Source organism: Marmota flaviventris, chromosome 15, assembly GCF_047511675.1.
Source record: "Marmota flaviventris isolate mMarFla1 chromosome 15, mMarFla1.hap1, whole genome shotgun sequence".
Taxonomy (NCBI): Eukaryota; Metazoa; Chordata; class Mammalia; order Rodentia; family Sciuridae; genus Marmota; species Marmota flaviventris.
Window position 1 is genome coordinate 49,306,017 of NC_092512.1, and position 72,089 is coordinate 49,378,105.

The 72,089-nt window shown below is 35.0% G+C and overlaps 1 protein-coding gene across 4 annotated transcripts; it reads right to left on the reverse strand.

Moving 5' to 3' along the window:
- Positions 1-339: 339 nt before the first annotated feature.
- Lrrcc1 (leucine rich repeat and coiled-coil centrosomal protein 1) lies at positions 340-35,008 on the reverse strand. Of its 4 annotated transcripts, XM_027947287.2 has the most exons (19): positions 34,749-35,008; positions 32,360-32,565; positions 31,995-32,060; positions 27,498-27,665; positions 25,561-25,736; positions 25,253-25,465; positions 22,555-22,748; positions 21,062-21,209; positions 20,135-20,283; positions 16,233-16,437; positions 15,562-15,701; positions 8,597-8,798; positions 6,222-6,407; positions 5,124-5,298; positions 3,961-4,124; positions 3,372-3,580; positions 3,147-3,284; positions 2,699-2,834; positions 340-545 (listed from the first exon to the last, which is right to left on the reverse strand). In XM_027947287.2, exons 1-19 carry the CDS (start codon positions 34,835-34,837, stop codon positions 423-425), a joined length of 3,087 nt encoding a protein of 1,028 aa, XP_027803088.2. In that variant the 5' UTR covers positions 34,838-35,008; the 3' UTR covers positions 340-422. The 4 variants fall into 4 exon arrangements, with proteins under 4 accessions (XP_027803088.2, XP_027803097.2, XP_071458365.1 ...); XM_027947296.2 differs by lacking the exon at positions 32,360-32,565; XM_071602264.1 differs by lacking the exons at positions 31,995-32,060; positions 32,360-32,565; positions 34,749-35,008 and having other exon boundaries at positions 25,561-25,701; positions 27,498-27,615.
- Positions 35,009-72,089: the final 37,081 nt, after the last annotated feature.

Consider the following 72,089-nt stretch of genomic DNA (forward strand, 5'->3'; position numbering starts at 1 on the left):
GCATTTTAAAAGAATGGAGCTACATCAACTAAAGGATAACCAATAAATATAATTCTTCATTAACACAGAATGTTAACAACAATGATTAAAATATTTTCCCTCATATAGTCAAAATACTAATCTTCATTTACAAATCTGTAGGCAAACATGTAATTACCAAACAATGTATAGCACAGAAACAACAAAGTGTTGTAAGTCTAGTTATCATAATAGGTTTTCTAATACACATAATTATCAACAATTTATTATAAAAACCTACATATACAATTAATATTTGATCAAAAGTCTTTTAAAAATATATTCAAAATGAAATGTGTAGAAAGAGACATTTCAAAGTCATAGCAGTTACTACTGTTACAATATTTAATCATTTTTACAATAGGTCTACGGGTCCATTTCAATTAAATTCGTTCTCAGAACCATCACATATCTTGTTGAATTTCATTTAGAGCACAAGCAAGTTGCTTAATTTTTTCTTCCATTGCTTTTTTGTTCTTGCATGTTTCTTCCAGAAGTTCACGCATTTCTTCTTCAACTTGATGCACCTAAATCAACATGTAAACTTTACTTTTTTTAATTTCCTAAAGAAAACGTACGTTAAATGCATTCTGAAAGAAAAAAGTCAACAACTTATTATGTATTTTGTAATTTGTGACTCATTTAATAAGATTGGTAAAATATAACTTATTCAAATGTTATTAGGGAAAATACAATGTTTGTATAGTATAAAAAGTACTTTCATATATATTGATTTAGTTCTCATAAAGTCCTTGTGGAAAAGACATGGTAATATATTTAAACTCTATTTTGGAGCATAGAGAATTTCTTTAAGGTTGTACAGTCTCTGTGTATCACAGTGGGGGCAGAGTTTTCCGATTTATTCCTTCTACTATCATGTGTGGCCTATATATGTTCAGTCTTATGTTCAACTTAAAAAACATTTCCTCATAGATCTTCAAAACCTTCAAAATTTTCAAAACCTTGAAATAACCTTCCTCCCCAAAGAAACCTTTTTAATGTAGTCCCTACTGCATTTCTGAAAGTGCTATTGATGGTTCCATATTATCATTTTTAAGAGATCATTTTATAATTTATTCCTAACTTACATTTCCCTAGGTCCTCTGTATCTGACACTGTTAACTTCTGCTTGAAACATTCTTCTATAACATTCTTGATACACCAATATGACCATCCTTTTCTACTTTTCCTAACCCCAATATACATTTCCTAATCTCTTTTCCATGGTTTTTAACTGTCAGCTCTATGTGATTCTGAATACTACTTGCCTGCCCCCGCCCCGCCCCCCCGCCGGCTCCATACCTGATTATTACATTTAAGCTGTGGTTCTGTTTCTCCAACTCCTTTTTTTAAATGAATTCCTTCCTTCCTTTAATGCTACTGACCTTACTGGCTGAAGGTCCAACACTGAACTCAGTATTTTCCTTTAAGTTAAGGCCCTAATCTTATATATTTTATTCAGAATTACCCGACATACTCTAGCTTAATACTTGGTAGATGTTAAATAAAAGACCTGAAATATCTGTCGATTTGAAATAACTGAATTTTGTAGTTATTTTTATTCATTGAGATTACTTCCAAAGATCTCTTTCTGTTTGCATGGAGTTATGAGGTTATTTCGCTTGAAGCCACAACTTTAAATTATATCCTAGATAGAGCATTACTTTGCCTTCTGTTACTTCTTTTCCAGTTGCTCATTTTTAAATTTCTAGTCTTGGACACCTAGTTTCTTTCTTTGTTTTGTTTTGAGGACTGAACTCAGGGGCACTTAACCACTAAGCCACATCCCCAGTCCTTTTAAAATTTTATTTAGAGACAGGGTCTCACTAAGTCGCTTAGGGCCTCAATAAGTTGAAGCTAGCCTAGAACTTGTGATTCTCCTTCCTCAGCAGGTTGAGCCATCCAAACAATTTAGTTTCTTATTACCACTCAAAATTAAGGACAAATGGAGATTCAAAGTTGACTCTATTGGATCTTGCACAGGGGTCATACCAGAATCAGCTGTGGGATTTTAAAAATACCTGAGCCTCCAGTCAAGGTATAAAAATCTTGAGGGAAGGCTCATGAATGAGTAGTATTAAAACCTTCAAAGGTGCTTCTAATGTTTGCTTTTGATTTAGCATCACCTGAAACTTATTCTTTTATCAACCTTCAAGATGATAAGGCTGATAAGTTTTGAACTATAATGAATATAATGAATAAAGTACTTTTTGAGAATTTTTTTCAAAGTTCTCTCCTCACCTAGTATAGACAAAGGAATTGATTGGTTAGAGAGATGAAAATTTTCATCCAGGGATCATGGATCAGGTACACACAAGGATCAAATTTACAATTTTGGAGGCTGGGGCTGTAGCTCAGTGGTAAAGCATTTGCCTAGCATGTGTGAGACACTAGGTTCAATTCTCAACACTGCATATAAATAAATAAAATAAAGGTCCATCAACAACTGAAACCATATATATAAATTTTTTAAAAAAGTTATAATTTTGATTTCATTAGAATTATGTCCCACAACTAATCAAAGTATTACCAAACCTGGCATCATGACAGTTTTTGGTAACACCCTATCTATTAGTTCACAAAAACATGCTACCTTTTCCCTTTGTAATTTCCAAAGATCTAATTTATTCAGTGATAACTATTTAACACTGATTATCATAGTGAATTTTACTTACAGTACCTTTAAATTTGCAGAATCAATACATTTCTGCTTTTCAGTTTCCAGTTGTATTATTTCAGCTTGATGAGCTTCAACAATTGCATCGACTTGTTTCTTAAAGGCATCATCCAGACAATGAAGCTTTTTCATTGCATCTCTTAAAAAAAGTGAGAAAAACCCTATGTATATATGTGTGTATGTAGAGGGTATGTATACAAGTGTTTTTTTTGGGGGGGAGAGGGGTTTCCATATGCTGTGTTATTGATACCACTTTATATTTTGATACAAGAACTGATCATTAAACTATATAATAACATTGTTTAAAGAAACTTCAAGTTTACAAATTTTAGAACTCCATTTATATACAAGGTAAAATTTTATTTCCTCTTTGAGTCGTACACATTTTATCCATCTCAATTCAGTACTTATGTTTAAAGAGACCCCACATCCTGTAGGACTTAATGCTTACTTTTGTAGTTCAATACTTTTGTCTCTTTCAGCTTTAAGTTTCTTTTCCTTGTTTTCAAATTTTACTTTTGCTTCTTTTACTTGCGTTTCAAGGTGACATAAAAGTTCTCCTTTATCATGCCATTTCTGATTAAGTGAACTAATATGAGAAGTAAATTAAAAAGTAAGTTAGGTATATGAAATTATGAAGTCACTTTTTTTTTCTGTGAGAAACACTGTATAATACCTGTAAGCTTTTCTAATTTCTTCAAGTTCTAATTCCTTTGTTTTCAACTGTTGTTTTAGTTTTTCCTTTCTTTCATTGTGTCTTTCCAATTTCTCAATTATAGTATCCAGCTGTGCACATTTTTCATCAAGTTGTTCTTGAGCAGATTTTTCTACTTCCGTGATTTTTTCTTTTAATGCTCTGATTTGCTCATCTTTTTCTTGTACACTCTTTAAGAAAAAAAAATCTGTACTTCATTTTACCAATCTTCAATTCAATGTTTCATATTCTGATAAGATATGGCTTATATTATCATTTAAAAGGCTATTTTAAACATGCTAATTTTTTATGACTCCTAACATTTTACAACACTATTTCCAGTTTCTTTAAAGGCCATACAGAATTTTCTTTAAAATTCAAGTTAACAAACATCAGGTAGCACTTTTAAGAACAAAGGGGCAAATATTATAAAGGAAATACATGACATTTGTTTTATATTCTACAACAGTTGGGAATCATTGAGACAAATTATTTTGTGGATGGATGCTATGATCCACAGATTTTCAAACCCGCCATTTGCTATTTTTCAAAACTAAAATGTCAAACTTACATCTTTTAATTTTGTAATGGTTTCAGTTTGGTCTTCAATTATTTTGCACTTTATTCTTAATGCATCAATATCCCTTTCATTTCCCTTTCTTAGAGATTCATTCTCTCTAGTTAAACTTTCAATTTGAGCCTCTAATTTTCCACGATTCTGGGCTAGAGTGGATCCTTAAAAACAAACATCATCAGTTAGAAATGGTAACATGCCTTGGAAGCTTTTTATTTTATGAAAATCTTATTTAACAATGTAGAATATATAGTAAATATAAAGAAAAATTAAACAAAAACACAAAGCATACAATAATATAACATGAAGGGGAAAGGGGAAGTGAACAAAAAGCTTTCTAAACACTTACGCTATTTACAAACCTAAAATCATGAATAAAATCGAGGACAAGTAACTCAGACGTGTACTACTTCATTCATGTCCTTGCATTGAAACAAGCCTAGTAATACTAAAAATTCCTAAAGGGAGTAGATAAATGGCCAATGGCTCCATTAAGACCAATATCTAACTGTTCATAATTTTAAAGGTATCTATAAATACCATAAAACAGCATGTTATCTCTTGTCTTATAGTAACAGGAAAAGGAATGAGATTGAGGATTTACCTAAACCTAAAGTGGTCTTCAATCATACACTATTTTATATTTCCGCATGCCAATAGTATGATTGTTACAAACATCTGAATAAAAAAATTGCATACTATACAAATAATTTAAAATCATCATACAATAATGAAAATTATTTATTTTTTTTAGTTATAGGTAGACACAACACCTTTATTTTTTTGTGGTGCTGAGGATTGAACCCAGGGCCTCATGCATGCTAGACGAGCGCTCTACCTCTGAGCCACAACCCCAGCCTACAGTAATTATTTTTAAAAGCACACGTGGTTCAGAAAAATGACCAAATCATATTGGAAGAAAACAATAAAAAATATCAGAGCTAAAAGCATTTTGAAGTTTTCACCATGATAAATGATAAATACTTCAGGACAGATATTTTATTCTGATTTAAAAATTACAAAATTTACACAAGCATAAAAACATTATATGTTCACGATAAAATGCCACCCTTTTTCCTGGTATCTCAAGGTCGTTACAGCCTTTTCTCTCCAATACCCAGATATTGACTATTTTCCCTCTGAAAATTTGAGAATTTTACCCTGTTGTGCCAGCTCATGTCCCCATACTTTTCTTTCTGTCCTTAAACCATAAATAAGTGATTCCTTGGCTGCTAGCTCAGATATAAGCTGGACTTTTTCGTGCTTGAGAAGTTCTATTTGAATACTCTTCTGCTTGTCATCTTCAATCAAAATTTCAAGAGTGTTGATTTGATTCTGTTTAACCCCAAATTTAAAAAAAAAGTGATTATTTTAAGTGCTTTTTTTTTTTTTTTTTGCATTTTACAAAGAGAAAAAACATTATTTAAGCAAATACAACCAAATGTTGCCAAATTATATATAAGAAGTTTGTTTTATTAGCGAAAGATAAATATCAACCATGAAATAAAAAGTCAAACTTTAAGAGACTGCTTCTTTTAATACTGTGAATTTAATTCTAAAATTATGGAGAAACTATACTTGTAATATTCAAAATATTCAAAAATTTCTTATGATGCATTTTAATCAATATTCTAAAAGTTATTTCCCCCAAACTGAGTTATCTTGGAACAGTTATGGTTAAGTATATTTAAAAAGTACCACCACCACTACCATTACCATATTAGTATCAGAAATGCAAGTGGTATTTCCCAAACTTCAACTATTTGAACATTACCATTCTAATTTTTGTTGTATCACCTGTACAAATGAGGACCTATTAAGCATGTTTCTTAAAATTAATTCACTTATTTTACATATATATTTTAAGCTAAGCAATACAGTATATGAAATCATAAGTCTAATCTCCTTAGTCATACTTTTTTTTCATACACATCACAATATATAATTGCTATCATTTAAAAGTTCATTTTAAGGCTAGGTGCAATGGCGCATGCCTAAAATCCCAGTGATTTGGAAGGCTGAGAAAGGAGGATTGCAAGTTCAAAGTCAGCCTCAGCAACTCAGCAAGACCTCGTCTCAAAATAAAAAATATAAAGGGCTAAGGATGTGGGCTCAGTGGTTAAGGATACCTAGTACCAAAAAAAAAAAAAAAAAAGAAAGAAAGAAAGGTTCATTCTGTGTACTTTCTAAAATCATAACACGGTTGAAAAAAATGATATAAAAAAATTGAAGGGAACTATAATGTTATGAAGTCTTACCTGTAAATTTGCTGCTGTTTCCTGTTTTAATTTGGAAACTTCTGCGAGTTTTGTTTTTTGTTCCTTCACCATACAGGTCAGATCTTTAATTAAAGAGGAAGACTCATTTTCTTTCCGTTGAGCCCAAATAAGAGCATGTTTGCTCTTGGCTAACTCAGTTGCAACATTTTCAAAACCATCTTTAACCTATATTTCAAAATTGCATTTTATATAAATGGCAGTTCTCCAAATAATTAAAAAAATATTTGCTTCTGTAAACAGCTTCCATGTTTCATTTTTAGAATCAGAGTTTTAGAAAAAGAATAAAATTCAAAGATAATTTGTTTCAATTTACTAATTGCCACATGATAAAACTAAGACCCAAGGAATTAGTGGATTTACAACCAGAATTCATTAATTTGAGAACTATTTACTGAGGGCCAGCCTGTTGTGTGCCAGTCATTGTTCTAGGCACTGGAACATATCAATGAATACAATGGACTAACATCCCTGCCTCTGTAAAGGTTACATTCTAATGGGTAGGGACTAACAGTATAATAATAAGCTTGTTCAATGATATGTGCTTGGGTGAAAGCTAAAGGGATGTGAAATGTTGGAGAGGCAGGTTCAATTTTAAATGGCATAATCATTGAGAGGGTAATACTGCATCAATGACTTGGAAGGAGGTAAACAAGAGAACTATGCAAATATGTGTAGAAGGTGTTCTAGGCAGAAATGTGCCTGCAATGCTGGAGGAACAGCATGAAGGCTGATGTCACTGGAGTGGCATGGATGAAGGGAAAGATGGTTAGGATATGAAATCAGAGAGTTAAATTATAAAGAAGTATGAACTACTCTGAATGAACTGGAGGTACAATAGAGGTCTTTGAGAAGAGGAATCATGATCTAACTTACATTTTAATAGAACATTGCAGCTGCTGTGATCAGCGTAAACAGAAAGGAGGGATATGGATAGAAGCAGAAAGATCAATTAAAAGGCCTTTAAAATGATACAGGTGAAAGATATGTGACTCACACTAGGTTGGCATTAACAGGTGGTAAGAAAAGACTATATGTATTTTCAACATAATGGTGACAGAATTTCTTAGTGGTGATGGGATATGGAGTGTCAAAGAGGAGTCAATCAATGATTCTAATTTCTGACCTAAGCCCTTAGAAGGATGGAGATGTTATTAAGATAGAATAAGTGTTGAAGAAGGTTTGAGAAAAAGTCAGTAGAGATTTTAAATAGGTGGTTACACCTATGAGTTTGAAATGCAGGCCAAAGATCTAGTTTGGAGATACAAGAAATGATGCTGGAGGAGTTTACCAAGAGTCTGAGTGTGTCTAGAAAAGCAGGGTTAAGGATTGAAACTTGGGCATTTCTAATGAAATTTTGGAAACAATAGATAAATTAACAAAAGAGATTGAAAAGAGGAGAAATAACAGAAAGCCAAGAAACCCAAGAGATGTGGTGTGCTGGTAACCAAATGAAGAAAGAATCTGGAGAAGGGGGGAGAGATCAACTCTGCCAATATTGCTCTTAGGTCAAATCAAATGAGGACTAAATAGATGAATTTCAGTGTGGATGTTGCTAATGGCTTTGACTACAGCAATGCCAGTACAGCAGTAGGACTAAAACCCTTACAAAAGTAGGTGAGAAGGGAGAGAAGCAGAAAAATTGGCGTGAGCAAAAACACATATTTAAGAAGTTCTGTTATAAATCTAAGTACAGAAACACAGTGATAGCCAAATGGGATCAAGAGAGTTTTCTTAAAGAAAAATCATGTGTATGTGCTGAAGGGAATAGTCTAACAGAGAAGGAAAAACTGCTGATGTGTGTGTGAGAGAGAGAGAGAAGGAAGATGTGCTGAAGCCATACTCTTCAGCAGGCAAGAGGAAATAGGATTTAGCATATAATTGGTGGGATTACCTTAGGAATGAGATTGTTCCTCTATAGCAGGGGTTGCCAAATTTTTCTGTAAAGGGCCAGATAGTGGCCACAGATAATATTAAACCAAATGAGCATGGCTCCTTTCCAATAAAACTTTATTAAGAAGAAGAAGAAGAAAAAAAGAGGCAGTGGACCATATTCTGCTCGAGGGCTTTAGTTTTGTCAACCCCTGCTCTACAGTGGTAGAGGAAAATTCAGATTTTCCCATTCCTATTCCCAATCCCCTGCTATCTTTACTTCACTATTTATTATCTTAATAAGTTTTTCTAGTCTCATTAAGTGTAGCTATTATTTATGTGAGAAGGTTCTAAGAATTTATGTAATTTATTTAAGAGCCTAAAGCCAGCATGCACATAGAGCCAGGATTCTAAAATGTAGTCTTCTTATCAAACAATATTTTGTTGATTGTGTTTTCAATAAAGAGCTAGATACCAATTGTTACCTCTTTAAATCTTCTGGCTTCAACAGTTAAAGCAATACGGAATTCATTTTCTAAATCCAAATATTGCTGGTTTAATATACCAACTTTATCATGGTATTCTTTAATTTCTTGTTCATGTTTTCTCTCTTCTTTGGCTATTTCTTTAGCTAAGGCATCCTGGAACTCAGCATCACTGAAAAACTCCCTTGTTTCAAGTTCTTTCCTGGAATGAAAAACAAATACAAATCAAAGGATGCTGTTCCCTTAAAAAGAAATATTGTAAAGGTCCTTAAATAGGTCTTAATGTTCTATATTATGTAATGTTAAGATCAGATCCTCACTTTCAAAAACAGAAATTGGGTACAGATAGGTACAGAAAAAATACATAAAGCTTATAAGTATATTCAGTGAAGGGGATAACAGGAGTATGTCATATCTTTTTAAAATATTTTTTTAGCTGTAGATGGACACAATATCTTTATTTATTTATTTTTATGCAGTGCTGAGGATCGAACTCAGTGCCTCATGCATGCAAAGCAAGCTCTCTACCACTGAGCTACAACCCCAACCCGAGTATGTCAAATCTTAACTTCATTGAAATAGTTCCTTCATTCTATGGCTTCTGAAATTCTTTAGGTGTATTCGCATCTGTACTGTATCTTCTACTTTGGTTTTTCCTTTTTTAACTTGTTATTTTCAGTTATATATGACAGTAAAATGTATTTTGGCAAATTACACATACACAGAGTATAATTTATACTATTTAGGATCCTATTCTTGTGGCTGTACATGATGTGGAGTTACCCTGGTTGTCTATTCAAATACAAGGCTAGGAAAGTTATGTCCGATTAATTCTTTCCTTCCATATTCCCCTCCCCACTCCCTTCCCTTCATCTAATCCAATGGATTTCTATTTTTCCCTTCCCCACCCTACTCTTTTTTGGGTTAGCATCCACATACCAGAGAGAAAATTCAGCATTTGGATTTTAAATGCAGTTTGATTTGTACTAGATTAAAATAAAATGTCAGTTAAAGTTTCAAAATATTTACAAATCTTTTGATTTGCGTTATTATTTTTTGGTACCGGGTATTGAACGCAAGGGAACTTGGCCCCTGAGCCACAACCCCAGCCCTATTTTGTATTTTATTTAGAGACAGGGTCTCATTGAGCTGGTTAGGGCCTTGCTAAGTTGCTTAGGCTGGCTTTGAACTTGTGATCCTCCTGTCTCAGCCTCCCGAGCTGCTGGGATTACCTGTATGCACACCGTGCAGGGTGAGCAAGGGTCTCATTATATTGCACAGGCTGGTCTTGAATTCTTGGGCTCAAGTGATCGTCCCAAGTGCTGAGACTATAGGCATGCACCACTGTGCCTGGCTCTAGCGCTATATTTTAAAATATAAGTTCATTCTGTAGAATTCTCAACTATTTTCTGCATAAATCAAACCTTAACACAAAATCCACTGTTTTCAATTTTGGCTTTTAAAGACAAGAATGGAAAATTTAAAAACATCTGTAAAGAAAACTATAGAATTCTAGCTTTTTGTGATGTCTCCCCCATTTTTTTTAACTGTCTCTCCCATACTCATGATGACAATTTTCCCTAGAGTATCAAAGTTTACTTAAAGCATTAAAAGTTTATAAGTACAAAAGTAAAACGGGTTCTTGATTTGATTCCATTCAAATAAATCAACAAATCGGATGGAATCAAACTAAAAAGATTCTTCACAGCAAAAGAAAGAAGAGAGAGTCTATAGAATGGGAGAAAATCTTTACCATATGCGCCTCAAATAGAGCATTAATCTTCAGGATACATAAAGAACTCAAAAAAACAAATAACTGGGCTAAGGATCTGAACAGTCACTTCACAGAAGAAATACAACTGATCAACAAATAAATGCAAATCAAAACTACTCTAAGATTTCATCTCACTCTAGTCAGAAAGGTAATTATCAAGAATACAAGTAATAATAAATGTTGGTGAGGTTGTGGGGGAAAAGGTACATCATACATTGCTGGTGGGACTGCAAATTGATGCAACCGTTACGGAAAGTAGTATGGAGATTCCTCAGAAAACTTGGAATGAAACCACTGTTTGACCCACCTGTCCCACTCCTCAGTTTATACCCAAAAGGACTTAAAAACAGCATACTACTGTGATGCAGCAGTATGTTTATAGCAACTCAACTCACAATACCTAAACTATGGAACCAACTTAGGTGCCCTTCAACAGATGAATGGATAAAGAAATTGTGGTATATATGTACAAGGGAATATTACTCAGCCTTAAAGAAGAATGAAATTATGGCATTTGCCAGTAAATGGATGGAACTGGAGAATATCATGCTAAGTGAAATAAGCTAGTCCCAAAGAACCAAAAGCCAAATGTTTTCTCTGATATGCGGATGCTAATTCACAATAAGCGGGGAGAGGTAGGGAAGAATAGAGGTACTCTGGATTAGAGGGGAGTGAAGGGAATGGGAAGGATGATGGAATGAACCAGACGTTATTACCCTATGTGCATATGGTTACACAACCGGTATAAATCTAAAGCATATACAACCAGAATGAGAGGTTATACTCCATTTATTTATGAAGTGTCAAAATGCATCCTACTGTCATGTATAACTAATTAAAACCGTGCCCCCTGACCCCCGAAAAAAACCCACCAACAACAAATAGGTTTAGAAATGACAAAATTCAACTAGTAGGACACTCAAGTAAGGACTAGAGGGAAATGTTCAAATTATTATGTGTTCTATATAGCAAGGATTGGGAAGCTACACCCCATGGACCAAATCTGGTCTGCTGCCCCTTTGTAAATAAACTCTTATTAGACCACAGCTACATTCATTTGTTTTATTATTGTCAATGGCTATTATGCAAAAAAGACAAAGTCAAGAATGTGAGGCAAAGTCTGTGGGGAGCCACTCTGAATGATTCTCGCCTTCCATCCTAGAGCGGACAGGCTTTCACCAGTCACTACATCTTGTAGTGACCTGGACACTGCCTCAGCCCAGAAAGTTTGAGGGTGTGTCTTCAGATGTAGGCGTGTCACCCATGGAGTTTAACTATACTCACCTGTTCCTTTGTAATACTACCCCTTTGCCTTGTTGGGATAGAATGCCCCATGGCAACTCCATTTGTGTGTCCCTTTCTCTTACTCTGCCTTTGGGTGTGGCCTTCCTAGATGTCAGTCAACCGGCTGACAGCAGACATCATGAAGCTAAACTCAACCCCCTGAAACCTGACCCCTTGCCTCATCTGAATGGCTTCCCCTCAATAAAAGGGTTCAGCATGTGCTCCCTCACTCTCTCTCTTTCCACGAACCCCTAAGGTCGAAGGAGCCGTCTCAGGACCCAAAGAAAAGGTATTTGTTTCTGTGTGGTTATTTCATGCAGCCCAGTTCCCCTGGAGTGACCCTGAGTGTTTCAGTCAAGAGGAACGTGACAATTGGCACCCAACAGGGACTTGTGGGGAGCCACTAGAGTCTGAATTATTTTCTCCTTATTTTGGTACCAGGGATTGAACCAAGGGACACTTAACCACTGAGCCACATCCCCAGACCTTTTTACTTATTTTGTTTTTGAGTCAAGGCCTTGGTAAGTTGCTGAGGCTGGCTTTGAACTTACAGTCCTACTGACTCAGCCTCCCTAGCTGCTGGGATTAGAGGCATACATATATCGAATTATTTTCTATGTGGCCCTTCACAGAAAAAGTTCACAGACCCTTGTGTCAGAGAAATAAATACTGATTAATTTAACAAGAAATTACTTGGAAGTCAATTAAATAGCTTTCTTTATATATGTGAACATTTGTTTAGTTTGGAGAAATATAAAACAAGCTTTACTGTTACAAAGCCTTTCCTCAAATGCAGACTGTAAAATCACCAATTTGTATTTTAGATACCAGTTCTTGCTAGAGGATTTTTTTTTTTTTTTTGGTGGAGAGACATGGGGCGCCGGGGAGGGGGTGGAGGGTGTTGACTCTCAGTCCCAACCTTGCATGGAGGCACATACCTGGGAAGGCGGCCCACCCCTATGCCCTGGGATGGGGGCTCCTCTGCCTGGGCTGAGGGGCTGCCGCCTGTTTTCAGCCTTCAGGGCCTGAGCTGGGCACCCAACCTGAGTCTACAGCAGATCAGAGGACTGGATAGAGGGGGCGGGAGCGAGGCCAACTCAGAGCTGCAGAGTGGGGGCCAGGGAGGCTGGCCAGGCAGGGCAGCTGGGCTGCAGCCCATGGAGACTGGAGAGGAGACGGTGGCCAAGAACATGTGGGGGCAGGGAGGCAGCAGTGGGGGCAAAAAGACATGGAAAGATGGGGATAGAGTACAGCAGTATTATGCTCCTGAGAGGCTAACTGCTATTTCTCTTACAGTGAATAGATGTAGTAATTACAAATTTGAAGACTTTATTTTCATATTTATTTTGCGTGTATACAATATATGGATAATATATGTGCATGTATATAACATATTTATTTATGCATTTGTATATGCATGCCTTTGCATACATATATATACATCTAAGTGTGTACACATATTTGCTTACATATATATATATATATACACACACACACACACACACACACACATAAATAATTACATGGGAATGTTACAATTTTTGAATGAAAATAAAAGTATCAGTTACTTGGGCTTATTTTTTATTGCCTTAGGGTCAGACCATCTTCAGTAAAAAATTGTCAGAATATGTTGGATGAGTAGGCCCCCATTGTACCTTATAATATAAAAAAAAATGTTGGCAAATGTGTGTAGCTCATTTGTTCATACAGCTAAGTAACTATTTTACCCATAAATTATTATTATTATTTTCTCTGAATGCATTTAGGACTGACTAGAAAATATATCAAAATGAATTAACTCACCTTGTTATCTCTTCTGGGTAGATACTGCAATAAGGCATCATAGACTGGATTGCTATGGATATTTAAGGATGTATAAACAGTTTTCTGAAGGATGCACAAAGTATCCTTTATTGGGCATGCTGGTATCAAAGTATTTCACAATTTAGAGTATTTTCAGACTTTACTAGTTTAGAATTCCTAATCTAAAAATATGAAATCCAAAATGATCTAAATCCCTTTTGGATTTTAGAATTTTGCATTAAGAACACTCATCCTATATAACACAGCACTTACATTTTTAATTTTACAAATGCATATTTCTTTGTGTTTTAAGTCTGATTCTGCAACCTGTATACTCAGAAAAATGAGAAATTATACCCCATCTGATTCAAATGTATGATATGTCAAGATCATTGTATTGTCATGTGTAACTAATTAAAACAAATAAATAAAATAAAAAAAGGTAATGCTTAAAAAGAATTAGCACTTCCAAGCACTATGATTTTATCATAAATGAGGGAGTGGAAAGAGGAGTGGAGTAAAAGAAGTCCATAAAAACTGAAAGAGACAATGGGCTCTAAAACAATCTGTCAGAACACAGATACTTGCTTCTGTGGCAGCAGCAGGTTTAAGTCAAGGGAATCAGGCATATGAATGATTCACTGTTGCATAAGATCCTGTCATTTGCATTTTACTTTTGCTCATTATTTTTATTAGGCAAAGGCACTGAAAATCATGTGATTTATGCAAAGAAATTTTTGAGGGAAAATTACAAAATCTGCACATAATATTTTAGAGACCAGTAAATGACAAAGACAAAAAATATGTAAATATAACAAATTTTAATTTTGGCATATTTTGGAATTAAAATTTTAGAAATAATAAAAAAGTGAATATAAGAACTGAAACATAGAATTGGATTACTTTAACGACTGACTTCCTTTAAATTAACATTATATGAAATGTGCTTTAAAAGTGATCACATTTCATATCAATTATCAGCTCACTTTTCCTCCAAATTAATTACTCTTCATTATACTTCCATAAGTTGTTCTTTATGCTATGGGTAGGATAAGCCAGTAAATACTTCTTATTGGGCATCTTTCTGTGCCAATTGGATATGTCCATCTCTAGAATCATCATGATTTCAAAGCTAGGCTTCCTCTAGGAAGAGCCTATATAAAAATTACTGCCTCTATAAAATTGCACTACTGTGAAAGTAATGATAGGTAGAATAAAGGAAAAGATGGCTAGAAAATGAGATGTGCAGACATTGAATACAGAAGTAAAAATTGAGTGGCCAAGAGACAGTCAAATAGATGGATATGATATAATATGGTATTCTAAGATTAAAAATAGAATCAAATGAATTAGGGGAAAATATGCATCCTTCACCAGTCTACAACTTCCTTATCTATAAAATGATCCATAGTGTTGTTTTTCTTTAATAGTACGTAGTTGTTATGCATTTGAAAATATATTCTCAATTATCTCATTTAATCTACATATCCATTTAAGTGACATTCCTTATCTTTTAACTTCTATTTAAATATTTGTTTCATACAAACTACTCCTGCACTTTTTCTTTCTTGGATTCCAAAACATAGATGTGTGCCAATACTTTTGATGGCAAGGGCTGGTCTGAATTGCAAGCATCTTACTAATATGGGATATAGTATATATGTGTGTGTGTGTATGTGTGTGTGTGTGTGTGTGTATACACCATATTTATACCCATACATATTACTCATAACATAACTTTAAATACAGAGAATGCCACCTCTGTGGCCATCAGGCCTGATCCTAAAAAGTCTAGTAAATGATATATTACCATACATTGCCAAATATGCACAGTTTTACAGAGGGTAACAAAACTCATCTATGTATGCTTCAGTTTTTGTCTATGTAGTCTTGATATAAACTTATTTATACTAGAGAACCTGGTGTCTTTCTAGAGGACTGATTTTAATGGATACATAAACATGGTATTTTCCATGAGCTGATATTGCCAGATTAACCAATGATCTATCACTGCCTCTAAATACGGAGGGTCGGGGGGGTGTGGGGGTAGCTTTCTTTTTTTATTTTTAAGTGTCAATATTTTTCTGATACATTTTTCATTTACCTGTGTTCTTGTTCTTTCAATGCCAGAAGTTCATGAAGTTGTTGGACTTGTTCCTTTTCTTGATGAAGGGAAGTTCGAAGTAAGTTTATTTCTCTATCAGCAGCTGCAGCCTTGATTTCCACCTCTTGGAGAAGCCTTATCTGAGAAAAGTGCACACAATTACAGTACCTAGGTAACAATCTCCCATGCTTCTATTTTAATGCCAATTCCCATAAGAAAAGTGCCTTTTAAATGATTAGACCTAGTGACTAAGTTTATTTTCAAAGTTTATTAATTAACAAGTCACACAAAGTATATTCTTACAATCATCAAATATATTGGCATTAACTACTGCTTATTTGCATCACAAATTTTGATGGGAATTTTTTTCAGAAACCATGAAAATGAAATTCCTTCAAGTCCCCCACCCCCCAACTTTTAAATATTAGTTCTTCAAAATACAAGCCTAATTAATTACCTGCAGTATTTCCTTTTCTTGTAATTGCTTTGTATAAGTTAGCCTTAATTTAGACATAATTCAAAAGTCTACATGATTACTATATTTAAATTGATAATTCATTTTTTTTGGCAAACTACCTAATATCTTTTAGGTTTACCATATAGTATAATTTATTACAGATTAGAAGTTATGAATTGATCCACATCACTGATACATTAAAAAAGAGAAATACCTGTGCCGCCTGCTGCTGCCCTTTTTGTCTCTCCATTTTTTCTAATGCTTTTTCCAGGGTTCTTAAGTGTCTAATGTGATCCTCCTGTTGATCTCTTGTTTTTATTAATTCAATAGTTAGTTTTTTAATTTCATTTTGAAGTTTGTGAACCATAATTTCGAGTTGTGCTTTGGCATTTCTCTCTCTAAAAATAATATCCTTTAGCCTAAGCAGAAATTATGAGCAGCAGTTAATTACATTATACATAGAAAATGAGAAAAACTGTAGTCAATATTAAAGACTACAGTAGAAAGACTTGAAGTATGTTTCGAAATGTAATTACAGTTTAAAAAAAAAAATGGCTGAAATACAGTATATGCCTTTCCCCTATCCCTAACACTAATACTGTGCCCAAAGAGAAAATGCTCTATATAAATTAGTGAAACTTTATCTTAAATAAACTTTCCTACTACACAGCAAAACTTTACTGAATACCTAATGTGTTTCATGCATTCAGGCTAGCTGTGGACCTTTTAAAAAGCATGCAAGAAGAGTTATATAGTCTGCGCCTTTGAAGGAACTCAGTATCTCACAGAAAAAAAAGATATATTTATAAAGCTGTGTGGCATCAAGTGATATATGAATAGCTACCTGAAAATTAACTTTGACTTTTCTGTATCCTCCCCAGATACCACATATTGATCCTTGCTTTGTATCAGTTAGAACCCATTGGTTATAGTTAAGAACTCTTAACTAATAAAACAAAATGGAAGAATTTATTGACCCACATAGCTAAACTCAGAGAAAGAGTAGCACAGAACTATTCTCAGGGACCACTGAAACCAAGAACATGAATTCCATTGGAATTCTTTATATGTGATTTCCTAGAGGCTATCTTCAGTTGTTCCAACTGTTAGGTGTCTTTATGTTTGGGGGAAGCGGGCAGGGGGTATGGAGGGAAGTTCTACAAACATTCCTGGGCTCCCATTCCAATATATCTGAGAACCAAATGGAAAGATTATCTTCTTCTAGCTCAACTCCAAAGAGTCACAGGGAAGATTCTGATTACTTCAATGTAGTTCATATGTGCACCCAGGAATATCACTGTGGCCATGGGCCACATTATGGTTAACCAGCCTGGGCCAGATACATACCCCCGCCTCAACCCTTATCCATATTCTATGGGAAGATATTTCATGATGGAATAAAAGTCTAATATTTGGAAAAGACAGCTTCATGAAATTACCGAGCTAGGCTGCTGCCCCACTATCTATTGTGATTCTAGGCCGTATTTAAAGAAATATATCCATCAATTTCTTTACTAGAGTCATTTCTCCAATTTTTGTTCTTATCTCTCTTCATTTATTTCAAAAGAGTAGAGTAGTCTCCAAACTGGTCTTCCTTGTTTACTCTCTCAACTCCAGTTTGATGTTATATGAGAGAATGCCAGAATTTATTATTCTGTGGACTACAGGATGGGGCCATAGAAGCTATAGACAAGGAGATCTGAAGCAATTATCTAAGTGAGAGATAAAACATAAATTAAGGCAACAGTTTTAGGATATAGAGGAGAAAGTTCAGTATGTTTTAAGAAATGAAGAACATATCAACACCAACTAGATATGGGATATGAGAAAGAGAAAGGAAATAAAACAATTATTCCTAGATTTCTACTTTTGGTGGCTGTCCAGATACGGATGGAAAACCATTTATTAGGGCTAAGAATACAAACTAAGGAAGCAGGATGAGTCTGCCTGAGGATAGGCTAATCTTAAGAAATACAGGCAAGGCAATTTTAGAAGGCATTTAGATAAGCAAATTTGTTCACCAAGGAGATCTGAACAATAAAAATATCCTACTAGATAAGATTCTCTCTCTCTCTCTTTCTTTTTTGGTGGTGCTAGGGACTGAACCTAGGGGTGTTCTACAAGTGAGCTACATCTCCAGCCTTTAAAACTTCTTTATTATTATTATTATTATTATTATTATTATTATTATTCAGATAGTCTTGCTAAGTTGCTGTGGCTGGCCTGGAACTTGGAATCCTCCTGCCTAAGCCTCTTGAGCAACTGGGATTACAGGGCAAGCTACCACTATATCCAACAAGATTCATTTTTTAAGATAACAAATACTCCACAGTATTGCACTTAGATGCCAGACTCTGTATTAGGTCCTAGGGATACAGAATCTCTAACAAAGCACATATGGGAATATCAAGATTGGTCAGAGATCTAACTTCAAAAGGACAGACAGACAAACAAACATGAGTTTAGATAAAACTGGAATCAGAAAAAAATTGATTTTTTTCAAGAACAATGAATATATAATATGGGAATGATGGTCAAAATCGACAGGTTATGTAAGAATAAAGATGAAATATACCCAAATCCTTCCAAATTAAATGCAATCTGGTAAGAAGCCTCAACCCAGCTTCCTCTAATATTCCACTAAGTAATACCCACAATATGAAATGAAATAGAAATTCCTTCATATATAGCTAAAAGCAAAGATAGCCTATTATCAAAATCTGTAATGAATTTCAATTATAAGCCAAAAAGAATTAAACTGAAATAAAAACATCTCCTAGAACAAGCTTTGCTTCATTTTGAAGAAAGATGAATCCTCTTTTCCACTGTCATGTCCATGACTCAGTTACAGAGTCTTTAATAAAGTTGTTGCTGATAATGTTGGTTATTCACATACCTACTTCAAGCAAGAGTGCTGTTTTTCTAATGTAGTAAAAAAAAAAAAAAGTAGTAGTGGTGGGGAGGTGGAAGGACTAGTAATAGCATAATGTATCACAGCTTGCTTAATTATAGAGTTTCTCATAATGTACACATCAGGTTTTATAATTTTTCTTACACAACACAGAAGTGGGCATGAGGGTAGAAATTACCACATAGTATCATAAAACTCTAACAGTTACATATTTAACAGAAACTGGAAATTGGGCTTGGAGTTGTGTACATCAACTTATTATTCAAATGAGAGCTTATACTTTACAGTAAGGAAATGCAACCAAGAGCAACTTCTAAACCCAATTTGTGGCATAACCGAGTCTAGAAAACTAGCATTCCTTCAAGGGTAAGAAGACATAAAAACCAACAGGAAGTCTGTAGAAGTATCTTATAACTATTTGAAGAAAGGTATAACTTTAGAAATAATTACAGAAAACCAGGGGAAAACTGTATTTAGAAAACTGGTATTTTCATAGATTGCATAGAATAAGACTGACTTGTATTAAATGTAATCATAAGAAAAAATGCATCATAATATGGCAATATGTAAATCAATGGATGTGTAACTGATGTGATTCTGCAATCTGTATACGGGGTAAAAATGGGAGTTCATAACCCACTTGAATCAAAGTGTGAAATATGATATATCAAGAACTATGTAATGTTTTGAACAACCAACAATAAAAATTAAAAAAAAAATGCATCATAAGATAAAATGGGAGCTAGAAGGAAGGAGGAGAAAAAATAAAAACGGAATAAAAAAACTTGGGCTATCAGGTACCAAGGCCAACTGTAGAAGACAAACATGTGACAATAGTTCAAAGAGTACCGAGGAAACAGATTAAAATTCATAAACCCTGTCTTTACACAATCTGGGATTTTTACAGAAAAATTTTGCCAATTCCTGCTCTAGTCTCTTGTTGTTTACTTATAATACATATCTACACATATATCTGACACTTCCCAGCCAGTTTAAGGGCTCAAATAAATGTACCTGGAATTCCTAAATTACGTAACAAGTTAACAAAGCATTAAATCTTCTAATCAAAAGAAAACTAGATACCTTGTTTAAAAAAACATTTGTTTTTAATCATATTGTAGTTAACTTAAATTTAGGTATTCCAGCTCCAAGTTTAATATTCTTTATGCTAAAGGTGTCCTTTAGGTTTTTATATTTGGCCTTACCTGTCTGTGGTAAGTAGAGCCAAGCTATGAACATCTTTCTTTTCACTAGCTTGTTTATGCAGTTCATCAATATACTCCATAAGCTTCTTTTCAGCTTGTTCAGCTTTCCATCTCATCTCTCTCTCTTGGTCTAGCTGTTCAACAAGGGACTAAAAGGAACAACCACATTAGGAGAACTTAGAAATGTAACCTAACTTCTTACCATCTCAATTTTTCATTTTACTTCACTTTGAAGGGCTATTAAACAAATTAATAGAAGTAAAGCATACCAAACAGTGCAGAACTGTGTTTGGCACATAATATCATTCAAAAAATAAATTGTAGCTGCTATTATTATTGTCATAACATAATTATATTTTTTCCTCAGTATTAAAGTTTCCAGTGTTGAGAATTAGGAGAGAAAAGCAGTAGCATAAAAAGTATGAAGGTAAATATATCATGGAAAAACAGTACTACGTACAACCAAAAGAACAACCAGTACTTCAACAAGTACAATACTGGCAAGTTAATGAAAAATATAAAGTAACAAATCAACATGTGCTAAAAATTCTCAACACGAGTACTGTTCAAGCAAACATTGAATAATTTTGAAAATTTTTGAAATCTCTTAATCTGTGCACAAAATTGGGTTTCAGGTTAGTTCATGAAAACCTGGAAATCATATAATAACATTTTGGGTGTAAAAGTTGTTTTTTTAAGAAGAGCTACAGATTTCTTTATTTAAAGGGTCTGACATTTAAAAAATCTAGGAACCACTACTTTAAGAAATAAGAATTGGAAAATTTAGAATGGTTTCTACCTCTATAAGTATATAATAAATGATTTCACTTAAATCTGACTTAAATAAATGTGTAATTTCTGGGGGCTGGGGTTGTGGCTCAGTGGTAAAGCATTTGCTTTCATTTTTTCTTAACTCCTAAATCGTACCCGGTACGTGTTGTCTTCTACGATGTTATTTTCTACTTTAATGATTTCATTCTTCTGTTCTTCTAATTCTTGTAAAAAATTACAGTTTGCTAAAGATGATCTTACGTATAAATCTTTAAAGTAAGGTTGTTTTATTTTACGATTACAACTGTAAAAAATAAAATGCAGGAAATAATTCCAAGAAAAGTATACTGTTTATAATATTCTCTAATATTAACATTTTTAGTCACATATGCAAACAGTTTTTATAAAAGGATATTAAATAATATAATAGTCACTTACACTACTTCCTAAATTTTATGAGTGTGCTTTGTTGACTGAGAGCCTCAATATAATAAGAAAGACAGTTCAGTGTTCAACACATTCAGGATAGGTAGAATTCTTGAATACATCAGAAGAATTTAAAAAAGTATTATTAGTACTTAGGACTAAGGTAACACCCAAGAACTGGAAAAATGACAGATAAAATTATCTTTTGAAAATTGAAAGTCTAAAGTGGACATGTAACAAAGCAGAGCAAATAGATTATACCATTAGCAAGAGATTGAAGAAATTGCAGGGTATGTCCATTCTGATTATAAGTGAACTAAGTGACTGAGCATACATGGAAACACATAGTTAACTGGACAGCTATGAAAGAATTAAAACAACAAAAAAATTCATTTTTTTATAAAGGAGAATTAAAGAGGTAAAAAGTTGATTTTACCTATGCCAGAGTAGGCATTTCTGAACAACTCATGGTGATTCCAATTGTGAAAGTACAAACATCAGATTCCCTGATCCTAATGGCATTCAACATAACCATCATATTTACCTTTCATCCTCAACTCAGTAGTTACCATCTATTTAGGACTTGACTTCCCATCTAGACTTGCTTATAGAGACAGAAAAGGCTAGTCATCTACAACTCAAGTTTTATTGGTTTTATTTCCTACTGCAAATGAATGCAGTAGAATTTTGGTTTTATATGTTGATTTCTTAACTTTGGCATTGACAGAGAAAGCAATCCTTTACATAAGTATACAGTTGTTCATTGGTTTCTACAGGCAATTTGCTTTAGGACCCTCCTCAATACCAAAACCTACAGATGCTCAAGGCCCTTACACGGAATGGTGTGATAACAGATTACATAAAATACTTAATATATGTAAGTGCTGTGTAATAATTTGTTTAGGGAATAATAACAAGAAAAAATAGTCTATTAATGTTATATAGAATAACTGCTGAGTATTACTAATAATACACGCCATTAACAATATTAACGTTTTTTTAGAAAATATTTTTGATTAATGTTGGTTGAATCCATGGATAAAGAACCTGCAGAATGAGAGAGAGGTGACTGTACTGACCTAGTCAGAGCGCATATGACTGAAAAGTTAAACCTTTGATGATAAATGTGATAAATAAATATCAGCATAAGGTAGTTTTAAGGAAGGAGACAGCCATGCTAACTTTTAGGTGCCTTACTTGAAATTCTAAAAATAAATATGTACCTTACAAAAATGTTGTTTCTATTGTGATGCTTAATAGTTTGAATACTTCTGGCATAATATGGGATTTTTGATCTTCGAGGAATTTTTCTGTTGCATTCTTTTCTGTTTCCATAATCACTTTCAGAAGTTACATCCGTGTCTCTTTTTGGTCTCAGGTCTTTTTCAGGAACATTATCTATTAAAGTACTAGAAGCCTAGAAAGAAAAGGAAAAAAAGAAAAGTATACTAAAAGTTCAATTCAGTATAAAAATTTAAAATTTTGCTAAGTATTAAGGCTTTCTATAAGATTGAGGGCTAATAAACTAGATATCCTGGAAATTAATGACAGGGAATTCAGCTTCTAGTACAGATAAGCTTCTACCAGGTTAACTCTTCTGCAAATAACAATAAAAACTTTCAGGAAATATGAATAGAAAACAAAAACAAAGAAACCAAACTCATCCAATGCAAAGCCTTTTTAACAAATGGTGCTGGCATCACTGAATATCCATAGGGAAAAGAGTGAACTTCAATCCCTACCATATATATAGACCTAACCACCAAAGGTAAAACCATAAAACTTTTAGAGAATAACACAGAAGAATATATTTGTTACTTAGGGATACATAAAAAATTTTGAAATCACAAAAAAACAATAACCATAACATGAGATCAGATTATCAAAACGAAAACTGTTGCTTATCAAAAGGCCATTAAGAAAATTAATATGTAAAGCACAGACTGGGGAAAAAAATGTTCACAGAAGGTACACTTGACAAAATACTGTTATCCAGGAAAAATAATGAATTCCTACAACATGGTAATACATAAATAACCCAATAAAAACATGAACAAAAATTTTGAAGATACCTCACAAAAGAAAATACATAAGCACATGATCACAATAAACACATATAAGAAGTGTTCATCATTAATCATTAATGAAATGTAAATTAAAATAAAAATGAATGCCAGGAATATACCCAGTAGGATGGCTAAAATAAAATCAATGCTAACACCAAATATTGGTAAAGATGCAGAAAAACTGGAAGTCAGTCACATACTGTTGATGGGAGTACATAAAATTTTCAATTTTGGAAAAAGTTTCAGTTTCAGATATACTACATAGATACACATATACTGCTTAGAAATAAACCAGTACTATAAAGATGTAAACCATAGTCATAAAATGGAATATCACACAAAAATACTATTGCTATACAAAACATGGAATAATTTCAAAAGGCTATGTTGCCTTACATGAAAAGTACATACTGTATCATTCCATTTTTATTAGATTCTAGAAGAAATATTAAATAATCTATGATAGGAAAAAATCAGAAAAATGATTTCCTCTGAAGAAGCAGGGAAGGACTGCTTGTAGAAAGAAACAGGAGGAACATTCTAGCACGATGGTAATGTTCATCTTCAAAAAGTTTGGGTAAAAGTATATATATATATATATATATATATATATATATATATATATATATATATGTATTGCCAATTCAGGAATACACCTGTATTTTACATCAAATGCAAATACTTAAGCTGGGCAGGGTGGTTCACAGCTATAACCCCAGGCAGAAATATTGAAAGTTTGGGAATTTAGTAAGACCCTATCTCAAAATAAAAAAGGGATTGGGATGTAGCTCAGTAATAAACATTTAAGAAACAAACAAAAAAAATTTACTTACAAATGTTTAGCGTTTAATAATCTTTCTAGCTTATACCACTCTTTTTATATCCTATACCCAGATGGCAGGCAAGAAAAAGTAATAATCTGTTTCATTCAGGTGGTACAGTCCCAGGGGTGGGAGGGTGGGGAATCACTGTTGATCAGTGCAAGAATGCCGCAGCAAGGGCTGGAGATACAATAGTAGTAAATTCTATGAACTGTAATTCATGCATTTAGGCAAACGCTCTACTACTGAGCTACAAACCCTAGCCCCTAATTCATAAATATAGTTCACAGAGTTTTACCAACCAGAGAATCAGTAGCAAGGGTAAAAAAAAATGATTATCAGCCCAGGAAAGTAGAAATTAATTAGGTGATGGTCTGCTGGAAACTGAAATGAAGCAGAACTATGTAAATTAATTTTATATTAAGCAGTAAATTCTAGAAATGGCTTTGGCCAATAAGAGCTGAAGAGATGTATGGGACCAGAAGTGTCCTTTGTGTTAATGAACACTGAGTTCAGAGTTTTCAGCTTGCTTAAGGTTGAAACAAAAAGTGAAGGGACAGAAATAAGGTGAACCACTGAAGAACAAGACAAAGGAATTATGTAATGAAGATGTGAAGAATGGCAATAAGGAAAATGCATGCTTATATTTTCTACACTACTGCTATTCAGAATCCTATTTCCATACCGGAAAACAAAAATACACATATTGATACATTTTTTTAAAAAAATACTTTTTAGTTGTTGATGGACCTTTATTTCCTTATTTTTAAATTTATTTGTATGTGGTGCTGAGAATCGAACCCAGTGCTCCATGCATACTAGGCAAGCACACCCCATGCATACTAGGCAAGCACGCCCCATGCATACTAGGCAAGCACGCCACCACTGAGCCACAACCCCAGCCCCATATTGATACATTTCATATAGATTGTTTCTGGTTGGTCGGCTTGTATATATATTTTTTTCATTTTCTTAACTATTTTTTTCTTCCATATTCCCATATTGGGCTTTCCAAAAATAGGAAAAATAGTTACATCATCAAGAAGATGTAAAAGCTGATCATCTAATTTCTGGAGTTTCCTCTCATTCTGAAATTCCTTTTCATGATTAATTTTCTCTGGCTCAGAAGATGGACACACAGATAAAAACGATGTCAAAACATGTGTATCTGCTGGTGTATCTGCAAACTGCTCCAAGGGAGTTAACTCTGTGATGGGCGATGATACCACTGGCATATTATCAAGGATCTATGACACAGGGACAAACAAAAATCCTTTTAAATTTTCATTCATTTAGTAAAGTTTAAAGGTATTTTTTATATTAGGGGGGAAAAATACTATACCTCATCTTCACTTATATTTGGGGGAGACTCAGAAGAAACTAAGTTATCCAAAAGACCTTCTAAGCACTGTAGGCGTGATGAATTTACTTCTGCCATATTTACTGGTTCACCAAATATGTTCTTGCAGTCTAGAATTCTAAGCTGTGGTAAAGTTTGGAGAATAACTGCTCTGTATCCTTTGAAATAAATCATTCAAAGTGAAAATTTAAACATTAAAAAGGGCTAATATTTTATAAAATAAATTACTACATCTATCACCTGAATGATAAAATTAGTCCAAGGAACAACAAATAAACTTGTCATCAATGCTATGTATTCAACATTTCTAGCATGCAATCATTAAATACAAAAGAAAAAGAATGCTCCTTTCACTCCTCTTGAATAATTTTCCCAATAAAGGTAAGGAACTTATAATCATCACCACTTCAAATTACTTTAAAGCTATGAATGCATGAAAACAGCAGGAATTTATCCTGGGAAGAAAACTTTTGTATTTTTAATAGAACTAGCATAAATCTAAGTAACATAAACATGTTTTAAGGATGATGTGGATGATGATCAAAGCACCAGAATTTCCCCAGTGAAGTTTCAAGCATTAGTGAAACATGTCCCTTTTGTTTTTTAAATTACACATAATTAATATTAAAATGTGATTTATCAAGTATCCACGAATAATATATTTATTTATTTCCCTTAAGAAATAAATATAAGAAAAATATATTTATTTCCCTTAAAAAATAAGAAACTAACAAATTAACATTAATTTGTTGTTTAGCTTAATAGGATCCCTTCAACTTTGCTCCTATAATTTTACAACCAAGTATTTGTCAGAAAGACCAATGAATTATTTGGATAAATTCCAAAAGAAATAAAGATTCAAAGTAGGAACTCAAAAGTTCTTGAGACATGACTGTTACAAAAAACAATTTTTTGACGTTAGGGTTAAAAGAGGAAAAAAAAATACAAAGTTTTAGAAGTAAGTTTTTCCCCTAAGAAAACTCTCAAATCTGTCCTGGTTTTTAAGCAGACTTTATAATATTACATGATCTTTAAAAAATAATAAAAAAATGTTTTTCAATAAAATAAAATAATCAGAACAGGCTATCTTGTTATAAAAAACTTTCCCATGGTAGCATATGAATGACAGAATGCAGCATTTATAGCCAACTTACACCCAAGTAGAGTTTCAGAAGATACATTCAAAATTCTATCCACTTTCTTGTTTGGTTAAGTAACATGAGATAACTGAAGTTAGAACTGGCAGTTTGGTTTCTCTTATCTTTGCCAATTTGACTGATTCCGAATTAGATCAAATAGCATTTCAGCAACATCGTTTAATGTAATAAGTTTAAGGTGTTTTTAAAAAAAAAAAAAAAAAAAAACAAAAAACAATCATTCACTTATTAAAATGTGATAAATCCAGGATACATAATTCAAAGGTACATAGTAAAGTTTTTTCAATATTTCCTGAACTCTAGCTACTTAGTTCCTTTTCTTGGAGTTGTCCAATATTATTTTTTTCGTGTATTTTTCTAGATGTTCTGTTGTATATATTACATACAATACTTTGCAACTTGTTTTTCTTTCTCAATATATCGTGGAGATAACTGACTACCAGTACAGAGATTCTAAGTTCCTTTTTTTCCCTTCCTAAATGGCTATATAGTATTAGGATATACCATAGTGATAAAATATAATTTTAAGGCATTCACTTATCAAATATAAAACTGTCTAAATAAAATAACTATTGATTGATTCATCCCATCTTCTTCTAACAGCAATTTGTCTTAATAAACTATTTGTAATTATATAATTCCCAAATATATAACATTACAAAGATTAAAACTAAAACAAAAAGTTCACAAACACCAAATTCTGGAAATGAAGAAACTTTTGACTATTAACTGTTAAAAAAGTATTAAATTAATTGTTCATACCTGGTACACGACAGACAGGATTCCCCTCTCCATCCTTCTCTAAAGTAAGATTTGTCAAGAAGTGCAATCCTACCATACATTGAAGTAAGTGATGGATACTATCTATACAGTTACTATGAAGATCAATATATCTAAGCTTATACTTTAGTCCACGAAGAAGCGTCAACCCTGCAATAAGAAAAAAATGCTTTTGAGTCAAAGGAGTAGCATTGATAAGATGTTGCTGTGAACAGATACATCTATAATAAACAGGAAAATTCAATTGCTGTTTTAAAGAAACACAAGTTTAGAAACTCACTGAGGCCTTAGCCCCTGGGGTTTCTGAGTACTGCGGTATTAATGGAAAAAAAAAAAAAAAAAAAAAAACTCCCTAGGTCATTATATGCACTTAATGAAAATAAGCACAAAACAATGGCTTTGGAATTTCCCAAGGCAACATTTTTGATTACCAGACGTAACACTGCACTACACTTTCTTTTTCTTGGTTTCAGTATAAAATAAAAATAACATTCATTTTAGCTCCCTGATAATATTTCTTGGAAAACTTTGCAGCAGATACTATTGTTACCTTGACCACCCTGGACTTCAGCTGTAGCTAAGATGGACAAGTAAGTGTATACTGTCAGTGTGCCCTTATAAGCACTAGCATTTGCCCTCTTTTCCTACCTCAAAAGGGAAGGAGCTTGTTCAGCAAAGGTAAAGCCTGGAAGTGTGAGGGAGTTAACACTTCTAGGGGCTTACCTCTATCAAAGAGACTAGTGGATAAATGCCCCAGATTCCTTTCCTAGAAAATTGTCCTGAGGTGCATACATTGCTCCTCAAAGGGAGCAATTTTACAACTTCATTTATTTTAGCCCTCTCCACATTTCAATTTTACTCACCCTTTTCTTCTGTTTCTTCAACCTGACTGGATACCCTTTTCTCCTCATTGTCCTTTGGCTAACTTCTACTCATCATTCTCAGAAGGCTTTGACCATCTCTGTAAGATCTGATTTTCCTGTCACTCACAGTCCTTAGCATTTCTCCTTAATTATCATCAAATTTTTAGGTTCTTGTTTGATGCTACTTTTGTTTTAACTTGATGGTCCTCTTAGATTTAATAGTAGAGTGCACCAGGAGCTACTCCTCTTCTCTATCTACACACTCTTTGGAATCTTCTAGTTTCATGGCTAATAGTGCTTCTAACCGCCAAATCCACAACTCCAACCATGACCCCCAATCCCACCCCATTCTTAAAATGTGTATTACATGCACACACATACATATGTTCAACAGTGTTCTCGAGTTTAAGACAGGATCAGTGTTCTCATTACTTATCTCGGAAATGTAATCCTCTTCTAATTTTTCTTATGTCAACAAATATTACCACCATTCATATCCGTTAATCCAGAGACTTTTATCTTTGATTCTGCTTTCCTTTATTTACTTTCTATCTACCTAAAAATGTACTTTCCACTCAGCAGTGATCTTTTAAAAACATAAATCATGTCATTCCCTATGTAATCTCTAACAACTCTTATTGTGCCTAAAACAAAAAGTAAATTTCTCAGCCTGCTTTTAAACTGTACTGACCTGGCCTCTGCCTACTTTCCTATCCCTTTTCTTAGCACATTAAACCCCTCATTAGCTTTCTTTCTTATATGGCAAGCTTGATTTTGCTTTAGTGTCTTTGTATGCTATATAAGTTATTTATTGAAGTGTTTTTCAACATATAAAACTTTAGCATTCTAAGAATGATCTATAAGAACATCCAGGATTGCTCCCTTTATTTTCTTCATAGTCCTCAACTCTGTCTGATATTAAGTTTCTAAAACTTGCCCCCTTTAGGTATACAATTTGGTGTGTTTTAGCAGACATACACTGTTTTACTACTACCACTATAATCACAACATAGAAAGTTTCTATCACTTTGAAAGGTTCTCTTCTGTTCCTGTGTAATCAATCTTCTCTCCCCATTTCCAGACCCTGGCAACCAAAAATCTGATTTTTAAAAGCCTCTACAGCTTTGCCTTTATCGGAATGCCACATGAACGGAATCATTTGATACAGCCTTTTATGATTGGCTTCTGTTACTTAGCATAATTCCTTTTAGATTTATATGTGATGTTGCACGTATTATTGTTTATTCCTTTTTAGTTCCAAGTAGTATTCCATTACACAGATGTTTCAAAATTTGTTTACCATTAGCTTTCTGTTGCTGTGACAAAATACCTGAGATAATCTATAATGAGGAAAGATTGATTTTGGCTCATGGTTTCACACCATAGCTGCTTGGCCATACTGCTTTGGGCCTTTGGTAGCACAATATGTTATGGTAGGAATCTGCTCTTCTCATGGCAGCTAAGAAGCAAAGAGAGAGAGAGAGGAGTGAAGGCCCCAATCTCCCCTTCAAGGGAATGCCTCCAATGACCTAACTTTCTCCAAGTAGGCCCTATTTCCTAAAGATTCTACTGACTCCCAGTAGTGCCACAGACTGGCAGCCAAAGTTTGAGCACATGGTCTTTGGGGGACATGTAAGATATAGACTATAATACCAGTTGGATATACAGGTCAATTCCAAGTTTTCAAGATTAAGAACAGTCATAAATACACAAGCATATAAAATGTTCATATAAACATTCACATATGGGTCTTTGTGTGAATACACCTTAATTTCTCTGGGTTAAATGCTGAGGAAGAGAACTGAATAATTACAAATACATTTACCATTATAATAAACTGTCAAATTCTTTCCCAAAGTGGTTATACTTTTTAAATTGTACTAGCAATATAGGCAAGTTTTAGTTGCTCTACAATCTCATCAATGCTTTAATTTTTTAAAATTTTAGCCATACTAGATGTGAAGTGGTATCTCACTATACTTTAATTGTCATTTCCTTAATCACCAAGGATACTAAACATCTTTTTTTCCCACGTGCTTATTTGCCCATTGTGCATCATCTTGGTAAGGTGTCTGTTTAAATCTTTTGCTTACTTACGGGAGGAAGGACTTGATACAACTTTATGTGTTTCTTCCCAATATAATGTAAGACCTGTTACAGCAAAGACCTTATCTGTTTACTGTTGTTGTTGTTTTTTAATAATTATAGGACAGTACTTGATAAAGCAATTTGCAACAAACATCTTCCTAGTGAATGAATGAAAACTCTTACCCGATAATCATTTGTCAGGTAAGGAAACAGTATCCAAAAAGTAAAATATCACACAGCAGCAACAGAGTTAGATTTAAACTCTAAATTCTAAAACTTTCATGTATTCAGTGAAAAAAAGATTTCAAATAAACTGCAATTGCTACCTGAGCCTAAGGGCACTAACTTGGTCTTTTTATATTTGTATACTAGGTACCAGGCATAAGGTAATGTCTTATTAGTGGGGAAGAAAAATAAGTTAACAAATGAATAATACTGTTTCAAATACTGATAAAGTTATGAAGATGATTAGTAAAATCTTATTATTTCTAAGAGATAATTCTAATAATACTCTTGAAACTTTGTTCGATTAGTTATGGCTTTAATCATTTAAAAAGTAGGCAACAACTTTTATATCTTCTTAGATTATCTAAGCACAAAGAGAAAAAATAATAGTCTTTGGAATGCTGCATACCTGCATTGTTCATATCTGCTATAGTGTTAGCCACTAGTTACATGTGGCTTTTTCTTTTGGTACTGAGGATTGAACCTAGGGGTGCTTTACCACTAAGTAACACTGCCAGCCCTTTCTATTTTTTATTTTGTGACAGGGTTTCATTAAGTTGCCTAAGCTGGTCTCAAACTTGCTTCAAACGCCCAAATTCCTGGGATTAGAGGGTACTCCACCATGCCTAGTTACAGATAGCTTTTTATACTTATATAAAAATTAAATAAAATTATAATTTCAGTCCCTAAGTTGCAAATTCACAGTTCAAGGGCTCAATAGTCACGTTTTAATTGTCATTTCCTTAATCATCAAGGATGCTAAATATCAGACAGCACAGATTTAGAATATTTTCATCACTATAGAAAGTTTTGTTGGAACTATTCCTTTCTATATAACAGTATGTTTAATTACCTAACATTAAAACATCATTCCTAGCTGGGCATGGTGGTGCACGCCTATAATCCTAGTGGTTTGGGAGGCAGAGGCAGGAGGACTACAAGTTCAAAGAAAGCCTCAGCAACTTAGTGAGGCGCCTTCCCCCCACCCAAACTCCCCAGAAAGACTGCGGATAAGGCTCAGTGGTAAAGTGCCCCTGGGTTTAATCCCTGGTTCAAAAAACAAAACATTATTCCTCTAAAGGAGCTTCTATTCCCCCTGCTCCAAATCATTCCAGTCTTTGTATCTATTTTTTATTCAGCTGTGGTTTGGGCAGTAACAAAAAAAGAATTAAAACTGAAGATACTCTCTAGATGAGCTCTACGATCAAAATCTGGATTCAACTTGGAGTTTTCCAACATGATGAGCTAACTCTTCACACATTGCAAACATAGCATCATCAAAAATACATGCATATCTACTTACCACTAAGATCATTTATGTGGTTATAAGACAAATTCAGTTTAGTCAGATTAATTAGTGCTTCAAGTCCTAAAAATAAAATAAAGCAGAACAAAATAAAATAAAGCTTTTACAGGATTTAAAAAATTAGAAGTATAACATTACAGTACTATTAGACTGTACTGAAGCAAATCTGATGTAACAATGAAATCAATTTTATGAAAATAATTAGTTTTAAAAAACAAACTTTTCTATAAGAAAACTTTTGTATGATGAGTTTTAGGGTCAGTTTTCAAAAGTTTATGGTACTATCTATTCCACTCTATTTGGGGAAAAATAGACAAATCACCTTCTTCATGTTAAATATTACATGAAAATCACTTACAAACCTTCTATTCTTGTGAGCAAATTGCAGGACAAATTCAAAGTGCATAGTTTTGTCAGTGTGTTTAGCCCTTCAATTTGACTTATTTGATTAGATGACAGATCTAAATGTCGTAAATTCCAAACATGATCAATGGCTTTGATCTTGGAGATGTTATTGCAATGAAGATTGATGGTATGAAGGGTTGAATCTAAAGATAACTCTGATATGCTACAAAAGAAAATATATATTATAAAAAAGTAAAAATGTATTTTATAAGCAAGACCAAATAATTAAAACTAACCAAATAGCACATAAATAACTATGTGCTCTGTTCATTCCAGAATGATGCCCTTTCCATTTGTGCCTTGAAATGTGTAATCATAAAACACAGTGCTTCTTACAACATAAACCAATATTTCAGACCATTTATACAAATATGAAGCTATTCAAGGAGGTTGAGTGATGCTGGGCATTTCTAGCTTTTATGTGCAAAGTCTGTGGCAGATAGCAAAGGAATACTGAATAGTCAATAATTGCAAAGGCTTTTGAATCCTAATTTGCACATTACCTTGCTGTGTGACCTGAACAAATGGAAACTTTTTAAGCCTCAGATTCTTTATATCATTTAATTCTGACAACTATACACAGTATGTTATCATAAGAATACTGAAATTTTTAGAAATTAAATAACTTGCTCACATTCCTGCAGTTATGGTAACAGAGCCCAGATACAAATCTAATCTCACAAAAGAAGTTTATAATCTTACTTTCTTCACTGTGTACAATGGTTATTTAATCCAGAATATAAATGATACCAAAGAAATCACTAACTATTGGTATTTTTTCCATCCCTGTCCTCTATTTCAAGTTGGAAGGCATGTCCCCTAAAGAGAACTCATCTCATGACTCCTTCAATTACTATTTGTAACTGGAACTTTTCTTATAATAGTTCAAGGCATACAAACTACAGTGCACAGTTTAGAGAAGCCAGATATAGAGTCACTAACTTCACAGGCATCAGTAGTAGCTGTAGCAACTACCATAAACCTGTAGAAACCTAAATGGCAGCAAGGAAGCATTTGCAAATCTCAAAATAGCAATTTCTAAAGCCGTTTGAAGCACTTGCCAATTACATAACTTCTGTCATTTATTGAATTCTTAGTGCCAGATCTTGTGCTATTAACACATTCTCCAAAATATAATCCTTTATTGTCTAATGCACTACACTTTCTGGAAATCAATACTGTGCATACAATGTGGGAGAGTTGAAAAAGCAGAGAGTGAAACAAATGAGTTTGAATTTCGAATTTAATTACTCACCAGCTGTATGAAGTCTGGTATAAGAAAAATTAACTTGCAAGCTGCTGTGAAGATTAATGATAATGTGCATAACCCCCAATACATGGAAGACATTCAGGAAATAGCAGCTGTTATTAAATAAAAAATGTACACATTCCTTTGAAAAACATCTTCCCAGGTAATCTGGTAAATTTTAGATCAGGATTGACAACAAGATGCATAATTATCAGTAGCAAGACTGGCAGAGAGCAGGGCACTCCACAAAGGTATATCATGTGCAAAGGCTGAGACACCTACAAAAGAATTGCTAGTAGCTCAGTGAGGCTAGAAAGTAACTTCAGAAACTGGAGACTGAAAAGGTAGGCAGGGCCAGGCGGTGGCGCATGCCTGTAATCCCAGTGGCTCAGGAGGCTGAGACAGAAGGATGGAGAGTTCAAAGCCAGCCTCAGCAAAACCTAGGCACTAAGCAACTCAGTGGTTGAGTGTCCCTGAGTTCAATCCCCATTACCCCCGCAAAAAGGAAAGAATAGGTAGGCAGGGGCCAATAAGTAATGCAGAATCAAGAGACTTAAAAGCCGTGTACAACTTCGGGTAGCATGAGATAGAAAAGGGAAACTCAGTAAGATATGTTCAGTACTTTCGAAAGGTATGTGAATAAATGTGTGGTAGTGCTTTGTATAGAAGAAATGAGAATGGTGGTAAAGATAAGTGAGGCAAAACCAGTAAGGACCAGAGATCGCGTGTTACACAGTTGCCGGAGATGCTATGCTGTCACTGTTTTTCAGAGTAACAGAAGAGAATCAAGAGGACAGGAGAAGACCAATGTTTAAAGGGCAACAAAGCAATAACCCTTAAAGAAAGAGGAGGAGCAGAAGGAAAGGTGGTTGAAGGCTGGTGGAGCAGGTGATGGGGCAGGTTCAAGGCCGGGCAGAGCCATGAGAACTGCCCAGGGCAGAGGCAGGTAGGACTCACACTCCCGCCCGTTCACGGAGCATTTTCGCAGAGAAGGTCGGCCGCAAGCCAGGGGGCTGGGGTCCCGCCAAGCCACACACCACCCACGGTCGCAGCCCTGGGGGTGCGCGGGCCGCTCCCGGTTGCCGAACGCCCTTTACCTCTGCAGGCCTTTGTCCATGAAGCACACATCCCCGCAGCTGCTGTCGCCGTCCTCGTTTTCTACTTCTGCTTCTACCGCCGCCTCCATGGTACCGGCGACAGGAAGCGGGGACTTAACTGGCGGCCAGCACTGGGCCCGAGATCCTGGAACACGCCTCCTCGGAGCGCGGTGGTACAGCCCGGGTGTGGGGGGCGGGGCGAAGACCCTCCCTCCAACCGACGCTGGCACTTTCCCGCCCCGACCGTGCCGCAAAGCTGGAGGCTCGGTCTCCACGCAGTGTTTCGCTTCCTTTTACGGCATCTGTGTCGCAGCTCTGGGGCTTGCCGTAGAGCAAAGCTTTTTCTTTTTCTCCCCAGGGAATGTTGAAGTTGGGAATATGTGGCGGCATCCTGTTTGTTTCTCTGTGATTTTTTTTTTTTTTTCGCTATAACCTACTGCCTTCAGAAGATGGTTTCGCAGCATTTGGCTTTACATAACTTTCCATAGCCATACATTCGTATAAATTGTTCTCTTACTCGCCGTTGCACCTCCTGTTGATTCACTGAACTTTTGTGCACGTCTTGCTGTGCGTTGTTCACTATGCAATGCGCAATTAGTGGGATCCGTTTTGGTTACTGCAAGCATTTGTCCACTGGAGGGAACAGTTGTCATACAGTTTAGCGTGGCAAATGCTAGGAAGAGTCCAGGGTCATCAAAGCTAACTAGAATCCTAGGGGAAGGGATTAACGTTTGGAAAAGGAAGTGATTGGTCTTGCTGGGTCAAGGGAAATTATGGAAATAACTGACCTAGGTGGGAAAATAATACATGTACAAGGTCCTTCCTGGCTAGATTTTACTGTAAGCCATAATAATGTTAAAGAATGTAGATCAAAGATGTATCTTAAATCTGATCCTGTCATCCTGAACTAAAATCTTTGGTGGTTCCCTGTAAGGAACCAAATAAAGGTCTCCAATCTTTTTTTTTTTTTTTAAATGTTTATTTTTTAGTTGTAGTTAGACACAATATCTTTGTTTTATTTATTTATATGTGGTGCTGAGGATTGAACCCAGGGCCTCACACGTGCTAGGTGAGTGCTCTACCGCTGAGCCACAACCCCAGCCCAAGGTCTCCAATCTTTAAAAAAAAAAAAAAATTTAGACAAAAAGTATTTACTACATACCTGTGCTGTACATAGCATTACATGCTACCCTAGGCCATCTATTTTGTTTACATATAATATGGAAGAATTAAGGTTAATATGCCAATTTATTTTGACTATAATTTGGTTTTATGGCTAGTATTTTACACTAAAAATTGTTCCTTTTCTGTATATTTTCTGTGTAGTTCATCCATAGCTTTGCTATTCACAGTCTGATTACTGTCTTTTAAAATTTAGTTTTCTTTCAAATCTGTCATTGAAAATATTTCCAAATTTAACTACCATTCAGCTTTTACCTAACATATTCTAAAACTCAGGGCTACGATCTATTGTTTCCTATAACTGCACACTTTGCAAGATATTCTTCCAAAAAGAGGTGGAGGTGGCATCTGTTTTCTGGCTCTTAGATTCTGTGCTGTCTGGTGACTTTTTTTGGCCATAAGTATGTGTTGGCAGTGCTGATGTATTACTTTCAAGTCAAGCCCTCAGAACATCTTCCATAGTATGCTCCAAGGTTGCTTAACCATCATTATCTAGGAATAATATGTGGAGTATAACCAATGTGATCCTGCAATCTGTACACGTGGAAAAATAAGATTACGTACCCCATTTGAATCAAATGTATGATATGTCAAGATCATTGTAGTGTTTTGAGCAACTAATAAAAAATTTTTTAAAAAAAGGGACAATGCATTTGACATAACTCTTACGTAGTGTGAGGTCAAGCATGAGATAGGCACTTTGGGCATCCAGGTGGCATTGTGTGGGAGCCACATAGTATCTCTTCTGGAAATGGCAAATTATTTTGATAGGCTGATATGTGGTAAGGATTTGTGTGAGGAGGAGAGTGCAATAGTTGAGTATAGAAAATATCACTTGAGAGAGCTTGTCTTGTAGCCATGAGTTTTAGAATATGGTAGGTAAAAGCTTAATTGGCATCCTGGAGGAACTGTACAATTCCAGGATATTTTTAGGAGAAAAATAAGGTTGATGAAAAAATGGAGTGATAAGAAATAAGGGAGGTATACTGGGAAATGAACTGATGGAATCATATTGTTATAGCATGTGTATGTACAAATACGTAACACTGAATTCCACTATTATAGTGCACTAATAAAAATTAAAATAAACAGTAAAAATAGAAAAAAATTAGTAGCTTTTCTATATACCTATAGTGAACTTGTTGAGAAATAAATCAGGAAAACAATTTCATTCATAATAACCTCAAAACAACAAACAACCTACCAAATAACCAACCAAACGAACGAACAAACAAAAAAACATGGGAATAAACCTAACCATGGAGATGAAAGACCTCTACAATGAAAATCCTGTTAATTGCATCAACATTATGTTAAGTGAAATAAGCCAGTCTCAGGAAGACAAGTACCTTATGGTCTCACTTATACGTGAAATATAAAAAAGCTAATCTCACAGGAATTTAGAATAGAAGGGTGGTGGACAGAGACCTGGAAGAGGACAAGGAAGAGAGAGATGGAGAAGGGTTGATCAAAGGGTAGGTAGTAAGTTTCACTTAGGAGTAAGAAGTTACAGAGCGCAGAGTAGGGCGAATACAGGTAACAATTGTGCACCTAGAATACAGAATTTTTTTAAAAAAATATTTTTTAGTTGTTGATGGATCTTTATTTTATTTATTTGTATATGGTGTTGAGAATCAAACCCAATGCCTCACACATGCCAGGCAAGCGCTTTTCCACTGGGATTTTGAATGCCTTTGCCATAAACAAGTGATAAATGTTTGAGTAGATAGATGTATTGAAACATCATGTGGTACTGTATTAATATATGTAATTTATGTGTTTTTATACACAGGTTAAAGATAAATTTAATTTTAAAGGAAATTATATACATGCCACATAATGCTTAAGGCCATTATCTCCTTATAATTACTTTGTGTTTAGAGCCTTTGAGTTCCTCCTTTCTAGCTAGTCATAAAATATGTAATAGGTTATTGTGAACTATAGAACACTAAAACTTATAAATTTTATCTAATTGCACTTGAGTACTCACTATCAAACCTTAAATCCACCAAGTGTATAGTTGGTTGTACAAAATTCTGATATTTGTGGTATCAAAATATGGTGTACCATAGCTGTAAAAAATGAAATCTTTGTTAATATTAAATAAAATACCAGTACTATCTGTCACTTTTTAAAAAACTAAATTTTACCAAATTGTTTCTAATGGCAGAGAAGAGTAAATGTATTTGAGTGGGTGAGAATATGTACACATTGGATGGATATACAGTATGCTTTTGAGAATATTAGTCTAAAGGGAAATTATAGAATTTTAAGGTCTGTAACCTATTTATTATTTCACCACTTACTGACTAGCAGGCAGATGAGAAGAATATGTGTCTAGTGTGAGCACCTGAGAGTCTCACTTGGTATTTTATGTGACCAACTATGTATAGGTTTGAATTCATAAAAGTCCACTTTTTTCAAATCAATGTCATATTTAAAAGAAGATTCAGATATATAATATATTCCAGAGGGCTTTTCCCCAAGGTATGTTTAAGAGAGAGAGAGAGAGAGAGAGAGAGAGAGAGAGAGAGAGAGAGAGAACAGAGAGAGAAAGAGCGCAGAAGTTAGCAAATTGAAGATCTTCAAAATGTAATACTTTTTTTTCAGTATACTTGATTTCTCAAAATATTAAAGTGAAAACCTACCTCACTGTAGTAGATTTTAATAAATATAACTATGCTTGATAAAGCTTTGGTTATATTTTTGAGATTTCAACAGCATGAAAATTCTACCAAGATTTATTTCAGGATCCCTTATTTCCGTATCCCAGGACCCTTAATTCAAAACCAATGTGCTGTACTAAGATTCCTTGAGTCTTCTCTTTGGTGATATCTCTGATACTTGGGGAATGTACTTTGGCTATTTCTTGGGAGGTATCTCCTGCTGGGGAAACCAATAGAGGATAAGTTTTTCTAAGGTCTGACTTATGATATGCTTTCTGCTGAGCTCTTGAGTGCTACCTTTATTTTTTTCTTTTAGGAAATTAGATGCCTTTTAAGAATCTTTTGATTATATGATTAGATTCAAAAGTTTTGCTTGTTGGAAAATTGTCTGTTAGTAACAATACTGTTTCCTCGTTTATACTTGTCATTATTTGTAGTAGAGGAAATTCATAGAGACAAGGATAGGCAAAGACCCTTGGAGTCCTTTCTTCCACTCAGTCCTGGGACCTGAGAAGTTCAAAAGATCTCTCTTCAGAATGACATCCTTCAAACACACTTTGCCTTTCAATTTGCTAAAAATTGTATGAAAATGACTCATGCTTGTCTTAATTTCCCTATCACAGTCTGGCTTTGGAAAATATATCATCTTCAAGCTTTTCATCTGCTGGAAAATGCAAATATTTTTTCAGGTTATACCAATAGACAACCCAATAATTAGGTTAGGGAGTCTCAAGACTTTGAGGTATACAAGTGATGTGTTCAACTGATTGTTGTCTACAATATGAACTCTTATCAGAGGTACAATCAACATGGATGATTTTCATTATAGTCATCAAACTCACCAGAGCTTGCCAATTAGCCAGTGATGATAGTTAATTTGTACTTTGATAGCAGGTATGAGTTTGGAGTAGTCCATGATTTTGTAATGTTGAGAAATGAGAGTATATTCTTTAAACTCTGTAGGCATTCTAATGAAACAGTCAACCCATTTAAGAACTTTTCAGTGCTTTAAGGCTTACAAAGAAGGTAGCTATCATAAAAGTATGGGTCTATACACAAAGGCAGAATGTGTAGGCTAAAAGAAATGCCCTGGTAGTTGACTGATCATGCCTGACAAGCAGCCCTCTTTGAAGTACTGCTCCCATTATAGTATGAGAAGCTATTTAGAGGGGTTCTAAGAGGCTATCATAAGATGCCAGACTTTTGGGTTGTGGCTATAGATCAGTGGCAGAGCACTTGCCTAGCATGTGTGAAGCATTGGGTTGGATCCTTAGCATTGCATAAAAATAAATAAATGAATATTAAAATAATTATTTTAAAAATGCCATTCTTTTGCCCCAATTATGAAAAAGAGTTGCTGGTAAAAAGTCTTGTAGGGAATTGGACAAGGATGATGTCTGGTGCTTTGATGATGACATGTGCTTTGTGATGCCAGATGTTATAAATATGCCCCCCAGAAAGAAAAAATTGGCTGTTTATATTCAAGAACCCTTTGTGAGGGGGAATATTCAACCTCAGGGCTGCAAATGCCCCAATCATACTGTTTACCTATCCCAAAGAAAGAGATTTTGGATAGTTTATCTCTTACTCCTTGGTCGCAGCCAGCTGGAATACAACGGAAGGCCACATCATAATCACGAGCAGGCAGAATACACAGGATAGGTCAAGTGCCCACTGCACAGATGGAATTCTTCAGGTGTTTTATGAGTACACTCTTTTACTTTACAACAAAGGTCATTCTGTTTAGACCCTCTCTGAAAGACTGTAGATAAGGGAAGTGGCCAGTTTCCCCTCTCCATTTCATTTTTTATCACAATCTTTAGAGATTTTCTTTTACTGCAAGTTGTCTTTAGCACTCCCAACAAGAGAGATTTTTTACAAAAGCAGTGATGTGTCTTTTGTGCATATCTCATTGATTGATACATTGAAAAGTTATTTTTTCAATATTATGTGATAAAAATTTTAAATTAGGTCAAAGAGAGGCTGTCAGAACTGATCCCTTTTAGACAGAACCTGAAAATGTGTTCTTTCACCACACCTCAGTGTGGAAGTACAATGGAAAGAGAGAGAGAGAGAGAGAGAGAGAGAGAGAGAGAGAGAGAGAGAGATGAGACTTGGGTTCAATCCTCAGTACCACATAAAAATAAATAGATATTGTGTCCAATTACACCTAAAAAAATTTAAAAAAACAATATTATATATATGTATATTTAATTTGTTATTTTTAGTTATACATAACAATAGAATGTATTTTGATATATTATACATACATGGAGTATAACTTCCCATCTCTTGTGTTTATACATGATATGGAGTTTATACTGGTCATGTATTCATATATAAACATAGAAAAGTTACATCTGATTCATTCTACTGTCTTTCCCATTCCTATACCATGTCTCTTCCCCTATTCTGCCCTGTGGAATCTGGTGAAACTCCCCTTTTCCCTCCTCTCTCACCCCCACCTATTGTGAGTGAGCATCCACATATCAGAGAGAACATTCAGTCTTTGGTTTGGGGGGATTGGCTTATTTCACTTAGCATGATAGTCTCCAGTTCCATCCATTTACCGGCAAATGCCATAATTTCATTCTTTATTAAGGTTAAGTAATATTTCATTGTGTATATTTACCACATTTTCTTAATCCATTCATCTGTTGAAAGGCACCTAGGTTGGTTCCATAGTTTATCTATTGTGACTTAAGCTGTTGTAAACATTGATGAGGTGCATCATTGTAGTACACTGATTTTAAGTCCTTTGAGTATAAACCTAGCAGTGGGATAACTGGGTCAAATGGTGCTTTTATTCCAAGTTTTATGAGGAATCTCCATACTGCTTTCAATAGTGGTTGCACCAATTTGCAGTCCCACCAGACATGTATGAGCGAACCCTTTTTCCCACATCCTCCCCAACATTTAGTGTTAATTGTTTTCTTGATATTGCCATTCTGACTGGAGTGAGATGAAATATTAGAGTAGTTTTGATTTGCATTTCTCTAATTGCTAGAGATGTTGAACCAGTCATATTTCTTCTGTGAAGTGTCTATTCTGTGAAGTGTCTATTCAGTTACTTTGCCAATTTATTGATTGAGTTATTTGTATTTCTGGTGCTAAGTTTTTTGAGTTCTTTATATATTCTGGAGATTAATGCTCTATCTGAGGTGCAGATGGCAAAGATTTTTTTTCCCATTCTGTAGGCTCTCTGTTCACATATTGATTGTTTAGTTTGCTGTGAAGAAGATTTTAGTTTGAAACTATCCCATTTATTGATTGTTGATTTTACTTCTTGTGCTTCAGGAGTCTTTTTGAGGAATTTGCTTCCAAAGACAACATGATGGATATTTGGGCTTACACTTTCTTCTAGTAGGTACAGAGTCGCTGGTCTAATGCCTAGGTCCTTTATCCACTTTGAGTTGAATTTTGTGCAGGGTTAAAGATAGGGGTTTAATTTCATTTTACTACATATGGAATTCCAGTTTTCCTAGCATTTTTTTTTATTCTGTACTGATATGAAGATAGGATATAAAACAAGGTATTTCATGATTTCCCTTTGTGCTGGATGAATTTGTAATATATATTTCTATATCCAAATATGACTGAAAATAAACTTAAATGATTTCAATAAAATATACCAAAAAAGAGATTATAAGATTTTTATTAAAAAAATTTTAGATCAGTTGAACTTCTGATAACTAAATATCTCATAGACCTCAATGCAAGAACTACCTTAAATCTCTTTTCATACATCTGATTCCTCAGCTGTTCTTCAAAACGTCCTTCCACTGTTTACTATCTTTACTGTTTATTCAGTTCTCATACTTTCTTTCAGGAGATGTATTCCTTTGTTCTTACCAGTTGTGATTATTCATATTGGTTTTTGCACTTAGTTTGGATGCTCCTTGTGTTAAAATCTTTCTCAAGGGTCGTGCTATTGGAAATTGATAGAACCTATAGGAGGCATAAAATTCTTAGAATTTGCCCTTTAGGAGATTATGGAACTGTAGCTCCTTTCATTTTTCTCTTTGGTTCAATAAGCAGCTTGCTCTGTCACATGCTCCTCACCATTGTAATTGAGCATCCCTATCAGAGACCCAAAGTGATGGCTTCACTTGATGTCAGACTAGTATGTCTAGAACTGTGAGCTAAAACAACAACAACAACAACAAAAACTTTTCTCTTCATAAGTGAATTATCTCACATATATTCTTATGATAATGTGAAGCTCAAAAATACTCTCTCCATTCTTCAAACTTTACCACAAACTTCTTTACTGGACAGAGGCATGGGAGAGCTTTTGATAATCAAATAATCTTTTTTTATATATTATGTATTTAAATAAGTATGCAAGTAGGTGTTATTCTCTTGGTTATTCAGAAATACTATAGTTTCCATAATATGCCAAGTTTTACAATCCATACTTTTGTTCTAAGTATAAATCTCTGATCATACAAAGAGATGGCGGTTGAAATCTACAAGATCATACTCAATTGTACCCATCTAGATAATTCAGGATTGTTGCCAGATTGTAAGATCTAAAAGATCTGTAGGATGATAAGTTAATGGATAATATATTCACAAGTTTCAGGAATTTGGGTGTGGATATCTTACCAGATTGGGAGTTAAGACTGGGACTTTTCTGCCTACAAGTAGAATTAAATCCTTATGGTGTTCAGCAACTAAATTATTTACCACTAATAAAATTTGTCAAGTAAATTCAGGGTACCACTTGGTTTACCCTTTTCATGTTTTTACGAAGTTTAGATATTTAGCAGCAAAGTTTAAATGAATGACCTTTAAACCACTGAAACATCATTGTTTACACAAAAGATACAATGCTATCATCACACAGGAAAAGTTGAATTACATCTTTTTTTAACTTCACCTTTTTCTGAATATATTGCTCAAAATTTATACCAAAGTTGTATTAATCTTAAAATGATAACAAGGGAGAGAATTGAACAACAGCAGATGAGGTAGAGAGGGATGATGGGAGGGGAGGGGAGGGGGGATAGTAGGGGAAAGGAAAGGTAGCAGAATACAACAGTCACTAATATGCCATTATGTGAAAATGTGAGTGTGTAACCGATGTGATCCTAGCACTTTTTTTTGAAGAGGCTATCTTTTCTCCAATGTATGTTTATGGTGCCTTTGTCTAATATGAGATAACCGTATTTATGTGGTTTGTCTCTGTGTCTTCTATTCTGTATTCATGTCTGTTTTGGAGCCAATACCATGCCATTTTTGTTACTCTAGCTTTGTAGTATAGTTTAAGGTCTGGTATTGTGATGCCTCCTGTTTCACTCTTCTTGCTCAGGATTGCTTTGGCTATTCTGGGTCTCTCTCTCTCTCTCTCTCTCTTAATTATAGTGACAGTTTTGATGTTCTTTTCAGACACAAACACATATTTTTAGTTGTTGATGGACATTTATGTTCTTTATTTGTTTATATGTGGTGCTGAGAATCAAACCCAATTCCTCACACATGCTAAGCAAGTTCTCTACCACTGAGCCATTAACTCAGCCCTGGGTCTTTTATTTTCCCAAATGTATTTTGTGACTGCTTTTTCTATTTCAATAAAGAATGTTGTTTGGATTTTAATAGGAATTGCATTGAATCTGTATATTGCTTTTGGTAGTATAGCCATTTTGATAATATTAATTCTGTCTATCCAAGAACATAAAAGATCTTTCCATCTTCTAAGGTCTTCTTCAATTTCTTTCTTTAGTATTCTGTAGCTTTCATTGTACAGGTCTTTCACCTCTTTTCTTAGATTGATTCCCAAGTATTTTATTTTATTTTTTGAGGCAATTGTGAATGGAATAGTTTTCCAAATTTCTTTTTCAGTTGACTTGTCATTGGTGTACAGGAATGCAATTGATTTATGAGTGTTAATTTTATATCCTGCTACTTTGTTTAATTTGTTTATGAGGTTTAGAAGTTTTCTGGTGGAATTTTTTGGGTCTTCTAAATATAGAATCATGTCATTGGCAAATAGGGATAGTTTGAGCTCTTCTTTTCCTATTCATATTCCTTTAATTTCTTTCTTTTGCCTGGTCTGGAGATTTTAAATCAGTGTACCTCCAGAACCCAGCCAGTCCTCACCCCAGGGATCTCCCCGGGTTCCATTCTTGTCTTTGAGGAACCATTTCTTAGTCTACTCTGTCACCTGTGGAAAACACATTTCCTGGTCTCCGTTTCAGTCTCCAAACTCAATCTCCCTTTCCCTGTCCTTTCGAATTCCTGACCAGTTGCAACTCTCCTAGTTGACCCTGCAAGCAGCCAGATTGGAGGGGAAGGGAAGAGCCAAGTGGGTTTCCACGACCATTTGTCCCCTGGATAAACCTTTCTCCACGTCTGATTTTCTCCTGGTCACTTAGGCACACTCTATGTTGTGCAGTGAGAGTTTGATGAGCCTGTATTTCAGGCCAGACTCAGGTTTGCCAGGAATCAGCTCCCCCAGCTGCCACTGTGGCTGCAAAATTCTACCTTCCTCTGTACTTAGCTTGCCGCCAAGAGAGATGCATTTTTTTCCCTGTACAAGGCTATTGTGCAGCACACCTTTCAGTTTAGTTGGGCAGTGTCTTCGATTTCTATACTCTCCTTACCCAGACATGCCTCAGTCCTTCTAAAAGTGCAGTTTCTTTTAATGCCCTTATCCCCTCACTGTGCTCACAGAGGGATAATTCTCACTGGTGCCTTGGGCTGGAATTTCTTTCTTATTTTATTATAGCCAAACTTCTGAGTCTCTAATCTGCTTTGAGTGTCCAATATTAAATTTCAGTAAAGCACTCCCGCCTCCTTTTCCCACCCACCTTGCTAAGAAACTACCTGCCTGCTTTCTTGGTTTCACGCCACAAAGAAGCCAGGAGTGTGACCTTCTCTACTTCGCCATCTTGAAACCTAACCAAGATGTATGTATATATTTTCACTTAAAAGCTTTACACGCATATAATTTAGAAGTCAAGGCATAATATAAAATTTCTGTTGGCAGTCATACTCTTAATTCTTTCAGAGGAAACCACTTTCTGTTTTATTCAAAGTTTGTCTCCATATTTCTAAATGATGTAATTTTAAAGTTAGTTTTTATGTTTTCAGTTTTGATACTTAAATAATTAACTATTTATTTAGCTCTTTTACATGTGTCTGCCACCTCCACTATTTTTCTTCCCTCCATCTTCCCAAGGGAGTTATAATTGATGAAATCAATACTTAATTTTTATGTTATTAAATATTTAAATATTCTCAGCTGAATAACTTAATTATATTTGTAATTTTCTCTTTTTTATATTTTATTTTTCCATGCACCTATGACTAATCCATCCCTGAATAATCTGGTAGAACTGCAATCTCTTACCCATGTATTCAAGTAGTGATTTTGTTTGTTTCTTTGTCTTCCTTTTTAGATATTTCTTAGAGTTCCCTATCTTCCTGCACCAATTTATACTGGATGGCTCTATATTCCACTGAGAGAATCCTGAGATTTCTTTTTAACATCAATCTGGGAATTCCCTTTACCCCTTTTCTTTGTTGGGTATCCTGTATCTTAGATAGCAAGATTTCATGTTTTCCTCAATTTACACCCACTGGAGGAGAGTCTACTGCAGCGGCTTGAGAAGTGCTATAACTTTAGAACTGGTGTTTTCCATTTTTGAGATGTTTTGGGGTTCACCTTATTGCTAGCTTCCTCCACAGCATCTTTTGCTTTCAGATTTTTCTCATGGTGATGTTAGCTGCCACTCATCCTTCTCCTTTCTAAGTCCTAAGATGTTCTTACCTCTCTTATCTGCCATTGCTTCCTACCTTGTTTTTCTTAATCCTTACATGTCATGATTATGCTCTTCCTTTACTGTCATTTTAGTGGGACTTCCAGAGGAAAGAAGTAGCAACACATTGTTTACCGTATCACATTAGCTAGAGATCTCTCATAGTTTTAGTTATCAGCAGTCTAGAAAGACTAATTCAGTGTCTATATAATGAAGGGAGAAGTAGCTTAGGAAAGACATTGAAGTAACCAGCTGATATAAATTGCCACTGTCAGGTGGAGATTATGTATTGCTTATGGTTGGGTATATTGTGTGTTTCTTGGCCTTGTTTCATTTTTATCTCACTAAACAAAATGGACACTAGATGGCTCTATAAAAGCATACATATTCAGAAAAATCTCATTTAGTTCAGAAATTTGAAGTTATTATAAATTCTTTTATAGAAAAGAAAAACTATGTATATTAGTTACAAGAAAATAACTAAAACTATGAATAGCCTTTAAGGAATGAATTAAAAATTTGTAACTTTTCTAAGTGTTATTTGTTGTCAGCAAATATTTATTGAGAATATACCAAGTGCAGTGGTGGAGCTATAGTAATAAGCAAAACAAACATGTCTCTGTCCACGTGAAATTTGCTGGCAAAAAGTAAATTAATAATTATAAATATTAACTTAAGCAGTTTCAAATGTGCAGAGTTCTGTGAAAAGATGCAAGGCACAATTGGAACATATAACAGGATGTCTAACAGATGGGGTCAAGGATGGCTTCTCTGAGGCTGAAATTTGCAGGATGAACTATTGAAGTAGTTGGTTGAAACAGTCTGCCCAAGCTGAGAAACTGAAAAGAAGGTCCTCATGATGTGGGGAGAGTACTTGAAACTTCATTGGGGATTCTTTCAGGTTCATAAGATATTGGATTCCAATGCTAAAATAATAAGACAACTATGCATTTTTCCAGGAGAAAATTAGTTTCCTTCTAGTAGCATCAGGAATCTGGTTCACAGAATCATGAAAGATTAGTGGAGACATCCCTATTAGCAAGAGTAATAGACAACATTATGGTTTAGATATGAGGTGTCCCCCAAAAGTTCATGTGTGAGATAATTCAAGAATTATCAGAGGCAAAATGATTAGATTTTGAGAGGTATAGCCTAATAAATGGATTAATCCACTCATAGATTCATGGATTAAACTATAGGCAGATAGGGTGTGGTTGAAGGCAGTGTAGTCACTGGGGGTGTGACTTTGCTGTTTATATTTTGTCTGTAGTGAGCAAAACACTCTTTCTTCTTCCTGGTTGCTCTGTCCTGAGTTGCTTTCTTCCACCATGCCCTTCTGTCATGATGTTCTCACCTAGGGGCCAAACATATGGTGTTAGCCAACTATGGACTGAACCTCTAAAGCTGTGAGCCAAAATGAACTTCTCCTCCTCTAAATTTTTCTTATTGGGTATTTTGGCCACAGTGATGAAAAGTTGACTAAAACAGACAGTATTTAAGTGCCAGTAGGATGTGGGCTTAAAGCCATCACAATTGTCACAGGACGTAGGACTAGAGTGGACTTTGGGGGTCCTCTGCTATATAGGATATTATCTCTTTAGTTTCTGGGTCCTGAGTTGGGTAAGAGGAAGGTAGAAGGCTCAGAACATGACCACTTACCAATTACTACAGAAATATCTCAATGTAATGATGTGTACTAGCTGAGATTCAGTCTGTTATAAGAATAAAAAATCTTTCTCTCTCAAAAATACAGTACTAGGAATTTATCTGTATTTACTGTATTTGTTTCCTTAAATGTTATCTTTTCCTCTTTTTACACTCCTGAAAAATTGATCTTGGATTTGCTCTTGGGACTCAGTTCTCACTCTGACTCACGACCCCATCTGTGCCTCTTTCCCACACTAACTCAGATTTTAGGTTCTGTTGGATCAGTTATTTGCTATTTTTTTGTGACTTACCTCAGTTTATTGTTTTTGGATCACTTTGTCACATTTTAAAATTAATTTTGTTAGCTCAAAGAATGCTCTACCACTCTATGGTGAGAAAAATATGTGGAGAGAATTGGACCTTTGAAAAATTAAAAGGGAGTTTTTTTTTTTTTTCAGATGCAGTTAATGGTTATACCCTAGTAAATATTTATATTAATCTGGGAGACAGTAAGTAGCCACAAATTTAGATACTCTTCTAAAAACAAAAGACTTAATAAGCCTCCTAGGTTAAGTAAAAGTTTATTCAAGCATTGTTTAATTAATTTAAGAATACTTAAAATTATATTTAGTTGTATATTTTCAACCTTGCTTTAATTCAATATTTCCCTACTTGCCTAACCAAAAGAAGCATATAGGGTACTTATTAAGAAAATACTTACTTACAACTTCCTTTCTCATTCCATAAATGAGAATTTCCTGAAGGATGACTGAAAAAAAATTGGATATTAAGAAGAACCTTTGTTAAATCTAATGGACAATCAATTTAGGAAACACAGTTCTACTTTTTAGATCATGTTGTTATAAGGCAATGTTGAATAACAGTCAGAATATTTAGTAGGATGCCCAGGAAACAGGTATGCTGCTAAATTGATAGAAGTAATATTTTTGTGGAAACTACATTAGTGCTTCAAAATGTCAATTCATTAGAATGACATTATAGGAAAAAATAGTGAAAGACTTAGAAATTAACAAGAAAGATCATCTGATGTCATCAATGGAAAACTGAGCATTGTCTAACATGCACTTTACTTCCAGGTTATTTATTGTAGATCTCAAGTTGTTTTATAACTTTATAAGTAGTAGAATTCTCGTATTGATGCGATGATTCTTTTCCAGCAAAGGAATTTGTCTCTCAAGATGATACAGTTGACAGTTCAATTTCTATCTATCCATTTTCCATGTTTTAAGTGTATTTATTATTTTAACATACACAGACTCAAATACACAGAGACATGGTCTTTGGGTTATCCTTCAAACAGGTTGTAATCTCTTACTGATTTTTTTCAAGAATTAATGAGTCAAATAATACTTCTAAGAAATGTTCATTAATACTTGTGTCATATTCATAATTATACTTTTAAAAATGATCAGTGAACACTATGCTATTCACATCTTTTTATCTACCCTGAGCAGCACCAAGCCATCAATTTTCATGCTGTTTTTCACAGGTACTACCTACCCAAAGAGTACTCATGCTGCCTGGTTGAAATTAATCAACCACCCCAGACTTTGCCTTTTAAAAAGCACATCCAGTGTTACAAAGTCAGAGGAATCAAGAAAACAGTTCCTGGGGCAAGCCTGGTCTAGTGATTTTCTATAATGTGTCGGATAATGTGGCTCACAACAGTTTTTAGAGCAGGAGGATTACTGTTGAGTTACTGTAGGGGAATCTAAACTGGGTGCTCTGACATTTGTCTCTATTTCCTTCCCTGAAAGAAAATCTCTAAAGCATGCTACAGTCTGGGTTGCTCAAGATTGTGGGATACAATCCTGACTCCATGTTGTTTAGTTTTTCAGAGGTACTTTTGGCATATTCTTTGTGGGTCTAGTTCTTGAGTTGAGTGATAAGGGACATATAAGATATGCTGTCTGCCTCAGTGACTCAGTAGAGTCAGACACATAAGTCTATTATGTTACTAATAACAGAGAAAGGTAAAAACTATAAAATTAACACAAAATTATAATTAAACGAGCAAAGTATCTGGAAATTTTAACAGAAGAGGTAACATTTAAAGGTGGACATACATTTTCCCCCAGAATATTTAGCCTTTTAATTATAAAAGTAGTACCTGAATCCTTTTTGGTTGCAAAAAAATGTCAAACATTAAAGCAAAAATTTTAAGGATGAATTAGGGAGGTAGACAAATTTGTGAGTGAGAGGTGGGTGTAGAGGGAGGAGTATATGCTGGGAATTGGAAATGTACGAGGAAAATGGAAGAATAGGCCAGGTGCTGTGGCACATGCCTATAATTCCAGTGGCTTGGGAGCTGAGGCAGGGGGATTGTGAGTTCAAATCCAGCCTCAGCAAAAGTGAGGTGCTAAGTAACTCAGTGAGACCCTGTCTCTAAATAAAATACAAAATAGGGTTGGGAATATGGTTCAGTGGTCGAATGTCCCTGAGTTCAATCCCCAATATCCCCCCTCAAAAAATAAAAACACAAAAAACCCCCAGAGGAGTAGGATGAATGCCATATTTGGGGGCTGCAGTAGGAAGTTAGGGTAAGTAGGACACAGAATATTGTGAGGAGTGATTGGAGATAAAATTGCAAAGAAGTTTGGGTCAAGGTTGTGAAGAACTTTGTGTACTATGTTTAGAGGTTTAGGTTTTTGCCTTTGGGCCTGAAGATCCATCAAAGAGATTTTGGCAGAGGGACTACCTTTGGTTAGATCTGAGAGAGATCACTTTGCGAAGTGACTAAAATAGGGAGGTACTGAAAGCAGAGTCTCATGGTTTATTTTAAATCTCACAAACGCACAGTCATGCTTTTTCCATTTTCTGAATGAAGAAATTGAGTCCAAGAGACATAATTTTTTCCCCAAGGTCATGAATCAGTAAATGATGTAACCAATGCTTGCAAATCAAGCCCAGATTTTCTCTCTAGTCTTTGCTGATGTTTTAGTGAAGTTATTAAAATCATTAGGTGAGAAATGGGGAAGGCATGAGGGCAGTTCAGTGAGCATGAAAACAGTCAGGAATTAGGCAGGGACAACAGTGTGCATTACTGAGGAGTTGTGGGATAGTGGTTCAAAGAGTTTTGAGACAATAAATTAGAAGACCTGGATTCTCATCCACCTCCCTCTAATCATACCTAAGTGGGGAATTTTGGAAAGCCATTGAAAAGTTCTGTGATTCCATCTCTTCCTCTGTAGTGAGGAGGTTAGTTCTGATAATTTATAAGAGCTCTTTTTAAAAAAAAATATTTATTTTATTTACTTATAATACCTTTATTTAATTTATTTATTTTTATGTGGTGCTGAGGATCAAACCCAGGGCCTCGCATGTGCTAGGCGAGTGCTCTACCACTGAGCCACAATCCCAGCCCCTATGAGAGATCTTTTTCAACCTTAAAAGTCTATGTTTATTCATAAATGTCACCGTGGGCTGGTGTGTCCAGAATGTCACAGGGAAGATTAGGCTATTTATTATTTCCATTTCAATTTAAGATGTAGTGAATGTCCTTTCTATATATTTTTTTTGACACCATATATTTGCCGTTAATGTAAGACATACCCCATAACATTGTAATTGCTTACAAGGGTGATATTTAAAAATGTTTAACAACCAGTTTGGTGTAGACCCTAGCCAAGAAGGAGGAACTCAGTTGTAAAAGAGTGGGATGGTCTTGCGGTGCATGCCAGCTGAATATCCGTTCTGAGGGCTTCCATGCTTGAGTCTCCTCTACATTGTGACTTGAGGGCAGGAATTATATCTTTCTAATTTTTTATTCCAAGTCCTAAGGCAATAGTAACCTCTTAGTCTGGGCCTAATGTACTTTTTTTTTTTTTTTTTTTGGTATTAAGGATTGAACAAAGGGGCACTTTACCAATGAGCTACAACCCCAACCCATTTTATTTTTGCTTTTGAGAAAGGGTCTCGATAATTGCTGAGGCTGGCTTTGAATCTGTAATCCTCCCACATCAGCCTCCCAAGTCACTGGGATTATAGGCATGTGATATCATGCTGGCCCAATCAACAATTTTTTGATGAAAATAAATAATTTCTCCTTTGTGTCTGACAATTCCGTACCTTTGTTGCATGAGTTTGTAATGAGACAAAAGGATGCTTAAATAGCTCTGCCTTCAAGAAGAAACCTGCCAACCCTGGCAAGCAGTCACAGAAATACCTGATACTGAGCATACACTAATTTCCAAAGGCCTTTTTCCCCCCCCTATTCTTAGCAAGTCAATTATATTATATAGCTTGAGCTACTCTTTCATTTTTTTTTCTCAAAAAGACTATTTCAAGGGCAAAAAAAAAGTTCATTTCTTCAAACTTATAAGCTGTGGCTTTTTCCAGTACCAGTTAAGAAAAAAAAAAAAAGTAAGTCAATGTAGGCTTAAGTCTTATCAGCATCTCAGGACTCTCCTTTCTTAATCTCTCCTTGACAATTTGTCCTTTCCCTGATTATCTAATCATATACGCAGTGATTGTGAGTCTCCTATAAATCCAAGATGGCTGAGGAGTCATTCTGAACTTATCTTGGAAGCTGTTATAAAAAACCACACACACACACACACACACACGCACACACACACACACACACATGCCCTCAGCCAAGACATGTTGATTAAAATTCTTTGTTCCATGAATTGTACAATCTCAATTCCCTTGTCTCCATGCTGCCCTAACTTCGATATCAGCGTCTAATTAAGACTGGTAAAACAACTATATTAAAGATAGTGTTTCAAACAAACATTTAGAAAATATATATTTTAACATTTCTTTTTTAAAAATCTCAACAGTTTTTTTTTAAAATTAATGCATGGTAATTATACAGAACGTGGGTCTCATTGTACATCTTCAAATTTCAAGTGACTTTTTTATTGTTTTAAATTCTGTGGTCTGAAGCCAATTCCTCTATTTTTCTTCTGTTTTATAATATTAAGATATCCTCTAGTGTATACACTTTATTTTTTAAAAAATTTTTTTGGCCAGGATTTGACTGTACTCCAATTAGACATTCTAGTATCTATCAGGGACCCCCCCCCCGCCCCGCCCCCCACAAACAGATTGTTCTTCCATTTTCTGAATTAATGCCAGGTTTGTAAGCAGAAATGTGGTGATGGATGGGTGACCTCTGTGACAGAGGTATACAAAGGCATCTTAAGGGCATTTGGCTCTAGAAGTTGCAGCCTGGATTCAAATTCTGGCTCTGTCCCATTCTGATTGCTTATATTTGATCAAGTGCTTTACTCAAGACTTGGTGTTTGATACTTAATGTGGGGTATTAATACCTAGTTCATAGAATTCTCATAAAGCACTTAACATAAGATTCAGAACACAGTAAGCTCAATGTAAACATTACCTTGAAAAGTAAAACATGGAAGCTCACACTAGAGCCCTTTATTATTATGCATTGTGAATACAAAGGTAATCCAATGGTTACAATTGTCAGCCTCTGGTCACTCTTCCTTAATTATGTAAATAGTGTCTTGGGCTCCTTCACACCATGAAGAGATACCTATTATCTTTCTTATGCAACTCTTTCTCTGGTCTTCTCTAGCCTGCACACTTCCCCTGCCTTGTTGGCTTTACTCATATCTTATCCTCTGTTGTTGGAGTCTGTAAACAAGTCAAAATAACACCTGGAATTTTGCCAGGGGAATGTTAGAGTTCGTAAACAAGTCTGGATGGTGCCTGGCAAAATGCCAGAGGGAGTGGTTTGAGAAGTAATAAAAGCGAGCCATTAAGTGTGGAGATTCCTTATTGGTTGACTGATGTATCTAGTTTATGTTAATTAGATAAGCTGTGTGGAATGTATAAATACTGCTCCTGTCCTGCAATAAACGGCTCCCACTCCTGCTGTATCAATCTACACAAGTTCTTCGTTACCCCCCGGCTATTTTGCTCAGCCAGCCGGGCTGCGGCACTCTGTTCCTCATTTCTTCCTTCACTCATGCCAATTTTCCATGATGCAGTCCTTTTTCCTTCATTCGCTCACAGTAGTACACAGATGAAGCATGTGTGTGTATTAGATTTTTGATTTCTTGAAAATTTGGAAGGATTTTTTGATATTATGGGATAGTGTGTTAGATGACATAAAATTGGATATTTCATATTTTTTTCATAAGAGGTCCTCTGCCCACTAGGGAATTTCTCTCTGACTTTGTTCTTGAATCTCCTACTTTCCTGCCTTGAGGGTGTGCTGCTCTCTCCAAGGCTCTATATTCATTAATCTCCTCCTTGCATAGTCCCCAGAGCTCAACCTTTCTCCAACTCCATTATGCAGAACAATGCAGCTCTCTGTCTTTCTTAATCCATTCTGACCACATCCTGAGGACATTATTTTTCTGAACAAACATTTTCTCCCCAAGAGACTACTGCTGGCTTTAAAATAATATTCCCTCACCACCCTTAACTCAAATATTAATAACCTGTAATTTTTGCTCTTGTAAACTTAGCTTACTCTCAAGAGAGTAATGCTTTTAAATAGTGAGTCAGTTAACTTCAACCTCTGGTCACAGCTTGTCTGTGGCTTCCAACTCACTCAGAGAAAGAGTCAAGGGCTTTGCAAGGTCTGCAGTGATTCAGGAGCCCTCTGGTTGTCTCCCTGATTTCATATGGTACTTCTTGTCTCTTCATTGTTCTACAACATCATGGACTCCTTTGTTGTTCCTTGAAACTGTTGCAGGAGAGTGGAGAGATGAAGCTTCAAACATTAGTTCTTGTGTTCCAACAACAACAACAGAAAATTTAAAGTCAGACATGAAAAGCCAAGCAAGAGAATTTTATTATGAGTGAAACTAAAGTGAGGCTCATATGAAGAACATACTCTCTCTCAAGAGTGGGTCATATCTGAGCAGAGAATGACAAAGGAAAAAATGTGTTTTTTTTTTCAAATTTATTACTGTTTGATGTTTACCAGGAGAACTGGGTTCCACCTTCTGCAGTCTCCAATCAGAGGTTTATCTCCTCCTTCGTATTGGGCCAGTCTTCTCCAGAACTGTTATGGTGACCATCTCATTCAGGGGGACTTCATCTGCAAGTCAGTTCTATGTTAATGTGGATTCTGAAGTCAGTGACCAGGTGGCTTCATCTTAGTGCACCTGAACTGATGAAGAAAATTTCCTTCTAATATACATTGAGAAGCCCATGGCCATAATTTTTAACTTTACAATGACCCTAGTAGGCCCTGTCAGGAGTTAGCTAGACCTATTGATCTTTTCTTCTTGATGTATTTAAAGAAAATTGTTCCATTTGTTTTTATGTGTGTGTTCTCAGGGTTAGTATACCAGTTGTTGTTCTACAAGTTACTTGATTATTCATAAAGGAAATTCAAAGAAACCCTGTGGTTCTGCTATGTTACTGGTTCATATTTCACTAACCACTACCTAACAAACCCCAAATCTACCAGCAACATATTCATTAAGGTCTCAGGGCTTTCCTGCTTCTTGGAAAGCTCTTCGCTCAGATATCAAATAATTTAAAACTTCACTTTCTTTGATTTCTTTTCCATTGGCCACTTGTACAATAGCCAGTTCTTCCCCAAAACATTGTATCTCTTTTGAAAAAAATTACACATTACACATTTTCTTCTGTGTTTGATTATTGTTTACCTGCACCTACTAGAACACAAACTCCACGATGTCATAGACTTTGTTCTATTTACTGCTGTAGCCCAACACTATATCTGGCACACCAGAGATTCTCAGTACATTTTGATGATTGAATCAATAAATGAAATATTAATGGTAGCCTCTAGATACTTTAGAGACACAAAGCAGTGAATTTTGTTTAGAGGTGGTCAGGGAAACCTCCTTAGAGATGAAAAAAAATAAACTGGATAGTTATAAGCAAGGAGAAAAGAGAGTTTTCCAAACAGGCAGCTGCATGTGTATATTCATGAAAGAATGAGGAGTTTCTTAATATGGCCAGACTCTAAGTTCTGTATGTGTATGCAGGACAGCTTTGCTCCAGGTATTGGGTGCAAACCTAGCTCACTGGTACAGATCTGTGGATGAGCTTATGCAGGTCCAGGGTCACTAAGTTGCATGAACGGAGGAAAGACCCTAACAATGTGTCTAGAAGGCTCTATGATTTTGTAAAATTTGCAAAGATTTTTAAACCACATTTGGCTAAGACAGGTATCTCTTTTCATTCTGACTTTCCTCTGTCACACTTCTGATTTGGGTAGTACTGGAATGGCTGCAGACAATTTTGGAAAGATGAGCTGGGATACTTTCACTTTGATGTTAGTGGAATAATATTTCATGGTTTACAGTTATTTCTGTGGATAATTAAATTGTTGTGAGCCAGCTTTGGACAACTTTCAGGAGTGCTAAGACCCACTGCTCTAACTCACTGACATCGAGACATGAAGGTGCAGGGCCCAGAGTCCTAATAGGTATAAGTGGGTCCTTGGTGTCCAAATCCAGATAAAGCAGGGTAGTGAGGAGGAACAAGTGAGAAATGTCCAGGGCCAGAAACTAGTCCACAGGGTATTCTTCAGTATCTTCTAGCTTATGTACAATAAAAATGTGACATTTTCCCCTATTCAAAAACAATCTTAGCAACTGGTGTGCATTCATTACCTGAGCAAGCAAGCACACTGCTGCTGAAGAGATGTGATATGCTTCCTTGCAGTTTGTTGACAAAGACTAGCTAAATGGGTCACAGAGTATATTGTTTCAAACTCTCCTCCTTCTCTTCTTTTTCTTCTCATCTTTATCACTGTGAGATTATATCTCCTTGCTTGAGAGTGAGCGCTTCATTTTTGCCTCAGACTCTTGCCTCTGTCAATCCAATTGAGAAATGAAGAGGAATGGACCCAGTAGTTCCAGAGAGTATAGGGGGGTGATATGAGAGATGTAAGGCAAATTAATCTAAACGAATTTAGTGATGATTTAATGTTGGAGGATGATAAGGTGGGTGAATTGAAGATGATTATGAGGTTTTTCACTTGGGTATTAAATAAGTCATGGTGCTGAATAGGGAATTTATATAGTAGGAGAAATGAGGTTTAAGGTAAATAATAAAATTAGTTTTAGAATTATTGAATTTTATGTGTCCTGGATGAAGGAGAAGAGAAGGAGAATAGTTGGAGAAAAATTTACTCTGGAGAGATTGTAAAGTGAAAGTGAAGCTTGTTAATACTTAGGGAAGACAGACTTGGGTGTGATTATAGGCCAAGGATGTAAAGAATTAGGAAAGCAAAACATTTCCAGGGAGGAATGGACAACTGTGATAAATGACATAAATTACTTACAGAGAGGGAAGCTTACAAAGCAAACATTCTGTTTAATAATTAGAAAGTTGCGAGTGATCTTGCAAGAGCAGCTTCCATGGAATGACCAGCAAAGAAGCCCTGACACTATGGGTTCAGAGGTGAAAGGTCATTTGTACTGCACATCATCCCTTCCTTTGCTTTCTTGGTTCCTGCTTTTATGTTATTGATCATGAATCCATGCAGAGGCAACCTTGATGATAGACATTCCAATTTCCTATTGTCTAATAGGAGGGCCCATGATATTTATCATCAGTCTATGTATCCATTTCTGATTAATTGCTGTCAAGTGTCCCCATAAAAATTATTCTAATTTTAACAAGATGCTAATCCACAAGACATCAGCAATGTCAGATTGACACACAATATAGTTACCAATTATCCCTGTTTGCCCATGCCTCTCTCTCCATCTAGAGTGACCCTATTTAATCATAGATTTTGTTAATCCACGTTGATGGATTTCCTCCAACAGATTCAAATCTCTCATGCATTTGTAGGCTTCTGATCACTTACCTTTACCATTTTCTTCTGTTACCATGTATCATGAACTGTGTGATGTCCTCATGAGGTTAAAATTCCAAGTTGACAGAGACTCTTTCAAACAGAGCTCTTTGTACTGATAGTGTGTTCAGAGGAGGTCTAGTAAAATGTTTGTTCAAAAGTATTTATTCATTTTAACTTCATGTATTTGAGACCTGAACCATTACTTTAGAAGCTTTTGGAATGGCACTCTTCTAGTTGTTGACTAGAAAGGCAAAAGTGCAGCTGATGCACATCACCAGTCACCAGGTGGCAGTGCTCTGGAGTTGTTTGGTAACAAATAGGAATGTCATTAAGACATTTTCTGATCTTATCCAGTGAAAATCACAGCATCATAGATTTTAGCCTTGGAAGGGCCTATGGACTCTTCCATTTTACATTATAGTTGAGAAAAATGAGGAAACTGAGGTCCGGAAATCAATCAGTCAATCTCTCTCTCTCTCTCTTTCTCAATCTCCCCCCCCCCCCAACCGCCCCCTTCTGTCTCTCAGAGAGAGATAGATATAGATATCTAGAGAGGCTTTTCAAGATTTTCCAGTTGTTTACAGATAAGGAAAGTGAAGTTATAATCATGAAGCTGCATTAATTAGAACACTTTTGATTGCAAGTGTCATCAATTTAACATCAATATTAAGATTAAAGTCAGGGTGGTTCTTAGTTCAAGGATCTAAAGGGCTCAGGGAGAGGCCTGGCTCAGAAAATGAGGGATCTGAGGATACAGTCTCTCTTTGTTCTCTTTCCTCTGTGGGGTGGTGGTTCAAGCTTTGTACTGGAGTCCCCAGCTGCTTTTGGTTTATATTATCCCTCATGAAGAGTACAGAGAAAATAATTGCCTTTTCAAAATGATTTCAACAAAAACCCTGAAATTGAGTCTCATTGGGCAGAACTGTTTCACACGTTCCAGCTGGAACATAGGGAAATTAGGGCCCCCAGTAAAGAAGGAGGAATGAGGATAGTGTGGGGCAAAGTCAATGTAGAGTTTTCAGGATATTCCCTCCTGAGAGGTCCCCCACCTCTCCTCAGATGGTGACTGAGGGCTGGAATCCAGCCTGAACTCCACTGTCATGATCCATGGGGACTGCATCTTCTAAGATGGGAAACATTTTCTCATTTGCTTAAGGGCATTATATGAGTTAACATCAGTTTGGCTTATTATCAGAAGAATGAATGAAAGACAGGAAGACCTAAATAAAATTATTCACTTCAGCATGCAATTTAAAAAAAAATATCATCATTGACTTTGATTTTACTTTTCTTTATTCTCTTTTTTTCAATAGAAGTCTGGGTTGTGTTATGCAAAATGTGGAATTTAGAACACTAAGGTTAAAATATTGCCTTTGCCACTTTTCTTGCTGTGTGGATTTAGAGAGTTTTAACATTTCTCAGACTCAGTTTACTTATTAAAAAATTACCAAATTTCAGAGAAATTAGAATATTAAATGAAACCTAAGAGTTCGGCACAGAGCCTGAGATATAATAGCAATTTAATTAAATTTTAATTAATTGTGATGGTTTAAAAACCTGGACTCCAAAATCTTAGACACTTTTCCAAGACAGATGTAGGGTCTATGCCTCCTTCTCTTGAGAGAAGGAATGTGTGTAAATGCATTAATCCACAGGGTGACATCATCATGTGGCATCTGAGCCTAGGTCATGAAAAATCCTAAAGTTTTCTCCGTGAACGCTGCTTGCAATGCTTTCCAGAAGTCTCTCTTGGGAACTCTCTTTGAACCTGGCCACCATGCTGTGAGAAGCTCTGACACAAGGAGAGAAAGCTCTCCTTACCACCCTCCTTGGGAAGAATACTGTTATAGTTTAAACATGAGGTGTCCCCCAAAACTCATGTGTGAGATAATGCAAGAAAATTTAGAGGTGAATGATTTGGTTATGAGAGCCTTAGCACAATCAATAAATTAATGCCCTGATAGTGAATAACTGAGTTGTTAACTGAAGGCAGGCAGGGTGTGGCTGGTGAGGTATGGGTCCCTGGAGGCATGACTTAGGGGTATATATTTTGTATCTGGCAAATGGAGTCATTTTCTTTCGGCTTCCTGTTGTAATGTCTTGAGCTGCTTCCTTCCACCACACTCTTCTGCCATGATGTTCTGCTTCATGTCAAGCCCTGAGGAACGGAGCCAGACTTCTATGAACTGAGACCTCTAAAATCATGAGCCCCCAAATAAGAGTTTCCTCCTCTAATTGTTCTTATTAGGTCTTTTGGTTAAAGCAATGAAAAAGCTGACTAAACCAAATGACAAAGAATTTCAGGGCCATGATTTTCATATGCCATATATTTTGGAAAATACAATGATGAGTGTGAGTTTCCTGCAAGTACTTATTTCTTTGATGACTTTAAGGGAGTCTATACTCGGGAGGCTTGAATTTGTACAAATTTGGCTAATCTGTGGTGTCCAATTGTTCAGTCAGACACTAATATAGATGCTACTCTGATGTTTTTTTAAATTTCATTGATTTATTTTTGTTTTAAGAAAGATAGCTTTATATTGTTTCTATTATTATAGAATGAAAATTTAATCTAAAAGTCAATAATAATTTTGAAAGAAAATGAAAATTAACATTGGTTCAGGTATAATCATGTTCTAACTTAATTTTTTTTAATATTTATTTTTCAGTTTTCAGTGAACACAGCATCTTTATTTTATTTTTATGTGGTGCTGAGGATCGAACCCAGCGCCCCGCACATGCCAGGTGAGCATGTTACCGCTTGAGCTACATCCCCAGCCCCTTCTAACTTAATTTTTAAAAATTAGTTATACATGACAGTAGAATGCATAAATGGAGTATAATTTCTCATTCTTCTGCTTGTACATGATGTAGAGTTACACAGGTCATAAAATCATATATGCATATGAGGTAATAATGTCCAATTCATTCCACTGTCCTTCCCACTCCCTTTCCTCCCTTCACTTCCCTCTGTCTAATCTAAACTACCTCTATTCTCCCCCACCCCTTATTGTGAATTAGCAACCGCATATCAGAGAAAACATTTGGCCTTTGGTTCTTTGGGATTGGTTTATTTCACTTAGCATTATATTCTCCAGTTCCATACATTTACCAGCAAATGCCATAATTTCATTCTTCTGTATGGTGGAGTAATATTCCATTGTGTATATATGCCACAATTTCTTTATCCATTCATCTGTTGAAAGGCACCTAGGTTGGTTCCATAATTTAGCTATTGTGAATTGAGCTGTTATAAACATTGATGTGGTTGCATCACTGTAGTATGATGCTTTTAAGCCCTTTGGGTATAAACTGAGGAGTGGGATAGCTGGTTCCATTCCAAATTTTCTGAGGAATCTCCATACTGGTTGCATCAATTTGTAGTCCTATCAGTAATGGATGAGTGTACCTTTCCTCCTACATCCTCACCGACATTTATTGTTGCTTATATTCTTGATAATTGCCATTCTGACTGGAGTGAGATGGAATCTAAGTGTAATTTCGATTTGCATTTCTCCAATTGCTAGAGATGTTGAGCATTTTTTCATGTATTTGCTGACCATTCACAATTCTTTTGTGAAGTGTCTGTTCAGTTCCTTACCCCATTTATTGATGGGGTTATTTGTATTTTGGTGCTAAGTTTCTTGAGTTCTTTATATATCATAGAAATTAATGCTGTATCTGAGGTGCAACTGGTAAAGATTTTCTCCCATTCTGTAGGTTTCTCTTCATGTTCATGATTGTTTCCTTTGCTGTGAAGAAGATTTTAGTTTGAATCCATCCCATTTATTGATTCTTGATTTTTCTTCTTGCCCTTTAGGAGTTTTGTTAAAGAAGTCAGTTCCTAAGCCGACATGGTAGAGATTTGGGTCTACTTTTTCTTCTAGTAGGTGCAGGGTCTCTGTTCTAGTGCCTAACTTCTTGATCCACTTTGAGTTGAATTTTATGCAGGGTCATAGATAGGAGTTTAATTTCATTTTACTACATGGATTTCCCAGCACCATTTGTTGAAAAGGCTATCTGATGAAATTTTTAAAAAGGATATAACTACCATGTAAGTCAGTAGACTTTGAATGAAGCAGATTACACTCTATAAAGTGGGTGGATCTCATCCAAGTAGTACTCATAAGGCCTTAAGAGTAAAGATGAGAAAGTTTTCTGAAGAAGGAATTCTCAAGACTGCAACATAGAAACAACCCCCCTTGGGCTGAATTTGAACCCAAGTCTACACAGCCTGAATTGCTATTACTGCAATGCCAGTCTGCCATCCTATTCTAATTTTCAGACTTGTCAGACCCCACTACTGCACGAGCCAGTTCCCAATTCCTTAAAATCTTTCTCTCAAATACGCTAAATCTTATTGGTTTTGTTTTCTAGAGAATCCAGTTTAATACAGTAACTACACAATACTAACAATGACTACAATCTTGCTAACACAGAATAATATAATTTCAACTATTGGATGATTTGGGTACCTGATAGCTCAACCCATCCTTTAGAATTAGAGTGCTTATGTGTTTCTTAAATTATTATACATATGTGTTTAACTTTGTAACCTCAATAAGAACACAAGCCTCATGATTCCTAAGGGTCATCTTATGTTTTCCATAACTCCCATTGAATAGAACCCAGCTCAGTAAATCTCTAGTGATTATTCTCTGGCAGTATGTGAGCAAGTTTCTATGAGGAGTATAGAACTATCATTGTGAGGACTATGCTCCCAACTAATCACATTTTCAACTGACTTTTTTTTTGTTCCATTGTCTCATTATGTAAATGTCATTATTGTGCAATTAATATTTGCAGGTAAGAGTGGAATAATCGTTTCCCCTGTTTACAGAGAAATTTGTGATCTATCGGTTGGAGATATTAGGTGACTCACACATATTCTCTGTGGGGGGTTTATTAAGGATGTAGCTTTATGAATTAATGAATTGCTTCAAGTCATCCATCCTTTGCCTCATCCTTCACTGACCTTTATGGATCCTGTGTCTAGCTGATTTTCATTTTGTCTCATCTGTACCTAGCTGAGAGAATCAACATATTTTTCCCCAAATTTCTATGTAATCCTTCCTATTAAAATATTAAAACTGCATTTTAAAAAGAACAGTAAATGTTATAATGCAAAAATTTACCAGGAATCAGAAGACCTAGGTGCTGGTCCTGGATCTAGTTTCTTTTACTAAACAGATAGGAGTCTGTAGTCTCACATCTTCACAACCTCAGTTTTTATCTGAAAAATGACCAGTTTCAAGATTTGGATTCTATTACTTGGTGACTACTAAATTTTTACTTGGAATAATTTCTAAAGAAATCTTTTTGCCAAGCTCCTACAGGGAGTCATTGCTAAGAAGTTGCTAGGGAAAAGCAGCTGAGATGTATCTAATTCATGATTTATAATTTATTATCAACAGTTTCAGGGAAAGAAAAGCAACTAGCAGATGGTGGGATGGAGGAGTGAATTTTTAGAAGGTAAAAAAGGGATTATATATCCACATCTTAAGTAACTCATATAATTTTTTTTTAAATTAAAAAAGGAGTAAACTGGACAATTGCTCCTGGGGTGTCAGAGATATTATAGCAAAAGCATTAACTTTTGCTGGAAAAAAAGAGCAAAGTCCCAACTTAGGGACGTCTAGGTGACTAAATAGTTGAAGCATTATTAGGGCTGTGAGAAAATTTTTTCATCTAAGGAAGAAGTTTAAAGATTTGGTGGCATTAAGTTCATTGATAAAGGAAGGAGATTCTAGAGTGCATCCACGTGAATCTGCCTCAGGTCTTTAGGATTAAAGATCTTGGGACTATTTTGGAAAAAATGGAATAAGTTCTCTTCTTCCCTTTGTCCCTAAATGAACACTGGCCCAAACTGTTTTTCCAGTATTCTTTCTGAACTGGTGGACTGGAGTCCTTTCTGAATGTCTGGCCCATTGCCTATCAAGCTTTGCCTTATTTCTTGTTTAGAATACCACTACCCAATGGGCATCTGCTGAATCCTAACTGATCTGAAGCCCAAATGGGCAATCTAATTTCCTGACAGGGAGAGTCCATGCTATTAAAAATTCAGTTATTTCAATCTGCATCTGTTTAAAAACAGGAGGTTTCTTTTAGCATGACTACTGGGAAGACACCTGTGGCAGTGTACAATCTGTAAGTTTCAACACATGTTCTAAGCATTGAAATCTCTTTGAGATGTCTTTGGAGATCTGATGATGAAAGACAGCCTATGAAATGCAAGGCTCTTCACATGCATTTGAATATTCTCACAGTTATTTTGAACTAGGTGTTGTTATGCTCATTTGATAAAAAAGAAACTTAGGGGCTGGGGTTGTGGCTCAGTGGTAGGGTGCTTGCCTAGCATACATGAGGCACTGAGTTCAATCCTCAGCACCACATAAAAATGAAATAAAGATTGTGTGTCCACCTACAACTAAAAAATAAATATTAAAAAAAGGAAGAAGAAACTGAAGCTCAGAGAGCTTACAATGTCGGAAGTTAGAAGTAAAGAAAGAGATCCTCAGTGTTCAAGCATAGCATGCTGAGTTCTTTCCCTTGTGCTGCTAAGCCTGCATGTCTCTGAATGAATCACTTCATTTGCTGTGTCATTTTGCTGTGACTAAATTAAAAATTGTAATACGTGGCTTATAAGATTGTCATGTATTTAATGAGATGTACTTACAATGGGCTAAAACTTGTAAGGTTAACATTTTGAAAGAATCCAAAGGTAAGCTAGAAGATCAAGTCATTGAGCTAAGAAATATCTTTTTAAAAAAACAAAAATCACCACATTCATTTGAGGCATTTATTTATTAATAAAGTCGTTTGCCAAGTTCTTAACTTTGCAAGTGCTTTATGAACAAACTACCTTCTATTCCCCTATTCTACATTCCCAACTGTGAAGAGAGTACATTATTTTATTCTCAGGTTTTATGGAGGAGCCACTTAATTTCTAATTCTGACAAATAGGACTCTAAAATGATGCATCCATGACACTTTTCAAGTACTACTGACATAGTCTCCTATGACTATGATTGACTTAGACTGACAACATGGTAAAACTATTCTTCCCTCCTGATTTGCTGTTTGTGGTAGACTAGGTTCTAAATGGGTGTGTTTACTTGAGTGTTGAACGATACTGCTGAAATAATGTCAGAAGAATCCCATTTTAAGAACTGTGTTTCCAGATTACTTTAAATTTCTCCCAGTGTGTTAATAAAATGCAGAGCTGGAACTAGGCATTTTTGTGCTGGAAGCAATTTTTCCCTAGAGGTCTCCCTTTTCTCTGCTTTGCTTTATTGACAGATTCCTTTGAAATCCTCAGAGCAAAACTCGTTTGAAACAAGAATCATTTCTTGCTTTTTTTTCGAATATGCAAGTAAAATACCTATTTTGCTTAAGAAATCTTAGTTTTAATAACTTTATTAGCTAATAATTGGTATGGATTAGTACTCAGCTAAGCATTTTTCTTTCATTATCACAATCCTATGGGGCAAGTACAATTGTTTTCATTTATAGAAAAAGGAAGAAAGGATCAGAGAAGCTGATGTTTTGCTTGATTTGACACAATTACAAAGTGTTAGAGCTGCAGTTTGACCAAGGCATTTGCATTTTCAAGGTCGGCGCTCTTACCTCTGTGCTCTGCTGTCACTTTCTAGGGCCTTGTAGTCTCTGTGTAGCCAGATCTTTTGAACCCAAGACCATCTTCCTGAGACTTACAAGAATAAGTTTTAATTTTCTTTGTAACATTTGTTACATTTTTGTTTGAAAGTAATGATGCTTACCTCTCAATTTCTTTCTCTTTTTCTTGGACAATTTGAAAGAATTTTTAGTATTTGAAATTGGTTTTAGTGTTTTTACACATATTTTGGTTGATCTTTTTTCACTATTTTTTTCTTTGTCTTCCATGAGTATTTCTTATACATTGGTTCACGAATCACTGAATGGGAAAATACAGTTACCCAATTGAAATTCAACACTAATGACATAAAATGTAAGCAGTCAATTTAGATTTTCTTGGTTTAAATCACAGGCTTAGAATTTTTTAAAGCTATTTTTACACAAAATAGTCATATAACAATAAGAATAAATGAACTAATAAATACAAAGTCAGAAATTATTAGCTTTGAGTTATCTTTGAATTTTCCTTTTGATTTATTTTGTGCAGTAGAATAAGTCTTCGGCTCCTTTTACATCTTCTTCTTCTCCTCTTTGTTCTTTTTCTCCTCCTTATTGTTTACATTTCAATGCCTACAATGAACCATGATGTTACTTGCTGTATTTCCACAATGATTTTATAAGGACTGGCTAACTAATTGATTTGTAGGAAAGGAATGTTACCACCTAGTGGAATGAAATACTTTCTCTATTCTTAATGGAAGGAAACTTTGCTTATAAAACAATTAATTTGGGGGGAATAATTGCTACAGGTAGCTTCTTTTTTTTTTTTTTTTAAGAGAGAGTGAGAGAGATAGAGGTAGAGAGAATTTTGTAATATTTATTTTTTAGTATTTGGCGGACACAACATCTTTGTTTGTATGTGGTGCTGAGGATCGAACCTGGGCCGCACGCATGCCAGGCGAGCGCGATACCGCTTGAGCCACATCCCAGCCCCTACAGGTAGCTTCTTAAAACAAGCCTTTCTAGAGAGTGTGGGAATCAAGCCAAAGAAAATTCTTTATATGTTATACCATGATTAGAAGTGAAAAATGGAGGGTGGAAAGTACAAATACAAAATTATTAACAGAGGTTTCTTTTGTGTCATGGGAATGTTTGGTGTGCTGACAGGTACCACTTATATGATGTATTTAACATAAATGATTATTCTATGTTTATATATCTTATATATAATTTTACATACTATATGTGATGATCATTTATTAAAATAAATTTTTAATACATTCAAGTTCTGACAAATTGCATAGTTCTTTGTAAAATATTTATACTAAAATCAGAGAGAATCATGTTTTAATTTTTTCTATTTCACTTCTGAACATGAGTTCATTAACGTAAACATATGGCTTTGAATATTATTTTAGAAATTGGGTAATCTCATTTCTGTGCAGAAAACTTAGATATTTTTAACCTAATAAAATAATTGAGTAAAATAAAACCTTACTTTTATTTGTAGTTTTATTGATATTAATGTCATGTGGCAATTATATTTTGACAAATACTAAATATAGTATAACAGAGTGTGTTGGAGGTAAGCATAACTTTTAGGTTGCACATGAGTATTAAACATAAGGTCCCACTTAAAAGTTATTATGATATTATCAAGTCCATCTTTCCATAATATCAGTTTTGAAAGTTTTTCTTATTGAAAAATTGTGTCATTATCACTGTTGTGGTTTGAATATAGGTTGTACCCTCTAAAGCCCATCTTGAGGCTTTGTCTTCAGTGTCACAGGATGGAGCAGGTAGTGGGCCATTTAAGAGGTAGTTAGGACTGAGGGGATGTGGCTCAAGCGGTAGCGCGCTCGCCTGGCATGCATGCGGCCCGGGTTCGATCCTCAGCACCACATACAAACAAACAAAAAAAAAAAGAGGTAATTAGGTCATGGAGTTTACACCCTCATAAAAGGCTTAATGTAATATCCTGTGAGAATAGTTATTTCCTGTTAGGAAGTGGGTCATCTCCTTTCACGCACATTTGCCTCTCTTCAGCATAATGCTGCTTGCTCTTCTGCTGTCTTCCAGAAGCTGAGCTGCCCCAAGATCCTCCCCAGAAGCCAACAAGATGCCAGTTCCCTGCCCTTGGACCTCCCAAACTCTGATAAATTAGCCTCATTTCAAGTCTAAGATATCTTGTTATAGCAAGAAAAATGGTCCAAAACAATTGCATAGACAAAATCTTACCATAAAATTGAAAATAAAGATGAAGCAAATATATTTTTCTAATTTATGAGAAATGCTACTCAGGTGAACACAGGAATATCAAGGAACTCTTAGATGAAATTTTTGGAGATTTTGTAAAATACAAAAAAAAATTTCCCTTAACAATAGCAGTAGCCGTAGCAGCAATGGTAGCTAATATTTATTGAATGATTGTTAGTGTGGTGGGTGCTTTTTGTGTATTATTGTATTTAAGTTAACAATAATATTATAAGATAGGCTGTGATATTATCCATATTTTATAGATAAAGAAACAGAAGCTCATCCAGGAATGCTGGTTGACAGATGAATGAGAAGCTTTGTGTACTCAAGTGCCAAGGGCAGGGCTGTGAACCATCACACTTGTCACCAGTGCTGTGGTGTAGTGGCATAGAAGATTGGGTCTTCCTCAAATTAGCCTTTTCCTTCCATATACACTCTGGACTTCTAACACATGAACTATATTCAGGCCATATGTCAGAAGATAGACGTTGTTTAAGGTGTTAATAACATTTTATTGAAGAATTAATGAATATGGGAACATAATGTACATTAAAAACTATTTTTTTAAAAAGATTTTAACGCATTTATGGAGTTATAGCAATATGTTTCATGATTAAGTTTGGAGAAGATTTATCTTCTTCACTGTTGTAAATAAAATCCATGGCCAGTCTTGTGTGCAGAAGAGGGCTCGGCTTACTAATTTCAGAGAGGATGAAAACATTGGAGACTTTACAGTTGAAAAAAGCCATCAAGACAAAATCATTCTGAGTTTTCTAGACAGAGGCTTATCTCATTTTTCCTTGAACACCTCCAGCAATGAAATATGCTCTTCCTCCTACCGCATCACATTTCATTTTAACAGCTCTTGTTCTTTTTTTCAATTGACTCCAAATCTATATCTGTAATTTCCACCCCATTCTTCCTTTTTCCCCCAATGAACATCCCAAATGTTTTCTTCTTCTGGCTTTAATTTCCTATTCCTCCCACCCTCAATTTTTCCCTATATAACTGGTTTCTAGGTTCTGTGTCATTCTGATTGATTTTCACAGTATATGCTCCATATTTTCTAAACAACAACAACAACAACAACAACAAATCATGTATGTGGCTCCAAATCAAAGTGTATTAAGTACTGTTAGTAAATTGCAGAATAAAATAATGCTATCATTTTCCTTTATCTGTATACTGTATAGATAATTTGTAGAGATTAAATAATTCATAGAGACTGAAAATGATAATTTCCTGCAAATATTCAAAGGGCTGCTTTAAAAACTTTAGGTATTAAGAAATATTTATGAGGGAATTGGGACTGGAAAAAAGATTTAAGCTGTTGCTTGATGGAATCAAGAAATCATTGAGAAGTTTGAGAAGGAATCTTCTGAGAGGAAGAATCTCTTTCATATACTGAGTCTTAAGAAAATGTCTGACTATGGTATCACCATTAATATCTCCTTTTGAAGAGTGGAGACCTACAAAGACCTCGTGAGTCCCATTGATATCCTAGGGCATCAAGAACTAATATCAGTAAGTTGATTATAGACACTTCATTTTGTTGCATTTACATCTGGCTTTTGAAGGAATATTTTTGTTCTGGTTTAACCAGTTCTTAAGAAAATCTAAACACTAATAATAGCAGAACTATAAAGAACAGCATAATATTTCTTTAAACAGTTTCATAATACAGCCTATCACTTCATACTGAATACATTATATTCATTTTAAAACTTGTCAGGGTAGCTTTAATCTCACTTTTAACCACGATAAATGGAGAATTCTTAATATTAGGAACTTAGTAATTGTTAAATGTTATAATGTAATGAATTACATGCAATCAATTAAAGCCATTTAACAATACTTCCAATAAATAAGCATAATTAAGGTTCACACAATTTGTTTTTGAGTTCAGTTAATTAAAAAGAAAAGAGCTCTTCCTTCATTGTTTTCAACAAAACAGTTTTTTAATTCCTGCCAGTAGAAATGATTGTTTCCCCAGAATTCTAATTAAAATTCTACTTTTGTAGTTTATTCTTTTTTTTTAAAGAGAGAGAGAGGGAAGAGAGAGAGAGAGATTTTTTTTAATATTTATTTTTCATTTTTTGGTGGGCACAACATCTTTATTTTATTTTTATGTGGTGCTGAGGATCGAACCCGGTGCCCCGCACATGCCAGGAGAGCGTGTTATGGCTTGAGCCACATCCCCAGCCCCTGTGATTTATTCTTTTAATCTCTAAACAATATACTTCCTTAATGTGCATTTGAACATGCAAATTACAGTTCTCTATAACATATGGATTTATATTCTCCCAGTGTAAGCTGAAGTTTGTTTGTGTGGAAATAGTATGTTGTTTTCCTCCACTGAGGATTTTCCGATGGGCAAGGGTGTGAGGCCAGGTTCATCTTGGAGGGAAATTTGTCTTCAGTGTTTCTGTCTTGTCTATTACAAGCATAGTTTATTTTTGTGTTTGACAGATTATCTTCCCTATGAAAATTTTAATCTGTCACCTAACTACTCTGTTCATTAATTTCTTTATCTGTAAAATGGGAAAAGTGATTCCATCCTCAGAGCCTGCTGTATTAAATATTGAACATATTCTGGCACATGATGAACAAATATAGTTTTCATTACATTTATTGGTAACTGGTGCCATGAGTCCTGAAACAGGATACCAGCTGAAGCCGTGCTACCTAATCAATATACCAGATATTTCCTCTATAGAATCCATTTATAATGGTCATTTTTCTGACATAGAATAACAACAATTTGGTGATTTTTCCCCCTCTGTGTGTTCTTTTGCCCTAGTTGGGCAAAAGCATTTGAATTAAAGAAATATCAAGCAGGAAAAATATGTTCATCAGGTATAAGTATATTAAAAGAAGAGAAACTACTTTAAAATTTTGCTCTTAAATTTACATTAATTTATATCATTTTAATTAAATATTTTATTTTTTCCCCAATCTCTGTGGAATCTACCTTGATTTTTTATATCCTAGTCCATTGGTTGATGCTATTAAATGAAAAGAATATATTCTAGAGCTATTGTAACATAAACCACTCACAGAGAGGCTGAGCATTTTACTTGAGCTGAGAATCCGTAATATTATCATATTCACTCTTAAATAAATGAAGATGTTTCATCTTCACATCAACAAAAAATCCAATATTGAAATTCCAGAATTTTCCATACAGACCCCAAAGTCAAGATGTTCTCATTATTTTTTGATGAAAATAAAGTTCTATATTCATTAGGACCATTCACACTGATTGCTTCTGTTTATGTATCAGGGATCTAACATATAGTATAATCTATTACTAATTATGATGAATAGGTGATTTAAAATTTGGAAAATATTGTCAGATAATTGTATTGTTTTATCAGCATGAATTCAGGAAATGTAAATTGAGAAACTCATAGTAAACTATTTCCAGAGAATTCATCTGAATTCTTTTAGAGTTTACTGTTGTGAATGGGAATGATATTTGTGTGCTAACCCACAATTCTGACAAAAGATGTCATGATATGATATGAAATATCTATGCAATTTGAATGTGTTTACTACTGGTAGAGAAGATAATGGAAAGAATGCAGTGCTAATACACATACTCAGTACTTGACCATACCACCACTTCAATGTGGGTGGGGGGAGAAAAAGGAAGGAAAGGAAAAGAAACCCTTAGAAATTGAAAACCTAGACCTGTCAGGCTGTCAAGTGTGGACTGACATTCTGTCCGAGACTTACAATTTTCTTAAATTTCAAGTTTTCTTTGATTGTGAAGAACGGACTTCTAAATATAACTCCATAGACTCCCAATGCTTACTAGATTTGGAAACATATGACTTTTTTCTTGTTCCCAAAATAGGAGACTGACAAAGGATGAGCACTTGCCATCATCATGTTCATTTGAAAGAATGTGCCATAGACTTTGAAAGTAACTCTAAAAGGGGAATAAGAAAGCGTGAACAATGGAAGCTTATTAGGATTGTGTATTGTGGGCTGACAACATCACTCACAGTTCATTATGCATTTGTATTCTATCCTGTTTCCAAAAGCTTTGAGAAAGACTAATATTCATTTGGAAATTAAAAAAAAAACCAGTCATATAACTTTATTATACTATTATCATACCTACACTCTAAGAATTTTTACTATTTCATATTAATAAGATAAATACAGTAAATTCCTTCCAAAATAAATTTTCCCCTTTTTTTCTTTACATATGGATTTATATAAGAAACATTCACTGTTACTTAAACAGTACTTTAAGTGATTTATTTTTTAAGGAGGGATAGTTACGTGAAGTAATTAGTCTGTCATTTGCTTGCTTTCATCTAAGCCAAAATAATATACCTAAGGAAATACCACTGGTGAAAATCAGGTAGTTAGTGGATGCCCATCTTATATGCATGTTACATAAGGTATATAA

Bases quoted from the DNA above. Each gene is read 5' to 3' on its own strand.
- Lrrcc1 (XM_027947287.2), bottom strand. From the start codon at position 34,837: ATGGAGGCGGCGGTAGAAGCAGAAGTAGAAAACGAGGACGGCGACAGC. The intron at 25,737-27,497 runs GTATGAACAATT...TTTATTTCAAAG, and splicing joins TCCTGTCTGTCGTGTACCAG to GATACAGAGCAGTTATTCTC. The intron at 21,210-22,554 runs GTACATATTTAT...TATTTTTTACAG, and splicing joins AGAAACAACATTTTTGTAAG to TTGTAATCGTAAAATAAAAC.